Source organism: Medicago sativa, chromosome 6, assembly GCF_051527215.1.
Source record: "Medicago sativa cultivar Bolivia chromosome 6, Bolivia_mono, whole genome shotgun sequence".
NCBI classification, from domain to species: Eukaryota; Viridiplantae; Streptophyta; class Magnoliopsida; order Fabales; family Fabaceae; genus Medicago; species Medicago sativa.
In genome coordinates this window covers 77965251-78034365 of record NC_140754.1, presented here as the reverse complement: position 1 = coordinate 78034365, position 69115 = coordinate 77965251, and the positions used below count along the sequence as shown (strand labels likewise).

Sequence of the window (69115 nt, the reverse complement as noted above, 5' to 3'; positions counted from 1 at the left end):
AGGCTGGTTATTTTAATAAATAGTATTGTCTATTATTATAATTGTGGATAATGTTGTATGACGAATGTGATGCTCCGTTTCTAATGAGAAAACTTTGATATTTTTTATATTTATTTATATTGGGAAAACGGGGTGTTACAATCGGTATCAGAGTAGGTCGGTCTGCCCGGCCAAGTAATTGAGTCAAGTGGTGTCGTCTAACAGTTGGAATATCATTATTATGTTGTTCTGATTGTTGTTTGTTGTGAAGAGGACTAAGATGGCTGGAAGAAATGATGTTGCTCTTGCTGCTGCATTGCAAGTGATGGCTCAAGTTGTGGGACAACAAAATAATGCTGGTAGTAATGACGGTGTGAGGATGCTGGAGACCTTTATGAGGAATCATCCACCTACCTTCAAGGGATGGTATGACCCTGATGGAGCTCAGACATGGCTCAAGGAGGTTGAGAGGATTTTCAGAGTCATGCAGTGTATGGACGTTCAGATGGTGCGTTTTGGTACTCACATGCTGGCAGAAGAAGCTGATGACTAGTGGGTGAGTGTTCGACCCATGTTAGAGGATGGAGGTGCTGCTATTACTTGGGCGGTGTTTAGGAGAGAATTCTTGAACCGATACTTTCCGGAAGATGTTCGCGGGAAGAAAGAGATTGAGTTTTTAGAGCTGAAGCAGGGTAATATGTCTGTGACTGAGTATGCTGCCAACTTCATGGAGTTAGCTAAATTCTATCCACACTACACTGCTGAGAATGCTGAGTTCTCTAAGTGCATCAAGTTTGAGAATGGTCTGCGTCCCGAGATCAAGAAGGCTATTGGTTATCAGAGGATCCTTAATTTTTCTGTATTGGTGAGTAGTTGTAGGATCTATGAAGATGATTCAAAGGCTCGCTATAAGATTATGAATGAGAGGAGGAGTAAGCAGCAACAAAATCGTGGGAAGCCTTATAGTGCTCCAGCTGATAAGGGCAAGCAAAGGGTGAATGATGAGAGAAGGCCTAAGAAGAATGAGACTCCTGCTGAGATTGTTGTTTCAAATGTGGAGAAAAAGGTCACAAGAGTAATGCTTATGGTGCTAATGAGGTGAAGCGGTGTTTCCGTTGTCGCGTTAAGGGGCATCAATTTCAGAATGCAAGCATGACGACATTATTTGTTTTAATTGCGGTGGAAAGGGACACATTATTGCTCAGTGTACAGAACCAAAGAAGACCCAGGCTAGGGGTAAGGTGTTTGCTTTAGCTGGTACTCAGACAGCTAGTGAGGACCGTTTGATTATAAGGAGTTGAACATGAGGCAAAGGAGATGGCTTGAGTTACTAAAAGACTATGATTTTGGGTTGAATTACCATCAGGGAAGGCTAATGTTGTTGCAGATGCTTTGAGTAGAAAGACTTTACACTTGTCGGCAATGATGGTTAAAGAGATGGAATTGCTTGAACAGATTAGAGACTTGAGTTTGGTTTGTGAAGTGACGCCATAGAGCGTGAGATTGGGGATGTTGAAGATCAACAGTGAATTTCTGAATAGTATCAAAGAGGCTCAGAAAGTAGATGTGAAGTTGGTAGATTTAATGGTTGCAAGTGATCCTGCTGTGGACAGTGACTTTAAGGTTGATGATCAAGGAGTGTTGAGGTTTCGAGGAAGAATCTGTATTCCTGATAATGATGAGATGAAGAAGATGATCCTTGAAGAAGGCCATAGAAGTAGTTTGAGTATTCATCCAGGAGCTACGAAAATGTATCATGATTTGAAGAAGATGTTTTGGTGGTCAGGTTTGAAACGCGACGTGGCACAATTTGTGTATGCATGTTTGACTTGTCAGAAGTCGAAAGTTGAGCATCAGAAACCGGCTGGGTTGTTGACACCGCTAGATATTCCAGAATGGAAATGGGATAGTATATCCATGGATTTTGTGACAAGTTTGCCGAATACTCCAAGAGGATATGATGCGATTTGGGTGATTGTTGATAGATTGACGAAGTCGGCTCATTTCATTCCGATTAATATTACTTTTCCTGTGTCTCAGTTGGCAGAGATTTATATTCGAAATGTTGTGAAGCTGCACGGTGTCCCATCGAGCATTGTGTCAGACAGAGATCCGAGGTTTACGTCTAGATTCTGGAAGAGTTAACATGAGGCTTTGGGTACTAATTTGAAGTTGAGTTCGGCATACCATCCGCAGACTGACGGACAGTCGAAAAGAACGATTCAGTCGCTGGAGGATCTATTGAGAGTTTGTGTACTTGGGCAAGATGGAACTTGGGATAGTTATCTACCGCTGATAGAGTTCACATACAACAACACTTACCATTCCAGTATTGGAATGGCACCTTTCGAAGCCTTGTATGGTCGGAGATGCAGAACTTCGTTGTGTTGGTTTGATTCCGGTGAGAGTGTGGTGTTGGGACCAGAAATTGTCCAACAGACTACCGAAAAGGTGAATCTAATTAGAGAGAAGATGAAGGAGTCGCAAGATAGACAGAAGAGTTATCATGATAAGCGCAGGTGTAACGCCCTCCTTTTATTTAATTATTTTTTATTAAGTTAGAATCTATTGATGTGATTTATTTATATACATGAGGTGTTAGTATTTTATTATGTGGCATTATTATATTATTTATTAGAAAATGAGAATTATTAGTGTAAGTAGAATTGGAGGTTGGAATAGAAAGAAGAATAAGTTATTGGGCCTAAATAGATTTATAAAGAATAGAAGGGATATAAATAAGAGAAGTTAGGTTTAGAAAGGTTTTACAACGTACGTTCAGTTTTGGAAGAAAAGGGAGAGAAAGTCAAGAGAAGAGGAGAGACCTTAGAGGTTGTCGATTTCTGTATATTAAGGTAAGGGTGAGACTATCTTTCACTAACACTAAGCCTGTGAATCATTAGATTGCATCTAACAAGAGTTAGGATGAATTTGTGAGATTTTAAGAAATTAGGGTTTGAGCGGTTTCGATGATTAGATGATGGAAATTGGATGAATTGATGTAGAAACTGTGAACAGACGTTAGATAATCCATAGGATGATTATTAAAAGTTGTTTTGTGATTAGAACCAAGAGATTAGGTGAAATTTTGGAGAAAATCGAATTCTGGCCGTACTGACCTTCACCGCTTGCAACGGCGAGTAGCTTAGCTCGCCTCGCGAGTGATGAACTTCATCGCTCGCCTCGCGAGCAGAACCACTCGCAACGGCGAGTAAACCCAGAACGAGCTCGCCACTGCGAGCAACTTAGTGAGAAATTTAGATTTTGTAATTTTGACGTTTTAGGCCAAGTTTTATATGGTTTTGAGTGCCTTAAAAGTTATAAGAATGATTAGACAAGTTTTGGGGTCAAGATTGGACCTAGGGAAGTTAAAAATAGGACTTTTTGGTGAAAAATGTCAAGAACCCGAGAGCACGCAGAAATCTGCTCGCCTCGCGAGCAACTTAACTCGCAACGGCGAGTAGCCCTTTTTCATGAACTCGCAACGGCGAGTAGAAGAGCTCGCCTCGCGAGCAACTAATTAGCTGCCAACCTTGTTTAGGGTTTTGTGATCCTTGATGCACGATGAGATAGGAGTTGATCTTGAGATAGGAATGGAAGTTGTTGAGAGATTGTAAGTTGTCCAGAGAACTGAAATTAAGATGATTAAGATATGTATTAATGAGATAATGTTATTTATGCATTACGTGGAATATTTCGATGCTTTAAATGTTGTTGATTATCATTTGATGTTGTTATATTACGATGCTGTTATGATATGAATATATAAGACTATCATATGTTGCTGATTAAATTGTTGTTCTAGTAGTGCTGTTTTGATATGATGATACCTTGTGAATAATTTGTTATGAAATTAACATTAAAGATGAAGTTGTTGTTGCATTAGAGTTGTGTCGTTGCATAGTCAGATATGGGGGCTTAATGCCTGACAGGTCCTTTATGACCTTAGAGATGGGGGCTTAATGCCCGACAGGTCCATTTATAACCTTAGAGATGGGGGCTTAATGCCCTGGTGGTACCACATGCATATTGAAGTTGTTAAGATGTTAAGATGTCAAGTTGTCGAGTTGTTAAGATGTTAAGATGTTAAGTTGTTGAGTTTTTAAGATGTTAAGATGTTAAGATGTCAAGTTGATCAGTTATTAATGAAGTGCTATGACGAATGATTATGATGTTTATGATGATGAATGATTATGATGTTTATGTTGACGAATGATTATGATGTTTATGTTGATGAAAGATTATGAAGTTGTTTATAATGATTGATTAAGAAGTGGTTTATGATGATGATGTTTATGTTAATGCTATATGCCACATGATTATTATTATGAAAAGTTGATGATACGATGTTATGTGATTTATGATAAGATGTTATGTGAATTATGATAAGATGATATGTGGTGTTTTATGAATATATTTATGATGATACATGATGACGTTGTGTTTGTATTTAGGATGCTATAAGATGATGTTTATAATTATGTTGACATATGAAGTTGATTATGAATTTAATTATGAAGTTGTTTTCGATAATGCTATGTTTTGATAATGATACTTATGTGAATTACATGACGATGTTTATGATTGATAATGATGTTAGATGATGATGCTTATGATTAATATGTTGATGATATACGATGTTGCTATAAATATAGTTTGATGAAATGTGATGATTGTTGTAATTAATATTGATGCTAGGAGATGATTGTTTGCGACTATTACTTGATGACATGCGATGATGTTTTTATGATTAATATTTGATGTTATTTGATGACGTTTATGAATGTATTGATTGGAGATGTTTATGATTATGATGACATGTGAATATGATTATGATTGTTTATGATTGTGATGACATATATTGCTAATATGAATTGATGACTAACTATGTATTTGAATATAATATGTTGAATTATATGGAGCTTAAGTTGTTAAATGTAGTTAATGAGTTACCTACTTAATATTATTGTTTGAGAAATCTCACCCCTTCTGCTTGAAAATGTTGCTCTTCGTATGGGTAACTTGCAGGTAACCAAGACTAGGTGCGGTCGTGAGTGGACTCCTCACAAGTGTGTCTTTAGGTGCTCTGATACGTAACGGGATGGGATTATGTCCTTACTCTCCATTCCTTACGTATTGCTTATGGATTTTTTATGAATAAATGATGAATAAAGACCTTATGAGATTTTATGATGAGGCCTGCATGCCAAAGACTTTTTATGATGTTGAACTAATTCCGCTGCGAAGTTTTTGAAATACTTATGACGAATGACTTTGAAGGATAAATTATTATTTATTCAGTTTATGAATTTTAAGAAGTGTAGCATTCCGTTTAAAAGTTGTTGAACTCTGATCTTTATTTAAAAAAAATTATGTTGGGAAAACGGGGTGTTACAGCAGGAAGGATCTTGAGTTTCAGGAAGGAGACCATGTGTTTTTAAGAGTCACTCCTGTGACAGGTGTTGGACGTGCATTGAAATCAAAGAATTTGACTCCGAGGTTTATTGGTCCGTATCAGATTTCAAAAAGGATTGGAACGGTTGCTTATATGGTGGGTTTGCCACCACATCTTTCGAACTTGCATGATGTGTTTCATGTGTCGCAGCTTCGGAAGTACGTGTCGGATCCATCCCATGTGATTCCAAGAGATGACGTGCAAGTAAGGGACAACCTTACCATCGAGACCTTACCTGTGAGAATAGAAGGTCGTGAAGTGAAGAGGCTTAGAGGAAAGGAAATATCTCTTGTAAACGTCGTTTGGGAAGCAGCAGCTGGTGAAAGTTTGACGTGGGAATTGGAGAGTAAGATGCGAGAGTCTTACCCAGAATTGTTTGAACAAGGTACATTTACGAGGACGTAAATATTCTAAGTGGGGGAGAGTTGTAACGCCCTACTTTTAATATTTATTATTTAATTGATTTATTGCATTTAGTAGAGTATTTTATGATTTATTATATATATTTTGATGGAATATATATATTAATAGTTGATATTATAAGTATTAATATCATTATTATGTGGGGGAGGAGTATTATTATTAGAAATAAATAATTATTAGGGAAGAGAGTATTTTTTAGGGAGAAGAGCAATTAGAGAAAGGGTTAAGAGTCAGTTATAGAGAAATAAAATTATAACACGTACAATTGGAGAAAAGAGGAGAAAAGAGGAGGAGTCAGAGAGAACCCTAAGAACGAAGAACGCAGCCGTTGGAATTCAGAAAAATAATCTAAGGTAAGGGTGAGGCTAACTCTCATTAGTATCAAGTTTTGATTCATGAAGTTTGGTCAATTGTGGTAGTTTAGAATTTGGGAATTAGGTTAATCAGCTGTTGTAGGTTTTGGAGGAGTTGAAGTTAGGTTTAATTCAATAAAGATTATAGAAAGTGTATGAATTCTCATGAACTGTTGTGTTTAATTGATGTTTAGGTGGTAAAACAGACATAGATTGAGTTCCCTATTGTTTATGGGTGTTGGGGGATCAGAAATTGGGTTTTTGGGGTGAAAATTGTGTTAAAATCGTAACAGTAGATGAAAAACTCGCCAGAAATTCGCTATCAGCGAAACTCTCTGGAACATTTTCGCTATTAGCCAGAATTTTCGCTATCAGCGAAATTGCCCAATGACAGCATTTTCTGTTTCGCGTTCCTGCGTCTTTTTCATACATTTCTGTTTAGAACTGGCTTTTGGTGTAAACATAAAAGTTGTAGATAATTGAGTTAGCTTTCTAATGGCTTTGGAGTGACTCGAAAATGTTTTGTGAATCTTATGTTATGATAAAAATAGTCCAAGTAGGTCTCGGAAAAACCATTTCCTATTTTGCGTTCTTGTGTCTTTTTCAACCGTTTCTGTTTTGAATTAGCTTTCGGTGTAAACATGAAAGTTGTAGATAATTGAGTTAGCTTCCTAATGGCATTGGGTTGACTTGAAAGTGATTTTTAGATCTTAAGATATGATAAAAATACTCTAAGGAGGTCTTAGTGAAATTTTATGAAAACTAACCCAAAACTTATAGATTGTCTCCAAACTTCAAAGCTTGAGTACTATGAGTTAATTAAGGTGTTTATAGGTATTTAACCTATGTTGTGATGAATCCAACTTGATTTGATATGAATGAATTTGATGTATTGAATTCCTTGTGAATAATTTGTTAATGAATTTGTCATTAAAGATGAAGTTGTTGCTTTAGAGTCGTGTCGTTGCATAGCATAGTCAGAGATGGGGGCTTAATGCCCGACAGGTCCTTTTATGACCTTAGAGATGGGGGCTTAATGCCCTGATGGTACCACATGCATATTGAAGTTGTCTAAGATGTTGTTGTTTAAGATGAGGAGTTGTTGTTGCATTGTAGAGTCTTTATAACATGAAATGAATGATGATTGCTTAAGACGTTGTTGTTGTTCTTGATGATGTTGTTGTTGTTCTGACATTAATGGATGATATTAATTGATGTTATATAATGATGAATATATATGTTGTTGATGTTTAAGATGTTGTAGGATGCTTTATCCTTATTAAATGATGTTAAGTGAGTATATTAATTTAAATATATGTTGTTGATTATTCTTTATGAATTGTTTCTTGCTATTAATGAATGCGAAATCTCACCCCTTCTGCTTGAAAATGTTGCTCTTCGTATGAGTAACTTGCAGGTAACGAAGAATAGTGCAGTTGTGAGTGATCTCTGTCGTGTTGTCTAGGATGCTCTGATACGTTAGGGGATGAGGATTTGTTTGATGCATTGTTTTCCTTGTTACGTATTTCTTTTTATTATTGTTGGATTAATTTCATGATGACTATTTTAAGATGTTAAGTTGTGGCCTTTTTAGTGCCAAGGATTTTATAAGATGATGTAAAACTATTTCGCTGCATATGATTATTGGACTTTTTTTTTACAAAGGCTGGTTATTTTAATAAATAGTATTGTCTATTATTATAATTGTGGATAATGTTGTATGATGAATGTGAAACCCGATGAACTTATGATGAATGTGGATAAGGTCCGGTCCCAAACTGAATTCTGAATTAGATTTCAGTTATTGGGAATTTATGATGACAACACATCTTAAAGCTCACAACATCTGGAGGTATGTGGAGTCTGGTTTACAACAAGGAGCTGATGAACTTGCTCGTAGAAGGGACCAGCTGGCATTATCACAAATTCTTCAAGGAATATATTACTCAATTTTCGGCAAAATAGCAAATGCGAAGACTTCGAAAGAAGCGTGGGACATATTGAAGCTGTCACATAAAGGAGTGGAGAAAGCTCAGAAATCGAAGTTGCAGTCTCTGCGTAGAGAATATGAAAGGTACGAAATGTCCAGTTCTGAAACAGTGGAACAATATTTTACTCGTGTTATAAATCTTGTCAACAAGATGAGGGTGTATGGAGAAGATATTCCAGATAGCAAGGTGGTAGAGAAAATTCTACGCACCATGCCAATGAAGTTTGATCATGTGGTGACTACGATATTAGAGTCCCACGATACCGATACCTTGTCGGTAGCAGAATTGCAGGGAAGTATTGAAAGCCACGTCAACCGAATATTAAAGAAGACTGAAAAAGTGAAGGAAGAAGCCTTGAAAAGCCAGGTGAACCTCAACAACGTTGCTGAATCCAGCCAGATGGGAGAAGCCAGAGCTCGTGACAATTTCAACAATGGAGGAAGAGGAAATTTCAAAGGTAGAGGTCGAGGAACCTTTAGAGGAAGAGGACGTGGCAACTTCAATCAATGGAGAGACAACAACAATTTCAATCCATCCCATCAAGGAAGAGGTGGAAACAATTTTGGCTCCAACAACCGTGGCAGAGGAAGAGGTTATTACAACCAAGAGAGGAAAAATAATGGTTGCTTTAATTGTGGAAAGTACGAGCACAAAGCAGCTGATTGCAGATACAAACATCAGGCAAACATGGCGGAGAATTCATATCAAGACGCTGGTGAGCCTTCTCAAAATCAACAAAGTTTATTTTTAGCAAGCAATACACTTTCGGAAGAAGAAAAATTTGGTATTTGGACACCGGGTGTAGTAATCATATGTGTGGGAAAAAGGAATTATTCACTTCTCTAAACGAAACGGTAAAATCTACAGTGAAGTTTGGAAATAATTCAAATATTCCAATTGAGGGGAAATGCCAAATTGCTATTAGATTGAAAGATGGATCGCAAAATTTTATTGGTGATGTTTTCTATGCTCCTAGTCTTCCTCACAATCTCTTGAGCATGGGACAACTGTCAGAGAAAGGTTACAACATGCGGATTCACAAAGGCTATTGCACGTTGATTGATAGAAATGGAAGATTCATCACAAAGTTAAAAATGTCACCTAACCGCCTATTCCCTCTAAGAATTCAACATGATCAATTTCCTTGCTTGAGTTCAATAATTCCAAATGATGATTAGTTATGGCATATGAGATTTGGTCACATTCATTTTTCTGGGTTGAATTATCTGTCACGAAAAGAATATGTTTCGGGTTTGCCTGTTGTGAATATTCCAAGTGGTGTATGTGAGACATGCCAAATTGGAAAGAAGCATAGAGAATCGTTTCCATCCAGAAAGTCTTGGAGAGCGAAGAAACTCCTGGAGATCGTTCATTTCGATTTGTGCTCGGTTGAAATACCAACACCTGGTGGTTGCAGGTATTTTATTACTTTTATTGATGATTTTAGCAGAAAGGCTTGGGTGTATTTTATGAACCAGAAATCAGAAGCTATTGATGTCTTCAAGACATTCAAAGCGTTCGTGGAAAAACAAAGTGGTTGTCTAATCAAAGCACTTAGAACAGACAGAGGCCAAGAATACCTCGTCGGCACAAATTTCTTTGAGCAACATGGAATCCAACATCAATTGACAACAAGATATACTCCTCAACAAAATGGAGTAGCTGAAAGAAAGAACAAAACAATCATGGATATGGTGAGATACATGCTGAAAGCCAAACAAATGCCAAAGGAATTTTGGGAAGAAGCAGTTGCTACTGCAGTTTATATTTTGAACAGATGTCCAACAAAAAGTGTTAAAGAGAAGACTCCTGAAGAAGCATGGAGTGGAAGGAGGCCCTCAATCAGGCATTTTAGAGTTTTTGGATGTATTGCCTATGCTCATGTACCAGATCAAATCAGCCAGAAGTTAGATGATAAAGGCGAGAGATGTATCTTTATTGGGTACAGTTTAAAATCAAAGGCCTACAAGCTTAACAATCCAGAGACCAAGAAGGTGATTATCAGTAGAGATGTGACTTTTGATGAAGGAGGAATGTGGAATTGGTCATCAAAGTCAAAAAAGGAGCCGATAGTAACTCCAAATGATTATGAAGATGAGGCTGAGAATGTAGATACAACACCTGATGAACCAGACGAGCCTGATGAGCCAGAAACATCGAACAGAGCACAAAGAAATCGAAGATTACCAGCTCGGCTGCAAGATTGTGTTTTGGGTACAGATAATGACCCATCTGATGAAGAAATTATCAGCTTTGCTTTATTTGCAGATTATGAGCCAGTTACTTTTGAAGAAGCCTCTGATGATGAAAATTGGATAAAAGCTATGGATGAAGAAATCAATGCCATTGAGAAGAATAAAACATGGGAGCTGACTGAATTACCAGCAGACAAGAAGCCGATAGGGGTGAAGTGGGTGTACAAGACAAAGTACAAACCCAGTGGTGAGATTGATCGCTATAAAGCGAGGTTGATGACTAAAGGCTACAAACAAAAACCAGGTATTAATATCGGGTTTCACAAGATACGAGAACTGATAGCTGAGAAAGAAGTGGTGATCGAGTTCTGTCCCACTGAAAAGCAAATTGCAGATATTTTTACAAAGCCGTTGAAGATTGTGTCATTTTACAAATTGAAGAAAATGCTTGGAATGATGCAAGCTTGATTTAAGGGAGGCAATGTTAGAAAATTAAATCAAGCATAATCTAGAAGATTTTAGAAGTATGATGTGGCTTATGAGATAAGATTGCCACTTAAGTTGCAAAGTTTGAATTGAACACTAATACTTAGCTATTAGTAACTTACTTGTCCATTAAGTTTACTTAACAATTAAGAGTTGTATAAAGAGCAACACATGGATACTAGGTGTCTTATGTTTGTATAATTACTTGGAGGCTAAGTATGCTTAGTCATTAAGAATAGTCTTAGTATTTTGCCTATAAAAGGCCATGCTTGTACCATTGTGACATTTCAAGTTTTCATGAATAAAATTAGTGTGTTCAAACATATTCTCTCCATTGTTCTCTTAGTTATTACTTTGTGAGTTTGTGTGTTATATGTCCCACTGATAACAAACATGATGATGCAATAGAGAACATATGAAAAAACCTAATATTTGTAAACAGAATTTTCAGTTGCGGTTTCATCTTTCCACTCAACTTTGTCCAAAAATCTTCAAACCAAAATTGTCATCACCTACCTCTGACACAAAACAAGTAATTAACTATTTGTGCACAAGTGGGATAGTATCAAAACTTATTCTAGCACGTATATGAATTCCAAACCATGCATAAGCAAATACTCATCAAATTTGGCATATCAAATTATGCAAACCCAGATTCTAAATTCAATACAAAATGTGAACACTAAACATAGTCATTAAGATCACTCACATTATACTTATAAATTTAGCTTTTTCTTAAACTAAAACATCATAAACATCTCATATGTTGTGGTCTCTAATTTCTAATGTTAGGACACCCAACATGTAGCATCACATCTGCATGTCTAGATTCTAAATGTTAATAGTTCTTTCTTTTTTTTTCCGAAGAAGTCAAACAATTATGCCGAAATTAACATCAGAGAGATTATAACTTGAAACTTTAAGAAGAGCACACTCTAAGTAAGATTCAACAATATTATTACAACAATAATCAATCATTTAGAACCGGAGACTTTGTTGACAAACTCCTTGACTTGCATAATCAACTGAGCAGATTCAAGCAAGTCAGGAAATATATAAAAAGCATGAATCATGGTTGGATATTCAATCAACTCAACCTTTTTCCCACATTTCTTCAACCAATCATAATACCTCTTTTGCCAATCATTTAAAGGATCAAACCCACCAATAAAAACAAGCGTATTCGGATAATCCAAACCCGACAAATCCTCCGCATTCGGCCCGCTTACATTAACAGCACCATGATCCCGGTTCAATCCCTCCGGTAAAAACACCTTCCACCACCAATCCGTCCTCACCATCGACACCAACGGCGATCCAACAAGTTTAATCTCCGCCTCAGTCCGTTCCTCCCCACCAAAAAAAGGCTGAATCGATACCAACCCGATAATCCGGATTTCCCGGAGCGCTGCTTTACAAACCCTAACTGCAAGGTGATGTGCCAAATTTGCACCGGCACTGTCTCCAGCAATGAAACATTTTGACACATCAGCATTTTCCGGTAAAACCGTTTTATTCTCATCCAAATATTTCAAAACAGCCTCTCCGTCATCATATTGCGACGGATAGTGATGCTCCGGTGTGAGGCGGTAGTTGACAGAGACAACAACAGCGGAGATTTGCTGGCAGAGTCTACGGCAAAAAGCATCATAGTAGATTGAGGAGGGGCAAAGATAGTTGAAGCCACCACCGTGGAAGAAAATGACGACGGGAAGGGAGGTTATTTTGGTTGCACCACCATATCCGAGGACTTCTCCGCCAACAGAGGGTGTAAAGAGACGGAACCAAACATTATTTTCGGGGTTAACGGTAATGTCTTTGGTGGAAACGCCGTTAACGGGAGTGGCATTAGGTGAGGATTTGCGGATGAAGAAGTTAAAGAGACGACGGTTGAATGTGCCGTTAGAGCGACAACAAGCGTCGGTTAAAAATGAAAGAAGTGAAATGGTAGCGCGGGGCTTCCAAGGAATAAGGGGTTTGGGTTTGTTTGTTGAGTTTGAGTGTGACATATTGTCCTCCTCATCTATCATGATTTTGCTGAAGACATAATAATCGAGTAAATAAATAAACCATAGAAGATAAGATGATAGGTTTTGTCAAAGATAGAAAAAGATAGATGATGGTATTTATATAAATAATATTAAATTTGTGAATTTTTTATGTTTTTTTTTGGTCAATATATTTATGATATTTCTATAAGGTTTTTTATTTTTTTTTGACTGTGATATTTCTATAAGATGATATTTCTATAAGGTTTTTTTTATTTTTTTTGATTGTGTGATATTTCTATAAGGTTTTTTGTTTTTTTGACTGTGATATTTCTATAGGGAATTTTGATGGGGAGGCATTCTTGCATGGACACAAATATAAATGCATAGTATTTGGTCACACACACATCAAAAACCTTTTTCTCAAAAGACTAAATCATTTTATTATCAAGTTCTTTTTTATTATTAGAAAAAATATTTTTATGTGTGTGTGCCTAAACACTGTACATTTATATTTGTGACCATGATAGACTTTCTCTTTTGATGGGTATTTATATAAACAGTATTAAAAATTTTAACAAAAAAAAATATATAAACAGTTTAAAATTGTACGTACATTACTATTTAGGTGATATTTGCAATTTTTTATGTTTTTTTGTCAAGATAATGACAGTTTGATGACCGAGGCAAGGTCCAATCAACGACTAGTTTTCATGTTTTATGGTGCAATAATGACACCGTTCACACATAGCTCTGATACTTCTATCGCATCATCTCATCTGTCAATGGTCAACTGACAATACAATGTATGACAACGTTTTACAACTCGAGAGTTTACCTCAACTCGTTTTGTCTAGGTAAATTCGACTCGAGAACTTGTACAAGTTTACCTAAAATTAAAATTAAATACACCCCCCGGTCACTATAATAAGTAACAAACAATATTTTAGGTTCATTTATTAAATGATGCATGTGGTCTATAATAAAGACTACATACATCATTTAATGAATGAATCTCAAATGTTGATTTTTGCTTATAAAAGTGACCGGAGGGTGTAAAATTATTATTTACATGACATATGTAAACTAATATAATATTGTAAATAGTCCAATAGTGCAAAATATGACTAAATTATAAAGGTTTCCAACCACCATAATAAAGCATTATGTTCAACTAAACAACAAAATACAAAATAAACTTGCAAAATCATAAGTCTTTTAAGTCTAAACCATCCAAAAAGGTAAGTTTCACAAGTTTGTAAAGTGCTTAATAAAACTATCAAAAAAAAAAAATTAGACCTACATTCCGAGTTTACCCGATTTTACCCGAGTTTACCAAGTTTGACCGAGTTAACTCGAGTCAAACTCGTCAAACATTCCGATTTTACCAGAAATCGAGTTTACCTCCGAGTTGACACGATTTTGGTACCTAAAAACGTAAACTCGGTAAACTCGGCGAGTTAACACTCGATTTGTGGAACATTGATCCATGGGGTGTTTGTTTACACCTTGAAATAATTATTGTGTTAGCCAACCTTGGCAAATAGCATATTAGACAAAGCCTAGCCAATGGAAGTTAGGCAATATTGAAGCAGCCGAGTGAAGAAAGACGATTCATTCTCGAGCCTACAGAGTGTGACTGGATAATGGCCTCACACTTACTCAAAACAAAGTGTGACTGGATAATGACACATAAGACCCATGTTCCATGTTTATAGCATCACTAACCACAAATAGGATGACTACAAAGCATGATCATAGTGGAGTTGCACACCGAGGACTATTTCTATGGATCATGTTGTGAAGGAGGAGACTAACTGCTGAACATGGGCACCCCAATCCCCTTTGTGACGGAAACTCACTCACTACCCATGACCTTAGTCGAGCATAGGTTTAGCATTAATTGTAGGCAAAGTTGTTTGGGTAATAGGAAATAATTTTACTATAAATATTCAGTTCATGTATTGTAATTGACACGTCTAATCAATCAAACCTATTCTCAATTTCTTTTTCTTCCTTTTTATTTATTTTATGCATTTCTTAGTGTTAACTAGGAAACCCAAAAACATTTGTACCTAACACTCTACTAGAGAAGTAATGGAACCCACAACTGAGTGACAAAGTTCCTTTCTTTGCGTCAATCCCTTTACGTAAATGGAATTATAAATGAGGATATTGAGCCAAACGTTGGCTAAATTCGTGAACAATCAGCATGAAAGAAGTAGAGATTCGTAGTGTAGGAGAGATATTTTTAATATTAGGATGGGTGATGAATGGAGTAGATGGAGATGATATGGTAATAATATGTCGAAGAAAATAAGGAATGGATGAAAACATTCGTTTTGGTATAAGCATTGGTGTTTACATGGGTTTTTGGTAAACAACAAGACTAGTTTTGATTATTACAAGCAGGATCAAACCAGAAATCCTAGGACATGTTGTTCAATCTTTTTCCAGAAAATACATGAATGTTCATCATATTCATAGGTTGCTATATGAACAAGATGAATTTACGTATGAAAACAACTGTTTTTCGACAGAGAAAAGATGCAGGAAATGCAAGTAAAAGACTTAAAAGTTTAAAACACAGAAACTTAATGAAAAGGTAAATTGCATTGCATTAATGTAAAAGTGGTTCGACAAATCAGATTACATACATTTTGTATGACTCTTTTCTCTAGACGTTGGTACTTCGAGTTCTAGAATTCTATAAGTGATTTGCGACCTCTTTTTCTTATGAAAAACTACTATATATACATATAGAAAATAACTACAGAACCTAAATTGCTAGAAACTGCATGTCTTCGTCGAAACTGCCTATCCCCCACGTCTTGATAAGAAACTGCTGCTTTTGAATTTGAATTCTTTCCCTTTCAACAGTAACTGCTTATCAGTTTCCACCTTTCTATTAAAACATCCAATGCTTGTCGAACGAAGGCTTCTGTTGAATTACTTCTCAGCATCTGTCAAACTCGATAACTTCAATCATGGACTTAGAGGATTTTGTAGCTTCAAACCTCCTTTTACTTGTCGAATAACATCAGATAAAAATACAGGCTAACAAATTTCCCCCAAAAATGTCATTTTCGACTGGACATTATAAAGGAGAAGTTTGGCATTTTTGAAAAATTCTACGTATTCTTTGGAGAATGACGCCATGTTAATCACTACTTTCAAAAATGATTCTTTCCGATTTCCATTTCACTACACCATTTCGAGACTTAGTATACCACTATTTTGCAGTTGAAAAAGTAGTGGGACATTTCAAACCCTAAGAAACCAAATGTCAGCTATAGGTCGTGTCAACAATAAAAATTTCGACCACGTGGCAAAATATCAATGGATCAGAACTCAAAAGTTTCTCTCTCTCTCTCTCTCTCTCTCTCTCTCTCTCTCTCTCTCTCTCTCGCTCTCTTAACTTTATAAAACCTCACCTTCATACTCGGAATCACTTTCTTGAAATTTTCTCTTTCTTCTCCTTGATCTCTGAAAATGTAACTCAACAAACACCATTGTTACTCTTTCAAAAATTTCAGAAAAACTTCAAAATCTTTCAAGATCTTTCATTAAACCACCGTAGATCTTCGCCTTTTTCTTTACTCTCATTAATCTTGATTCAAATGGCTTATGCTAGTGGCCATGAAACTAGATCTAATAAGGATAAAGAAATCCCTCTTGCTGCTAATGTTGAAGCTTTTCCAGTGAAGAACAACCAAGTTCATGCTCCAGAACTTGACCTAGATGTAGAAAAAGCTAAAATCTGGCAATCTCAGGTACTTATTTCGTACTCTGTTTCTGGTACTGTTTACGCCTTTTTAGGGCCTTACCCAGATTTTAAGTTAAATCCCAAAGAAATCGAGAAATCATTTCCAGGTTATGAGGATAAAATATACCTAGGATCTTTTATAAGTCAAAGGGTTTTTAGGCCAGAACCTTCATTTCTCCACACTTCGACCTATTTGAAATGGATAAAAAAGGTCGAAGCTAAGAAAGCTCAATTCTGGCAAAATTTAGGAACTTTTAACCTTATCCAGCTTTCTAAGACTAGGTTAGACTACGACGAAAACTTGCTACTAGTTGCGATGCATTTTTTGGAAGGTTCCACAAACACCATGCAGCTCAAATGTGGCATGCTAACCCCCACCTTATTCGACATTGTTGCCATTATGTTTTTTGTACCAGCTCCCTCCAAATAGCCAAAAAATTTGCCATCATGGCCATTCAAATTAATGAAGGTCACACATTTAGCCTGGGAAACCTACTTCTGGGAAATATGTATGATACCATAGGGACTAGGTGTCAAACCATGAAAACTCTGGCCGAAGGAAAATCTATAAATCTTGCTGGCCCTTGGTGGCTTTTTCAACTGTGGTTAGTTGCCACTTTTGAAAAGAAATTGCAATTTCATTTTCCACCAATCATAATGAAGAAATCGATAAATGAAGAATATAAGGAGTTCGATTAGCTTATCTCACAAGGAGATTAAATAATCGTTCTGTAACGCCTTATTTTATTATTTATTTATTTGATTGAGTTTAGAGTCCTTTTTATAATATAATTGATTTATTTGATGAGTGATATTTTTGTTGTGTGTTAATATATATATTAGTAGCCCCTATTTTATTTTTTAGTGGAAGAATATAATTAATTAGAATTATGAGACTTTGGGGGCAGAATTGGAAATAAGGAAAAATAAGTAGGGTAAAGATTTATATAAAGGAGAGAGTCAGAGTTAGAAAGATTAGAATACGTGAAAACTGTTTTTGGGAGAAAAGGGAGAAACCAAGAGAAGAGAAGAGTCAGAGAAGAGAAGGTATGTAGAGCGTTGCAATCAATCAATCTAAGATAAGGGTGGGACTAACCTTCTTTAATCATAAGTATATGGTTCTGAAAAAGGGTTTAAGTTTGTAATTTTTAATAGTTTTGATGTTATAGAAATTAGGATTAAATTGCAAAATTGATTGTTGAAAGAGTAGGTAATCCATTGAATTAACGTAAGGGTGTGATTAACTTTCTCAAATTTTAGGTTGTATAATTTTGAAATTGAGTTTAGCATGTTGTTGTTTGTGAGTTTGTGAATTTGGGAATTAGGTTTTTGAAGTCGTAATTGGTTGTTAATAGAGTAGAAAATCCATTGAATTGGTGTGTAATTGATGTTCAGGTTGTAGAATAATCATATGTAGAGTTTTCTATCAATTTTGGGATTTGGGTTGATAAAAATTGGGATTTAAGAGTGATTCTTAAGTGAAAAACGCATTGTTAAGCTGATTTTTGAACTGCTATAAAGCCCGAAATTGGCCATCGAGTTGCCAAAATCAGCCACCGATTTCTGAGCTTATTTTCCAGTTTTGATTCTGCAAAAATCGGCCACCGATTTTCTGTCAGGCAAATCTGGAAACATTCACATTTTTCACCCTTTTCCGTTTTGAATTTGCTTTTCGAGTAAACATGAAAGTTTTAGATAATTTTGTTAGCTTTCCAATGACTTTGTTTGACTTGAAAATGATTTTTGGTTTTTGAGTTATGATGAAAATACTCCAAGGAGGTCTTAGTGACAGCATACCCTGTTTCCTATTTTTGCGTCTTTTTCACATGTTTCTGTTTTAAATTGGTCTTTGGTATAAACATGAAAGTTGTTGATAATTGTGATATCTTTCCAGTAACCTTGGTTTGACATGAAAATATGTTGTGGACAATTTATTATGTTTTTTCAAAGATGCATGATGAATTGTTGATGTTTAAATACAATGTTATATGATGTTGTTTATGATTGATGAATTATGATATTATGATGCGAAGTCCTTGTTGTTGTCGTTGCCGCTGTTGTCATCAATGTCGTTAAGGTTGTAAGTTGTTGTCGATGTCGTTGAAGTTGTTGGTTGTTGTTGTATTGTTGTTGAGTCCATGCATCATCATTAAAGTTGGGGGATTGATGCCCTGTTGAATGCATAGTCATTCATATATAAAGTTGGGGGCTTGATGCCCTATTGAATGCATAGTCATTCATATATAAAGTTGGGGGCTTGATGCCCTGTTGAATATATAAAGTTGGGGGCTTGATGCTCCGATGAATGCTTAATCATTCATACCACGTTAAGAGCCTATGCTCTATAAGTTGGGGGCTTGATGCACTGATTGGTACCACATGCATAATACGTTGTCAAGTTAATGTAGTTTTCGTTGCATTGTCGTTGACGTTGGGTTGTCGATGTTGTTGAAGTGTTGTCAAGTTGTCAATATAATTAATGAGTTGTAAATGAGTAATTATGTGAAGCATTAACGTTGTATAATTGTTGTTTATGTTGTTAAATTTGTTATTATTTATGTTGTTAAATTCTGTTGATGAATTATATGCTTATTATTATTGAATGTGAATATCACCCCTTCTGTTTGAATGTTGCCTCTACGTGGGTAACGTGCAGATAACCAGGATTAGCTGTTGATGTGAGTTGACTCCCTCACGCGTCGTCTTAGGTATGCTCTGATATGTAACGGGATGGGGATCTTTGCATTGCTTCCTTTTGTTACGTGTCTTTATGATTTATGTTGATGAACCATTGAAATGGAATGTTTAATTAAGTTGTTTATGATGTTGAGGCCTTTAATGCCAAGTATTTGTTTTTAAACTTTTATGAATTTTTCCGCTGCGATGGATTCGAAATTATTGACAGCAGTCGTTTTAAATAAAGAGTAGATTCTAACTCTATTTATATTTTGAAGAACGAAATGTGACATCCTGTTTGTGATGAACTCTGATTTATTTTATAATATTTATATGTTGGGAAAACATGGTGTTACACGTTCAATCTTCGAAATCTTTTCGGAATATTTCGACGTCTTTTCCAGCTGTGATACTTTCGAACCAACCATGACTCCATTTGTTGATCGAAAGTTGCGCCCTAAATGGTTCCAAAGGGAATTTCCAACAAAAGACTCTAAATTTCTGAAAGATAACATTGACGTGTGGAAGAAATGTTTGACACCAACTCTTCTTCCTGTAAAGATCACTACTGCCAAGACCGATTATAAACTAGTAGGCTATTATCCGCATTTGGTAGCAAGACAATTTGAATTAAGCCAGCTTCGACCAGCCCCTATAGCCACATTTTCCAAGACAATTTATACTGGTTTCGACAAAATGTCAGAGGCTCAATATCATCAGTGTCTTCGCTCTTTTGTTGGTCTAGTAACAAGCTTTGTGTCAGTCTCCTTCCAGGCTTCAAATGAATGCACTGAAAGCTTCTCTTTATGGTGCTATACATACTATCTTTCCAACCTTGTCAACGAAACAACATTTCGCACCAACCTGATCAATGCTTTTCCTTCTTTGCAGAGCAAATCGAAGAAAAATAAAGGTATGCATGTCAAAGAGATTCTAGGTTTCCATAATTTTTTGAAGTTGTGTATAATCCATTAAACGTCGAAAAAACTGTGAAAGAAGTTGCACTGGTTCTAAAACAAAAAGTACTTAAAATTTTTTCCAAAATTAACATTTCCTCCTTATTTAAATAATGCCGAAAACAAATACAAAATAGCTTTAGCATTTCACTATTTAAAATTTCCAGCATTACCTAGTGCAGACTTCATTTTATCTTTCGAACCAGGTTCTCCCTCTTGGTTTCATTCTGGTTATAAAGCAATTCAAAATGCTTTGCAAACAGAAAAACAAAGGGTGACTTGGACTAAATTTGGTTTACAAAATTATCCAAAATTTTTACACTATGGACTTCACTAAGTTTGTGTCGAACGTCTGGATATTGATCTTCCAGCAGGTGATATTTATAAGAGTATTGTATTTTAGCTTCCTCTTAATCATATATTTTAGCTTTCTCTTAATCATATATAACTTGTCGTGCAATGATGATGGGATGATAATATTCATGTGGAGTTAATATTCTAGGAATGTTGAATATGTACATGTGCATTTATTTGAAATCCTTCAATGCCTTATTGATTATGTTTATTTGGTGGAATATTATCTAACCCCAGTGGTCGTTTGGATGACCGCCTGCCTATTTGTATGAATGAGTAGACGGCTTGCAGGATTGAATTTCTTTGTTTTGTGTTGCTAGTGAGTTGCTTGAGGATAGCGTGGAACTACCTCATTTCTCTTTTGCTCACGTCTAGTTAGGCTCTGATTAGGGTGTCAGACATTTATGTTTATTGACTTTTTCTGTTATTGAAGTTTATTTGTGGAGATTATGATTATGTATTTGTAACCCGAAATATGGTGTTGAGATTTTATTACTCATGTATTGAGGATTATTCCATGTTGTGGTGATGTTATGTTAATTGTCTTCCGTTGCGAGTTTTGTAACTTGAAATTATGCATGTTTTGAGAAAACGAAGTTGTAGCATGAACTCTCTTTTGATTTATTTGAATTTATTGCATGATTATTTCACATGGGGTTTAGGGTGTTACAAATGTTCTTTCATTGATCCTAGCTTTGAGAGCAAGACTTTTCTTCTTCTTTTCACCTTCTTCGCTTTCAACGAGTCAATTCAAATCAAGTGCATATTCCTGTAATTTTTCAAATAAAGTTGCCAAAGACATAAAAAATAAATCTTTTGATTAACAAATTGTAGTCATTTTCGGTAGCCAACTTCGACTTAAGTATCTAAAAACTCTATTAGTTAAATCCTCATTATCAAAAGATTTTCGTAGAACTCTGACATTATTTATTATCTATACTATATATAAAGAAAACTATCTCTTTCAGCACATTTTTGGGTTGAACTTTTCTTTCCAAAAATACCGTTAATTTTTTATTTTAATTTTAAATACAAATAACACATGTAACAAATAGATAAAAATAAATTTAATTTAACGACGAAACTTACGCACAATTCCTTATGAATTGTTCTTACTGTTAGCCAATTATAAAATAACACGTGGATTACTAATCCATGTCACTAATCGTCCCCGTTAACCCTCTTTTACCTCTGTTAACCACATATCAAACTAACAAAAAACTAGCACAAAACAAAAACTCATGTTACTTTTTTATCAACTGATTTTATGTTGTACATCTGTGTTGTTCCCCTCAATACAACCGACAAAGATTGTCAAGTATTTTCATATCCATTCCACAAAATACAGTATTTCCATATTATTTTATTACTTCCACAAAAAACAGTATTTTCATATTATTTTATTAATATATAAGTTACTCTTCCTTAGCCTTTGATCAATTGTAACAAACGTGAGCAAAAAATAATTGTAAAAATTGGACTTTAAATTCTCTTAAAAAAGATTAGTAACAAACGTGAGCAAAAAATAGTGTTAAAGATTGAACTTTAAATTCTCTAAAAAAAATATTAGTAACAAACGTGAGCAAAAAATAATAATGTTAAAGATTGGACTTAAATACTCTAAAAAAAAAAAGATTAGCAACAAACCTGAGCAAAAAATAATGTTAAAGATTGGGGTAGCATTTCACAACCTTTCCCACCATGGGAAAGGTGATGTTTTACCTCCAAACAAAAAGGTTACAAGAGATTTTTTTGGTTTATTGGTTCATACAAACAAAATTGAATGGAATATTAAATTGAACTTTGATATTACACCTCCCGTGTAAAAAAAACTATTTTACTGTTCATTTATTTTGGTTTGGTGATGTTTTACCTCCAAACAAAAAGGTTACAAGAGATTTTTTTGGTTTATTGGTTCATACAAACAAAATTGAATGGAATATTAAATTGAACTTTGATATTACACCTCCCATGTAAAAAAAACTATTTTACTGTTCATTTATTTTGGTTTGTTTATGAGATATTAAATTCATTTAATTTTATAATATGTACGTAATACGTGGATGATATATACGAACTTTTTTACTGTGTAAGTGGCGTACAATTATCTTTTTGTTTCATAATACCTTTTTTTTTTTTGGGTCAAGATAATACGATTTTTTTTTACTTGTAGCATTTATAATATTACATCAAAAATTTATAATTTAAATTTTGTTTTCAAAGAAATTTTATGCTTTAATTTTTTGTAAAGTATAAAAACTGAAATGGAATAAATTTAAAATATAACTATAACAAAAAAATAATAAGTTAATAATATATATATTTTTTTGAAGAAGTTAATAATATATATATATATATATATATATATATATATATATTAAGAATATAATTTAATAATTTTATTAAAATTAAGAATGTGTGGGGTCATTCAATAAAAAAACAACCCAAAAAATAAACTATATTCAATTTGTGTGGGGTCTAAATTTTTGTGGGTGTTGCAAAAACAAAAAGTTTACAAAGGGTAGTAAGTCTAAAATCTCAACCATTCAATTTTTTTATTATTAAATCTATGGTCAAAAAGTCACTTTCCCATGGTGGAAAAGGATTAACCTTTCCCATGTTAAATGCCACCAAAGATTGGACTTTAAATCTTCTGATAAAAAGATTAGTAACAAACGTGAACAAAAAATAATGTTAAAGATTGGACTTTAAATCCTCTAAAAAAAATATTAGTAACAAACGGGAGCAAAGAATATTGTTAAAGATTGGACTTTAAATCCTCTAAAAAAGATTAGTAACAAATGTGAGCAAAAAACATTGTTAAAGATTGGACTTTAAATCCTCTAAAAAAAAGATTAGTAACAAACGTGACCAAAAAATAGTGTTAAAGATTGAAATTTAAATTCTCTAAAAAAAAGATTAGTAACAAACGTGAGCAAAAAATAATAATGTTAAAGATTGGACTTAAATACTCTAAAAAAAAAGATTAGTAACAAACGTGAGCAAAAAATAATGTTAAAGATTGGACTTTAAATCTTCTGATAAAAAGATTAGTAACAAACATGAGCAAAATATAATGTTAAAGATGTAACAAACGTGAGCAAAAAATAATATTAAAGATTGAACTTTAAATTCTCCAAAAAAAAATATTAGGACTCAAAATATTTTAGAAAAAGATTTGTTAGCATTATATTGAATATTAATAAGTAGGGTTCTCAAAGTTAACAGTTCGTTCCCCGATTGTTTAGTTTTTCTCAACCTCTCTCAACCCTCTATCTGCATCAGAATTCAGAATTAACCTGTTTAATTTTTTTTCTTTTTCTTTCATGTTACAACTAATCAAAGTGGATTAATTTTTTGGATTATATGTTTGACTTTGCTGGTTTATAAGCGATTATGATTCAAATTGTTTACGATTAATTTTAAGAATTATTTGACTTTGCTGGTTTATAATTGCTTATACAAACTATGATAGCGTGACTTTTTTTTATATAAAAAGAGCCGTGGTTTTTTTAATTATTAAATAAAGGGAAAATAAGCAATAACATCCCCTGCCGTTAAGCTTTCCACTTCCGTTTAGGGTCCGTTTGGTGCACGTGATATGATAGAGATAGGATATGATATGAAATTGGATAAGGATAGGAAATGATATAAACATGATAAATCATTATCCTATGATATCTTTGTTGCACACATGATAACAAACATAATATCATTTTTATCCCAATTAAATGACCAAATTACCCTTATAATTAATTATATATTTTAACCTTTTTAATTAAATATAATTAAGCCATTATTAATTATACAAATTTGTTAACCGTCTTCTTCCTTTTTTCCAGGGGCACCGTCTTCTTTATGCTTCAATTACAAGCTTAATTATATACGAAATTGGAATAAAAGCATTGCTTTTTTCTTTGTGATTCCAAACGTTCTGCATGTATACAATTGATAAACTGCTCCCATGACCCCCCATCCAATATCCAACAAAATACAGTGAAATCAAAGTGTTAAAACCATTTAAACAATTCAAAATTGTTAAACGATAATCACACTCAGGTTACCAACAACTAAAAACAAAAACACTAGAAAGCTTCAAACCACCATCTTTCGTTTTTGGTTACATTCAAACCACCATCTGAGAGGCCATAAAAAGAGAGGACCACTAAGAAGTATGGATACGAACACCGACACCAGATACAACACGGATACTAACACGCCAATAACGTTGATAATTTGAGAAAATCACATAATTTAGGGTAATTATATTTGTGGATGTGGATGCAACACGTGTTCAGACACATCTAATATGAGGAGTGTATGTGATTCATAGGCGAGGAGTAATATCATAATTCATATATGGTCGAAAGAGTCATGATTACACCTACAAATGATGATGTTCAAAAATTGAATGACATAATTATCAATTAGTTTTCAGAAGAATAACGTAATTTGTTGTCATTTAACGAGGTTGAAGGGGATACCCATAACTTATATCAACAAGAATTCCTAAATTCAACTGTTCAAGGAAGTATCCCACCACATATTATAAAGGTGAAAAAAGGTGCACTTTTGATGTTGTTGCGAAACATAGACCCTAGATATGACCTGTGTAATGGAACACGATTGTTATGTCGTGGTTTATTTAAGAATATGTTGGACGTGGAAATCCTAACAGGAAGCAATGCTGGAAAAAGAGCATTCTTGCCTAGAATTAAATTAAATGCGAGTTCATGACTTCTCTTTATGCTTAGTGGAAAACAGTTTCCCGTTAGACTAAGTTTTGCTCTTACCATAAATAAGTCACAAGGGCAGACCATTCCCGATGTCGGAATCTATCTTCCACGACAACTTTTCAGCCATGGTCAATTATATGTAGCTTTATCAAGAGGAGTTTCTCAAAATTCAACAAAAGTTCTCACTAAAGAAGGAAAAATAGAAGGTGAAGATGGAGACTTTACGAAAAATGTAGTTTTTAAAGATATTCTTTTATCGCAATCATAACAATGTTTCTTTTACATAACATGTCATTTATACATTTATTTATGATGTTTCTTTTACACAACACACACATCTATGTTATGATGTTACTAATTACTATTAGAATTGGAATAAACAATAAATTATCATTATTTTATCTTAATTTTAGGCTTAATTGCATGTTTGATCCTTTATGTTTATTTTAGTTTTCAAGTTGGTCCCTTATGTTTTAAAAGTTTCAAGTTGGTCCCTTACGTTTTAAAAATTTCAAGTTGGTCCAAAACGTTACTCACATTGGAATAAGTTAGTCCTTTCGCGACATGATATTGAGTTTAATAAAACAAAAAAAATTAAAAAAATGTTTTAAAACTGGTTTTCTAAATAAGTTAAGTTTCATCACCCATATTGTCAACCCGAATCTTTAAACGTTAAGTGATTGAAGGGACTAACTTATTCCAACGTGAGTAACATTTTAGACCAACTTGAAACTTTTAAAACGTAAGGGACAAACTTGAAACTTTTAAAACATAAGGGACCAATTTGAAAACTAAAACAAACATAAGGGATCAAACATGCAATTAAGCCTTAATTTTATATGCATGCAAACTAAAATATGTTGAGTTCAAAAATAATTTTGTTATATGCCTTGACAATATTTTGTTTATAAATCAATATATCAATAATTTCCATAAAATTTTAAAATTTTAATCAAAATTATACAAACAAACATAATAAAATAATCACATGCGTTATCGTAGTAGAAAGAGCGGACAGAAGGGCATGATAGTGCCCGTCTTTCCGCTAGTATGGATAAATCTTTTTTGCATATCTTGGATGCTTTATCCCGATTTCATCCTAAATAATTCATACTCATGAGTCAATGTGTTCATTCAAGACCTTTTAAACTCGATTGTACCTTCATGGGCCAATTTAAGGGTGTCCCAAATTTCTTTGGTGGTTGCACATTTGATACACGATAGATCTCATCAATGCTTAATGAAGCTGTGATAATGTTCTTATCTTTCAAATTGTATTGAACTTTTTCCTTTTTCATCTTTGGTTCAAAGAGATCTTGGTTTATTAACCATTGCATTGTTGACTAATTGAGTGGGAATGAATGGATCATTTACTACAACATCCCAGATGTCAAAATCAACTCCCTCGAAGAAAATTCCCATTCTCTCTTTCCAATACCAATACCCTTCACCATTGAAAGATAGGAGTAAGTTTATTGAACCATTGTTTGAAGTCATCTTGGCTCTTGAGACGACTAGTCTTTAAACAAGATTTCAAGTTTTGATGCCAGTTGTTGAACAAGCAACTTCAAACACACAAGATAAGGGGTGAATTGTGTTCTTTAAAAAAACAATTTAAGTAAGCACTTAAAAATGTTTAACCAAATAAAATAAAGTGCTTATAAAAATGTTAAATAAATATAGAAAATGTAGATGTTGAGGTAAAGTAAATAACAAATAAAGTAAAAGAGATAAAAGGATGTGGGAAAAGACACCAAAAGGTTTATCCTAATTCTGCCCAAAACACCGTGGATACGTCTAGTCCCAAAAAAAGAAAAAAGTCCCTTGAGATCTTCACTAACCAAGCTTTTAAACAAGATAAACTAGTAACTTTTACAAGATAGCGTGCACTCTCCAAACAAAATTACCCTTTATAGAAGAGCCTCTAAACCTAAGAGATATCATCTCTCTTGAAACCTTGAGATCGCACCCAATACAAAAAAGAATAAGAAATTAAAAGATTGCACCAAATATATATAGATATAACAAATTAAAGCACAAGTACTACAAAATAAACTGGTTCCGATCACAATCAGGATTTCAACGTAAAATCAATTAGGTGATCCAATTTTTTTCCTCTTGTTTTGTGAGTCATTTAAACATCAATTGCTTACGTGACCCATTTGTGTACCACTTTTATCTTTTGCGTGATTCATCGTTTTGTTCACTTACAAATTCACTTGGCTGTTTCCTGATTCCACAATCATGACCGATTGAAAAGTGCATCGGGGCAAATTCAATTTTTGTTTTGTTATCCTGCTGTTGTTGCCTTTTGATTTTCGATTGCTGTCCTGCTGCAAAACCCTAAACCTGGTTCTTCTAATTGAGTTTGCGCAGTCGCGTTAATAAAGGCTGAGTCACGCAATATTAACACATAGAATCGGGTTTGGTCTGGTGTTGGCAGGCCCTTGATGGCATACACGTGCCCTTGGCCGTGTGTGTCGGACACCGTAACTTCAGCAATGGTAGAAGCTCCGACTGTTCCACCGAAATCTTTTGCAGCTGCTTTAGCTGGGCACAATGTGAATAATGACATCCCATTGCCAACGCCGTGTATCAAAGGAGATGCACTCGGTATTAAAATCGGACAAGATGAGTATCATCGGGGTGTCGAGGAATGCAAGAATGCGTTACGGGCTCGATTGACTTTGAACAAGGGTGATAAACCTTACTCGGCACTTGACTTGAATACCAAATTAGGGGGGTTGTGGAAGACAACGGCAGTTTGGAAAATGGTGCCCCTAGGCAAAGGATATTATGATTTTCATTTCGAATCGGCGGAAGATTTACACAAAATATGGGCAATGGGCACCGTTAATCTTAAGCCAGGTCTGTTACGTCTTTCTCATTGGACCAAATATTTCCAATATCTTCATCAGAAGCAGACACATGTATCACTCTGGATTAGATTGGTGGAGTTACCGCAGGAGTATTGGCGAGAGAGAACGTTGAAGGAGATAGCAAATGTGGTTGGTACTCCTATCGACATTGATGGTCCGACAAGAAACCGTATGTTCGGTCACTATGCTAGGATTTTAGTGGACATTAATCTTTCAAAGAAAGCATATGATGAAATTCTTGTTGAGAGAGAGGGGTTCGCTTTTAAGGTGGAAGTTCAGTATGAGAGAAGACCTTTGTTTTGTCATCATTGTTACTCTATTGGTCACAATATTTCAACTTGTCGTTGGATACACCCGCAAGCAGGTAATGACAAGAATGCTCGTGGGAAACAACCAATTGTGGCTGAAGAAGCACCTCCTAAACAAACACGACAACAACATGGTGGGGGGGCTTCAACATCGGCCAATGGAGGTACTGGGACTTGGGTCCTGGTTCCTATTACTTCTACAGTCATTACTACTCAAAGGGTTTCAGTCCCTTCATCATTGGCAACAAGCTCTCAGTCGATTCTGGTTCCGACTCCATCTCCTGCTTTGACATCTACTACACAGATGGTTCCCGTCTCTGTTGTTTCTTCAGCTTTGGATACCTCTCAGACGGCTGTTTCTGTTTCCCAAACACAGATGGTTCCTATTCCTTCAGTGTCGGTTCCTATTCCTTCAGTGCCGGTTTCAGACGTTTCTTCGAACTCTTTCAGCTTTCCACTCCATAATGTTTTTGACCGCATTTCTCCTGATGAGTTGCCTTTGCTTAGACCTGTGTTGGAAGTTGTTTATGTTGGAACAAAATGTGTTTAACAATGAACCTTAAAGAGTTTTGATGATAACAAGGTATTAAAAATTGTAAATTGGACTAGCTAATATTTGTTCAAGCGTACAGGACCATAGTTAATTTTTTACATCATTTATTGGTACTGAAGAACAAATAAAGAGCAAAAGGAATCAACAAAAATGAAGCTTAGACGCTCCTGAAGGCAATATGCTCCTGAAGATAAAAAGCGCTCCTGAAGTCAAACTGCTCGTGAAGAGAGTAAAGCGCTCCTGAAGAATAGTGCTCTTGAAGACTAGTGCTCCTGAAGACTGGAAGTCCTGAAGCGCCACGTCATCATCAGAAGCTACAACATCAGAAGCTGCCTCATCAGAAGCCATTTTCACCAGAAGCTGAAGATCAACTGGATTTGCAAAATTCAAGGATTCAAGAGTTGTTTCATGGATCGAAATTCATCAAAGGACAACAGAAGATTAGCGGAACATTGCAATGGTCATTTCAACGGTGTTTGAAGGCATGTGCTTGCAATTTGGACGAAAGCGTTGACATTGTACTATTGTACAAACTGTACAACCACCTTTTCCAATACTCTGTTTTGTGTCCACACTACAAGACAAGAAAACAGCTCCAGAATACGGCTTCGCCTGCAAAGATGTTCCTTTGGATAAGGAATGGATTTCAAATTTGTTCTTCATAACCAAATCAGGCAAAAGATCATTGGTGAAAGATCAAGCTTCAACAACGGCTCTTTGATGTGCTGGCAATTTCACAACGTCTCTTTCACACCTCTATATAAAGGAGTGAAAACTTAGAGATTTGGCAATGCTGAACGAAAGACTCTCAATATTTTTACAAGTGCCAAACCTCTGCTGAAATTGTTCTGCATTCACTTAGAATTTCTGTTTCTCAAGTTCTTATCTTAGAAATTCTTAAGTCCTAGAGTCTGTATTTGTTTTGTATTGTGAGCACCTCTGATTGTATATCAAGTGTTCAACCTTAAACAATTTTCTGTGTAATTTTGTTTAGAAGTCTCTTGCAGTTGTGCTTGAGCATAAAAGTCTCTTGATTGTGTTCTTGAGCATAGGAAGACTCTTGCAAAGTGTGCTTGAGCAAAGGAAGTCTCTTGCTGTGTGCTTGAGCAATTGTAATCTGATCTTACATTTAGTGAAATATCCTTGGAAGTGCAAGGGGGACTGGACTACTTCCGGATTTTGGAAGGAACCAGTATAATTGCTTTGTGTCTTTCTTCTTCTTCTCTCTCTCTCTGTTTTATTCTGTTGCGTTTATATTCTGATTATCACTGCAGAAGCGGTATCACTTAGCTTCTGATCAGTGTGTTCAGTTTTTAGGAGAAACGAAGAATTTTTCAAAACACAATTCAACCCCCCTTCTTGTGTATTTCTCACCTTCAATTGGAATCTAGAGCCTTGGTTCTCTTGATAACACCTAACAGTGTAACAGTCCAAGATCTGAGAAAAACATGTCTGGTGGATCTCCTACTCCTACTGGTCAAACTAGCTATAATAATGTTTCACATGATTATAGTGACAGTAAGAAATCCAGTGTTGGGAAGATTCCAAAGTTCAACGGAGATGTTGAAGAATTTTCTTGGTGGAAAACAAACTTCTATAGTTATATCATGAGCTTAGATGAAGAATTATGGGATATTCTAGAAGAAGGTGTTGGTGACTTAGTTCTTGATGAAGAAGGAGCTGCTGTTGATAGAAGGAAACATACTCCTGAGTTGAAGAAACTCTACAAGAAGCATCATATTATCAGTGGAGCACTTGTCATTGCTATTCCTAAAGCAGAATATATGAAGATGAGTGACAAGTCCACTGCTAAAGCTATGTTTGCTTCTCTCTGTTCAAACTATGAAGGAAGCAAGAAGGTCAAAGAAGCAAAAGCTCTCATGCTTGTACATCAGTATGAGTTATTCAAGATGAAGGATGATGAAACTATTGAGGAGATGTACTCTAGGTTTCAAACCTTAGTCTCTGGGCTACAGATTCTAAAGAAGAGTTATGTTGCTTCTGACCATGTGAGCAAGATACTCAGAAGTTTGCCTGGTAGATGGAGACCAAAGGTGACTGCCATTGAGGAAGCTAAAGATTTAAACACTTTAAGTGTCGAAGATCTTGTTAGTTCTCTCAAAGTTCATGAGTTAAGTCTTAATGAACACGAGTCTACTAAGAAGAGTAAATCAATAGCACTTCCATCCAAAGGCAAGTCATCGAAAGCTCTCAAAGTGGCTGAATCTGAAGAAGAAGACGAACCATCAAGTTCAGATTCTGAACCAGATGCTGCTGAGATGGCTATGCTCTCCAACAGACTTCAGTATATGGCTAAGAAAAATAGGAAGTTTCTGGCCAAAAGGAGTAACTCCAGAAGCTCAAGAAAAGAAGATCAGAATGGATGCTTCAACTGTAAGAAGCCTGGACATTTCATTGCTGAATGTCCTGATCTTCAGAAGGAGAAGTCAAAGGACAAGTCAAAGAAATCAACTTTCAAACCAAGCAAATTCAAGAAGCAGATTAAGCAGAGTTTAATGGCAACCTGGGATGATTTAGGAAGTGAATCTGGATCTGATAAAGAGGAAGCTGATGAAGACGCAAAGGTAGCTGTTGGGTTAGTAGCTACAACAACTTCAGAAGCAGGATCAGATTCAGACTCAGAAGATGAAAATGAGGTATATTCTAAAATTCCCAGAGATGAACTTGTTGAGTCACATAAAGAACTTCTTACACATTTTGAAGTAAGAACCAATGAGTTGAAGGATTTAAAAGAAAAATATGCTGATTTGGTAAAACAGCAAAAATCAACTCTATTGGATCTGAAAGCTTCTGAACAAGGACTTAGGGGCTTTGACTTCATGTGTAAAACTTATGAAGATCAGCTCAGGTTCTTATGTCAAAAGCTACAAGAAAAGTTTAATGAAAAACCTTTAAGCAATCATGAAATTGCTCTTGAAGATTTTATCATATCTGGCATTGACAGAAGCAGAGTGGCTTCTATGATTTATAGCATTTACAGAAACCATGGAAAAGGGATTGGTTTTTCAGGAGGGAAACCTAATGAAATCAGTCTCAAAGCATGTTGTGAATGCATCAAGGAAGGATTGAAAACCTTCTTTGTACCTGAAGGTGCTGAGTTGGAAACTGTTGTTCCATCAGAACCTGAAGCTTCTAGCTCTAAGGCTAAGATCACCTCAAAGCCAAAGAACTTTAAGCCAAAGGCTATGATCAAATCTGATTCCAAGACTTCAAAGATCAGGATCCTGAAGAGATCAAAACTTGTTCCTCAGAGTCTGGTGAAACCAAAATCTGAGGTTCTGAAGTCTAAGTTGAAGGTGAGAAAAACACAAGAAGGGGGGTTGAATTGTGTTTTAGAAAAATTCTTCGTTTCTCCTAAAAACTGAACACACTGATCAGAAGCTAAGCGAGACAGCTTCTGAAGTGATAATCAGAATCTAAATGCAGCGGAATAAAACAGAGAGAGAGAAGAAGAACGACACAAAGCAATTATACTGGTTCCTTCCACAATCCGGAAGTAGTCCAGTCCCCCTTGCACTTCCAAGGAGATTTCACTATGAGTAATATCTGATTACAAATGCTCAAGCACACAAGCAAGAGACTTCCAATGCTCAAGCACACAAGCAAGAGACTTCCTTTGCTCAAGAACACAATCAAGAGACTTCCTGCTCAAGCACAACTGCTAGAGACTTCCTAACTAAACAAAATTACACAGAAAATTGTTTAAGGTTGAACACTTGATATACAATCAGAGGTGCTCACAATACAAATCAGATACAGACTCAATGGACTTAAGAATTTCTAAGATATGACTTTGAGACACAGAAATTCTAAGTGAATGCAGAACAATTTCAGCAGAGGTTTGGTACTTGTGAAAATCTTGTGAGTCTTTCGTTTAGCGTTCTTGCATTACCAATTCTCTAGGTCTTCACTCCTTTATATAGAGGTGTGAAAGAGACGTTATGAAATTGCCAGCACACCAAAGAGTCGTTAGTGAAGCTTGATCTTTCACCAATGATCTTTTGCCTGATTTGGTTGTTGTCCTATGAAGAACCAATTTGAAATCCATTCCTTATCCAAAGGAACATATATGCAGGCGAGACCGTATTCTGGAGCTGTTTTCTTGTCTTGAAGCGTGGACACAAAACAGAGTAGTGGAGAACGTGGTTGTACAATTCGTACAAAGTACAATGTCAACGCTTTCGTCCAAAATGCAAGCACAAGCCTTCAAACACCTTTGAAATGACCGTTGCAAAATTCCACTAATCCTTTGTTTGTGTTTTCGAATCCAATGGACAGCTTTTGCATTGATAATTCTTCAATTCTTGAATCTTTTGCAAATCCAGTTGAGATTCAGCTTCTGGTGAAATAGCTTCTGATGAGGCAGCTTCTGATGATGCAGCTTCTGATGATATGACTTCTGCAACTTCTGGTGACGCAGCTTCTGATGATGTGGCTTCTGGACCTCTTGTCTTCAGAAGCACTATTCTTCAGGAGCAGCTTACTTCAGGAGCGCTATTTCTTCAGGAGCAGCTTGACTTCAGGAGCGCTTTGCCTTCAGAATCATCTAAGCTTCATTTCCTTTGCTCTTTATTTGCTCATTCAGAACCAATGATGATGTAACTTTATAATTATGGTCTTGTACACTTGAACAAATATTAGCTAGTCCAATTTACAATTTTTAATACCTTGTTATCATCAAAACTCTTTAAGGTTCATTGTTAAACACATTTTGTTCCAACAATCTCCCCCTTTTTGATGATGACAAACAAAAGTATTTAAAATTGATCAATTGTTGTTAATCTAATTAACAAGTTGACTTTGGGGTTCTGAGGTTTGTAAGCTCAGAATCTGAGGTTTGTAAGCTCAAACTCCCCCTGAGTCTGATAGTATTTAAGGTGAGGTTTGTAAGCTCCCCCTAAGTTCTATCCAGGTTAATTAAATTCATTTTTCGCACAATAAAGAATATCAGAGCTTAAAAACAAAATTGAATCATTGAAAGAATTAACTTATAGATAAGAAGAATGGTTCAATTAATTTTACTTGAATTTTGATACTCCTTCGTTCGTTCATAGCTTATACCAATAAGGTAAAAAAAATGATAGAAGTTTTTCAAAAATTTCAAATGCCATTAATGGGGCTCAGAGCCTTTAAATACTTGTCACATATACTCCCCCTTTTGTCATTATCAAAAAAAAGGTAAAAAATAAGCATAAAAGACAAAAAGATTTGAGAAAAACTCAAACAAAAGAGAGTATACAAGAAATTAATCAGATCAAAAATATAAGAACATGAATATCTAAAAAATCAGAAGCAGCTAAACAGTCAGAAGCAGTAAGCATTCAGAAGCATAGAAAAGTAAAACAAGATGGTTTCAGAAACAAGGACTAAGAATTTAAAACAAACAACAAACAAAAGATAACACTAAGGTGTGCAACTAAGGGTTGGTTTGTTGTTGTTTCTTCATCTCCTCCATTTCTTCAATTTTCTTCTGCAACATTTCTTCAAGCTGTTGTTGCCTCTGGAGAAGAGCTTGCTCCCTTTCTCTGGCTTCTTGCTGCTGCTGTGCCATCTGTTTCTTCAGAAGCTTACACAACCTGGCTTCTCTGGTCAAGTAGTCCGTTTCTGAGAAGAAAGGCTGGTTTGCCAGGAGCAGTGTAGAACTTCTTACTCTGAGACTCTGATTCAGATGCTCCATTAACTTCCTGACAGAAGCTTCCTTGCTTCTGATGCACTTAGCCCTTAAGCTTTCAATTAGCTCAGTTGCCCGGTTCTGAAGTGATGCCCAGGAGTCTTCATATGCACTTGTGAGATCAATTGTCCTTCGTTGATCCACAAGATTAAGCAATTGACTAAGGATTGTCAGAAGCTCAGAAGTAATATATCCAGATTCCAGGATGTTTGAGGGTGGTTGTTCAAGGATTTCAAGATCAGAATCACTGATTTCCAAATTTTGAACAGGGTTAGGAACTGGAATGGTAAAGTGTGTTTGTGTGTTTGAAGATGAAGGCTGGTCAGAGGCAATGTGAGTGGTAGTGGTTGAGGCTTGAACATTGACTAGAGAGATGTCAACATCCATGGGAGTTGGTTCTGGGGAGTGTTCAGGTAAAGGTTGAAATTCAGTTTCAGTTGGTGGTTGTTGTGGTGAAGTTGATGTATGAGTGTTGAGTTGGGGGTCAATGGTAGCTGTTGGTGATTGTGGGGGTGTTGTGGGTTTATGTGGTTCCGGTGTTTGTTGATGGGGGTTTTCTGAAACAACATTTTCAGAAGCAGCTGCTTCTGGAGTTGCTTCAGAGGCCTTTTCTGAAGTAGACTCAACATTTTCTGGAGGAATCATGTTGAGAGGTTGAATGTTAAGAGGTTGAGGGTTAAGGCGAAAGATAGTCTCAATGACTTTTTCTCTCTGCACAGCCATTTCAGCCAACTTCTCATTAATTATGTGACCAACTGGTTCATAAGTAGTTGACTGAGAGGACTTTTTGTTGGTTTTGGTTGGTGTTGACTTGCTTTTTACTGGTTTTTGAAAGAGTTGGGCTAAGGGTATATCATCATCAGAATCATCAGAATCTGATAATGGTGTGGATGCGGAATCTGATGATATATTAATTACCTTCTCTGGGTCAGGATCAGAATCCTCTTTAACAGACTCACTGGTCATCAGCAACAGTTGCTTGGCTTCTGAAACTACAGACTCTTGTAGCTCAGCAGCAATCTCCATAGCTTTTCCAATAGCTTCTGACACACTAGTAGCAGCTTCAGTCTTCTTAGACACATGAGGGAAGTTCTTGGTTCTCCTTACTGCTTGCTTCCTTTTCTTCTTTGGTATTGCAGGTTGATCAAGAGTAATGCCAACATCCATGATCATCCTGGAATCCATGTTTTCAATAGCTTCTTCGATTGAAGGTACTGATGAACCACCAATCTTGAGCTTGTCAACAGCAACTTTCGCCTTTTTAGCAGATTGTTCAACCTCTAGATATTGCTCTGCAGTCATCTTTCTTTTTGACTTTCTGCCTCTGGCTCGTGGCAGAGCACCACCATACATTTCCTCTGGAATATCTTCCAATCTGATTCTCTCATTGGTTGCCTCAAAATGTTCCTTTATATAGTACATCTGCACTTCAATGGGATCCTTCTTGCAGATGGGTGGAAAGTCCTTCATAAGATCAGACTTAACAAGTGATTCACTCAAATCTGTATGATGCTTGGTGACAGCAGGGATCAACTTCATATTCTTGAGGGTTTGTGCATTAATGAACTTTCCAGTTTTAGTATCAAGCAACTCGTCTGTGAAGGCTTCAGCACTGCTTAGCTTGTCCAAGACTCCTCCTTGATAGAATATTTCTGACAAGAGTCTTCCATAAGGTACCCAGGTTCTATTCTGCAGCTGACTCTGTTTCAGACACTCTATCAAGTATTTGAACATATATTTTGGCACGTTCACTTTCTCCTTCTTAATGAAGTGTTGAAGAAAGACCTTTTGTGCCAAATTGGGTTTCTCACTTCCACCACATGGAAGTAAGTCCTCATTCTGAATCTTCAGAAGCAGCTTCTTATCCATGCTTAGATCAGCATACTTTCCTGCTTGTGTTGAGTTGTACAGGGCCAAGTTTACTTTCTTTTTCCAGAGGTGTTCTTCAGCTGTATTTGAGAGATCAATTCCAGAGTATTTTCCAGAGGCCTCTCTACAGAGTACAGCTTCTATCTGCCATTCCGCAATTCTTACTGGAATACCACAAATACTTGACCTGATTTCAATACCTGTAAATGGCTCAAGTCCCATTTCTTCTCTGGTCTTCCCTTCCAGTTCGGGATAAATCAACACCATTTGACTTTCTTCAGTTATAGACGCAGCTTTGTCATAAACCTTAGCCCTCACCCAGAAGTGTCTTACCAATGCTTCGTATGTTGGTCCATTCAACATCTTGAAGTAATGCATAAGTTCCTGCTTTTCATAGTAGCTTCTGATCCAACACTCATGGAAGGCGAGTGATTCAAAATCCACCGGATTTTCTATTTGAACCTGTAGTTCCCATTCTTCCAATTTCATGCTTCTTCCTTTGTAGTCATATTCAGGGATCATTCGTGAAGTAGATACTGAAACTTCTCGTTGCGAGCTTGATGATGCCATTTGATGATTGACGAAGATTTGAAGAAGATGAAGATTTTAGGGTTCTAAGTTTTGAGAGAATGCGCTTACTTCGCAAGAGGTTTGAGAGCAAATGTGTTTGTTGTGAGTGAGTAGTGTGTGAATTGTCAAAGTGTTAAAAGTAAAACGATTGCAATTCAAAAGAGACAAACAAACATAACATTAATGACAAAATTGGGGGCGCGTGAAAAGTACTTTCAAAGCTATTAAATCATCATTGCCCTTTTAGTTATACACCAACACATACAGGCCACGTAAGAAGTTCACAGAGTAACTACCAAGTTAGTGGGCCAGAAGTTACTTTTTAAAAGGTAACTTCCAACGTTTCCACTAATTCAACTATTCAGAAGCAACAAATCCAGCTTCTGGACTTCAGATGCTGACGTCATCATCAGAAGCGAGTTTTCCTCAGAACCTCAATAAAGAGCTTCTGATGGACTACCGCTTCTGAACTAACTTCAGAACCTAAAATCCTATTCAGGAGCAAGCAAGCATTTAATCAGATACAAAGTGCATGTTCAAATTTTTCTTTATAAAATCAAATCTTTCAACAGTTAAAGGCTTAGTAAATATATCAGCCCATTGATTTTCAGTATCAATGAATTGTATATCTAAAATTCCTTTTTGAACATAATCTCTGATAAAATGGTGTTTGATTTCAATGTGCTTCGCTCTTGAATGCAAAATTGGATTTTTAGACAAACAAATAGCAGCAGTATTATCACAATAAATGGGAATACTGTTAGCAGTTATCTGATAATCTTCCAACTGATGTTTCATCCAAAGTAGTTGTGTACAACAACTTGCAGCTGAAATGTATTCTGCTTCTGCTGTAGACATAACAATAGTTGTTTGTCTTTTGCTAGCCCAGGATATAAGATTATCACCCAGAAATTGACAATTGCCACTGGTTGACTTTCTTTCAATCCTATCACCAGCATAATCAGCATCACAGAATCCAATTAGCTTATAATCTAAGGATTTCCTATAAAGGAGTCCAAGATTAGTTGTTCCTTTCAAATACCTGAAGATTCTCTTGACAGCAGTCATATGAGATTCTCTAGGATCTGATTGGAATCTTGCACACAAGCATACACTGAATAAAATATCTGGCCTAGATGCAGTAAGGTATAACAAAGAACCAATCATACCTCTATACAGCTTCTGATCTACTTTAGCTCCTTCATCTTCTTTGCTTAAGGTGCACGTAGGGTGCATTGGAGTGTTCATCACTTTACAATCTTCAAGTTTGAACTTCTTCAGAAGCTCCTTTGTGTACTTTGATTGATGAACATAGACTCCATCTTTGCATTGATTGATTTGAATGCCAAGGAAGAACTTCAGCTCTCCCATCATGCTCATTTCAAATTCATCTTGCATCAACTCAGAAAATTCCTTGCAAAGAGATGCATTAGTAGAACCAAATATTATATCATCAACATATATTTGCACAACAATAATATCTTTCCCAAGGGTCCTTCTGAAGAGTGTAGTATCAACCTGTCCTCTTTTAAAGTCATTTTTGATTAAGAAATTACTTAGTCTATCATACCAAGCTCTGGGAGCTTGTTTCAAGCCATATAGTGATTTCTTCAGTTTAAAAACATGGTCAGGATATTTAATATCCTCAAATCCAGGAGGTTGCTTGACATACACTTCTTCTTCTATGACACCATTTAGAAAAGCACTCTTGACATCCATTTGATATAATATTATGCCATGATTAACTGCATAGGAAAGAAGTAACCTGATTGCTTCCAATCTTGCAACTGGAGCAAACGTTTCAGTGTAATCAATGCCTTCTTGTTGACTATACCCTTGTGCAACAAGCCTGGCTTTGTTTCTTGTTACTTCACCTTGCTCATTCAGCTTGTTTCTGAATACCCATTTTGTTCCAATAATGTTCTTGTGCTGAGGTTTGGGTACCAGATCCCACACATCATTTCTTTGAAATTGATTCAACTCTTCTTGCATAGCTAGGATCCATCCATCATCTGAAAGTGCTTCATCAACTGTTGTAGGTTCAATCATTGAGATTAGTCCAATCATTGACTCCTCTTGTCTGAAATGTGATCTTGTTCTTCTTGGACTATCTTTGTTTCCAATGATTAGCTCCTCAGGATGTGAAGACTTGTGTTTGAATGTGTTTCTGGGAGGATCTGCTTGATGTGAGCCATCTTGTGCTTCATCAGAAGCAGCTTCATCTTGCGCTTCTGATGTGGGTTCAGCTTCTGGACTATCTTCAGATTCAGCTATCTGATCAGGTTCTGGAGTAGCTTCAGGAACCTGTATCTCTGCAAAACTTTCACCTTGCTTTGAAGTTTTATCTTCAAGCTCCTTGTCATCAAATTTAACGTGCATAGATTCTTCAACACAAAGTGTTTCTGAATTATACACTCTGTATGCCTTTGACCTTTCAGAGTAACCTAAAAAGATTCCTCTTTGGGCCTTGGCATCAAATTTCTTTAGGTAGAGCTTGTTGTTCAGAATGTAACATGTACATCCAAATTGATGAAAGTAAGAGATATTGGGTTTTCTTCCTTTAAAGAGTTCATATGCTGTTTTCTCCAAAATAGGTCTAATATAGATCCTGTTTTGAACATAGCATGCTGTATTCACTGCTTCTGCCCAAAAATGTTTTGGTAAATTGTTTTCATGAATCATGGTTCTGGCCATTTCTTGTAAAGTTCTATTCTTTCTCTCTACAACCCCATTTTGTTGTGGTGTTCTAGGAGAAGAGAATTCATGAAAAATTCCATGTTTTTCACAAAAAGCTTCAAATGGCTCATTTTCAAATTCTCCACCATGATCACTTCTGACTTTCAAAATTTTTGATTCTTTTTCAGATTGAATTTGAGTGCAGAAGCTACTGAATACATCACACGCAACATCTTTACTCTTTATGAATTTCACCCAAGTCCATCTGCTGTAATCATCAACAATGACTAATCCATATCTACTTCCATATAAGGATGCAGTACTCACTGGTCCAAATAAATCAATATGGAGTAATTCTAAAGGTCTTGAGGTTGAAACAATGTCTTTGGTTTTAAAAGATGATTTCACAATTTTCCCTCTCTGACATGCACCACAGAGTGCATCTGAATGATAGTCAATGTCTGGTAGCCCTTTCACAAGTTGTAACTTACTAAGCTTATAGATTAACCTCCAGTTAGCATGTCCCAACCTTCTGTGCCACATCCATTTCTTATCATTCACTGATAGTAGGCAAACCACCTTCTGATCAGCCAGTTCAGAAAAATTGATTTTATAGACATTGTCAACTCTCTTTCCCTTGAACACAATGGATTTGTCTTCCTTGTTGATTACTGTACAGTTGGGTTTTTCAAAAAGCACATCATAACCATTATCACAAAATTGACTAATGCTCAAAAGGTTATGTTCAAGACCATCTACCAACCATACATTATTAATTGAGGTAGAGGAATTACCAATAGTTCCTGTACCTATGATCTTGCCTGACTGGTTGCCTTCAAATTTCACATTTCCTCCCTCTTTCATTGTTAGGCTGAGGAACATGGACTTGTCTCCTGTCATGTGTCTTGAGCAACCGCTGTCTAGGTACCATGATCTTTGCTTTGGCACTGCTCTTAGACATACCTGCATCATTGACATTTTTAGATTTAGGTACCCATTGTTCTATGGGTCCTGGAAGGTTAGTACTTAAGGCTTTACTCTTCACTTCTTGTACCTTGTGCTGTGAGTTGGGTTGCTTCTGATTAACCATCACCTTAGGTTTTGGTACTTCAGAAGCAGCAACTGTCTTCTTCTGAAACTTAGACTTCAGAACCCCAGATTTTGGTTTCACCAGACTCTGAGGAGTAGGTTCTGATCTTTTCAGGATCCTGACCTTTGAAGTCTTGGAATCAGATTTGATCATAGCCTTTGACTTAGAGTTCTTTGGCTTTGAAGTAACCTTAGCCTTAGAACTAGAAGCTTCAGGTTCTGATTGAACAACAGTTTCCAACTCAGCCCCTTCTGGTACAAAGAATGTTTTCAGACCTTCCTTGATGCATTCACAACAAGATTTTAGATTGGTTTTCTCAAGTTTCACTTCTGGAAAACCAATTCCTCTGCCATTGTTCTTGTAAATGCTATAAATCATAGAAGCCACTCTGCTTCTGTCAATGCCAGATATAATAAAATCTTCAAGAGCAATTTCATGGTTACTTAAAGGTTTTTCATTACACTTTTCTTGTAGCTTCTGACATAAGATCCTGAGCTGATCTTCATATGTTTTACACATGAAGTCAAAGCCCCTAAGTCCTTGTTCAGAAGCTTTCAGATCCAATAGAGTTGATTTTTGCTGTTGTACCAAATCAGCATATTTTTCTTTTAAATCCTTCAACTCATTGGTTCTTACTTCAAAATGTGTAAGAAGTTCTTTAAGTGACTCAACAAGTTCATTTCTGGGAATTTTGGAATATACCTCGTTTTCATCTTCTGAGTCTGAATCTGATCCAGCTTCTGAAGTTGCTGTTGCTACCAACCCAACAGCTACCTTTGCATCTTCATCAGCTTCCTCTTTATCAGATCCAGATTCACTACCCAAATCATCCCAGGTTGCCATTAAACTCTGCTTGATCTGCTTCTTGAGTTTGCTTGGTTTGAATGTAGACCTCTTTGACTTGTCCTTTGACTTTTCTCTTTGAAGATCAGGGCATTCAGCAATGAAGTGTCCAGGCTTCTTACAGTTGAAGCATCCCTTCTGATCTTCTTTCTTTGAGCTTCTGGAGTTACCCCTTCTGGAGAGAAACTTTCTGTTCTTCTTGGCCAGATATTGAAGTCTGTTTGAGAGCATGGCCATTTCAGCAGCATCTGGTTCAGAATCTGAACTTGACTGTTCTTCCTCTTCAGATTCAACTACTTTGAGAGCTTTTGATGACTTGCCTTTGGATGGAAGAGCTATTGATTTACTCTTCTTAGTAGACTCATGTTCATTAAGACTTAACTCATGAACTTTGAGAGAACTAACAAGATCTTCGACACTTAAAGTGTTTAAATCTTTAGCTTCCTCAATGGCAGTCACCTTTGGTCTCCATCTGGCAGGTAAGCTTCTGAGTATCTTGCTTACATGATCAGAAGCAACATAGCTCTTCTTTAGAATCTGTAGCCCAGAAACTAAGGTTTGAAACCTTGAGTACATCTCCTCAATGGTTTCATCATCCTTCATCTTGAATAGCTCATACTGATGTACAAGCAGGAGAGCCTTTGCTTCTTTGACCTTCTTGCTCCCTTCATAATTTGAACAGAGAGAAGCAAACATAGCTTTAGCAGTGGATTTGTCACTCATCTTCATGTATTCTGCTTTGGGTATGGCAGTGACAAGAGCTCCTCTGATAATATGATGCTTCTTGTAGAGTTTCCTCAGTTCTGGAGTATGTTTCTTTCTATCCACAGCAGCTCCTTCTTCATCAAGGACTAAATCACCAACACCATCTTCCAGAATATCCCATAATTCTTCATCCAGGCTCATGATGTAACTGTAAAAGTTGGTCTTCCACCAAGAGAACTCTTCAGCATCTCCATTGAACTTTGGAACTTTTCCAACACTGGTTTTCTTACTATCACTATAATCATGTGAGACATGTTTATAGCTAGTATCACTAGAACCAGTAGGAGGAGGAGTAGACATGTTTTTCTCAGATCTTTGACTGTTGCACGGTTAAGTGTTATACAACAGACCAAGGCTCTAGATACCAATTGAAGGTGAGAAAAACACAAGAAGGGGGGTTGAATTGTGTTTTAGAAAAATTCTTCGTTTCTCCTAAAAACTGAACACACTGATCAGAAGCTAAGCGAGACAGCTTCTGAAGTGATAATCAGAATCTAAATGCAGCGGAATAAAACAGAGAGAGAGAAGAAGAACGACACAAAGCAATTATACTGGTTCCTTCCACAATCCGGAAGTAGTCCAGTCCCCCTTGCACTTCCAAGGAGATTTCACTATGAGTAATATCTGATTACAAATGCTCAAGCACACAAGCAAGAGACTTCCAATGCTCAAGCACACAAGCAAGAGACTTCCTTTGCTCAAGAACACAATCAAGAGACTTCCTGCTCAAGCACAACTGCTAGAGACTTCCTAACTAAACAAAATTACACAGAAAATTGTTTAAGGTTGAACACTTGATATACAATCAGAGGTGCTCACAATACAAATCAGATACAGACTCAATGGACTTAAGAATTTCTAAGATATGACTTTGAGACACAGAAATTCTAAGTGAATGCAGAACAATTTCAGCAGAGGTTTGGTACTTGTGAAAATCTTGTGAGTCTTTCGTTTAGCGTTCTTGCATTACCAATTCTCTAGGTCTTCACTCCTTTATATAGAGGTGTGAAAGAGACGTTATGAAATTGCCAGCACACCAAAGAGTCGTTAGTGAAGCTTGATCTTTCACCAATGATCTTTTGCCTGATTTGGTTGTTGTCCTATGAAGAACCAATTTGAAATCCATTCCTTATCCAAAGGAACATATATGCAGGCGAGACCGTATTCTGGAGCTGTTTTCTTGTCTTGAAGCGTGGACACAAAACAGAGTAGTGGAGAACGTGGTTGTACAATTCGTACAAAGTACAATGTCAACGCTTTCGTCCAAAATGCAAGCACAAGCCTTCAAACACCTTTGAAATGACCGTTGTAAAATTCCACTAATCCTTTGTTTGTGTTTTCGAATCCAATGGACAGCTTTTGCATTGATAATTCTTCAATTCTTGAATCTTATGCAAATCCAGTTGAGATTCAGCTTCTGGTGAAATAGCTTCTGATGAGGCAGCTTCTGATGATGCAGCTTCTGATGATATGACTTCTGCAGCTTCTGGTGACGCAGCTTCTGATGATGTGGCTTCTGGACCTCTTGTCTTCAGAAGCACTATTCTTCAGGAGCAGCTTACTTCAGGAGCGCTATTTCTTCAGGAGCAGCTTGACTTCAGGAGCGCTTTGCCTTCAGAATCATCTAAGCTTCATTTCCTTTGCTCTTTATTTGCTCATTCAGAACCAATGATGATGTAACTTTATAATTATGGTCCTGTACACTTGAACAAATATTAGCTAGTCCAATTTACAATTTTTAATACCTTGTTATCATCAAAACTCTTTAAGGTTCATTGTTAAACACATTTTGTTCCAACATAAGTTTCAGAAGAAGACAGTTACTGCTTATGAAGTACCAAAACCTAAGGTGATGGTTAATCAGAAGCAACCCAACTCACAGCACAAGGTACAGGAAGTGAAGAGTAAAGCCTCAAGTACTAACCTTTCAGGACCCATAGGACAATGGGTGCCTAAATCTGAAAATGTCAATGATGCAAGTATGTCTAAGAGCAGCGCCAAAGCAAAGATCGTGGTACCTAGACAGCGGTTGCTCAAGACACATGACACGAGAGAAGTCCATGTTCCTCAGCCTAACAATGAAAGAGGGAGGAAATGTGAAATTTGGAGGCAACCAGTCTGGCAAGATCATAGGTACAGGAACTACTGGTAATTCCTCTACCTCAATTAATAATGTATGGTTGGTAGATGGTCTTGAACATAACCTTTTGAGCATTAATCAATTTTGTGATAATGGTTATGATGTGCTTTTTGAGAAAACCAACTGTACTGTAATCAACAAGGAAGACAAATCCATTGTGTTCAAGGGAAAGAGAGTTGATAATGTCTACAAAATCAATTTTTCTGAACTGGCTGATCAGAAGGTGATTTGCCTTCTATTAGTGAATGATAAGAAATGGATGTGGCACAGAAGGTTAGGACATGCTAACTGGAGATTAATCTCTAAGCCTAGTAAGTTACAACTTGTCAAAGGGCTACTAGACATTGACTATCATTCAGATGCACTTTGTGGTGCATGTCAGAGAGGGAAAATTGTGAAATCATCTTTTAAAACCAAAGACATTCTTTCAACCTCCATACCCTTAGAACTACTTCATATTGATTTATTTGGACCAGTCAGTACTGCCTCCTTATATGGAAGTAAATATGGATTAGTCATTGTTGATGATTATAGCAGATGGACTTGGGTAAAATTCCTAAAGAGTAAAGATGTTGCTTGTGATGTATTCAGTAGTTTCTGCAGTCAAATTCAATCTGAAAAAGAATCAAAGATTTTGAAAGTCAGAAGTGATCATGGTGGAGAGTTTGAAAATGAGCCATTTGAAGCTTTTTGTGAAAAACATGGAACTGTCCATGAATTTTCTTCTCCTAGAACTCCACAACAAAATGGGGTTGTAGAGAGAAAGAATAGAACTTTACAAGAAATGGCCAGAACTATGATCCATGAAAACAATTTACCAAAATATTTTTGGGCAGAAGCAGTGAATACAGCATGTTATGTTCAGAACATGATCTATATCAGACCTATTTTGGAGAAAACAGCATATGAACTCTTTAAAGGAAGGAAACCCAATATCTCTTACTTTCATCAATTTTGATGTACATGTTACATTCTGAATAACAGGCTCTACCTAAAGAAATTTGATGCCAAGGCCCAAAAAGGAATCTTTTTAGGTTACTCTGAAAGGACAAAGGCATATGAAGTGTATAATTCAGAAACACTCTGTGTTGAAGAATCTATGCACGTTAAATTTGATGACAAAGAGCTTGAAGATAAAACTTCAAAGCAAGGTGAAAGTTTTGTAGAGATACAGGTTCCTGAAGTTACTCCAGAACCTGATCAGATAGTTGAATCTGAAGAAAGTCCAGAAGCTGAACCCACATCAGAAGCGCAAGATGAAGTTGCTTCTGATGAAGCACAAGATGGCTCACATCAAGTAGATCCTCCCAGAAACACATTCAAGCACAAGTCTTCACATCATGAGGAGCTAATCATTGGAAACAATGATAGTCCAAGAAGAACAAGATCATACTTCAGACAAGAAGAGTCAGTGATTGGACTGATCTCAATGATTGAACCTACAACAGTTGATGAAGCACTTTCAGATGATGGATGGATCTTAGCTATGCAAGAAGAGTTGAATCAATTTCAAAGAAATGATGTGTGGGATCTGGTACCCAAACCTTAGCACAAGAACATTATTGGAACAAAATGGGTATTCAGATACAAGTTGAATGAGCAAGGAGAAGTAACAAGAAACAAAGCAAGGCTTGTTGCACAAGGTTATAGTCAACAAGAAGGCATTGATTATACTGAAACATTTGCTCCAGTTGCAAGATTGGAAGCAATCAGGTTACTTCTTTCCTATGCAGTTAATCATGGCATAATATTATATCAAATGGATGTCAAGAGTGCATTTCTTAATGGTGTCATAGAAGAAGAAGTGTATGTCAAGCAACCTCCTGGATTTGAGGATATTAAATATCCTGACCATGTTTTTAAACTGAAGAAATCATTATATGGCTTGAAACAAGCTCCCAGAGCTTGGTATGATAGACTAAGTAATTTCTTAATCAAAAATGATTTTAAAAGAGGGCAGGTTGATACAACACTCTTCAGAAGGACTCTTCAGAAAGATATTCTTGTTGTGCAAATATATGTTGATGATATAATATTTGGTTCTACTAATGCATCTCTTTGCAAGGAATTCTCTAAGTTGATGCAGGATGAATTTGAAATGAGCATGATGGGAGAGCTGAAGTTCTTCCTTGGCATTCAAATCAATCAATGCAAAGATGGTGTTTATGTTCATCAATCAAAGTATACAAAGGAGCTTCTGAAGAAGTTCAAGCTTGAAGATTGTAAAGTGATGAACACTGCAATGCATCCTACGTGCACCTTAAGCAAAGAAGATGAAGGAGCTAAAGTAGATCAGAAGTTGTACAGAGGTATGATTGGTTCTTTGTTATACCTCACTGCATCTAGACCAGATATTTTATTCAGTGTATGCTTGTGTGCAAGATTCCAATCAGATCCTAGAGAATCTCATATGACTGCTGTCAAGAGAATCTTCAGGTATTTGAAGGGAACAACTAATCTTGAACTCCTTTATTGGAAATCCTTAGATTATAAGCTAATTGGATTCTGTGATGCTGATTATGCTGGTGATAGGATTGAAAGAAAGTCAACCAGTGGCAATTGTCAATTTCTGGGTGATAATCTTATATCCTGGGCCAGCAAAAGACAAACAACTATTGTTATATCTACAGCAGAAGCAGAATACATTTCAGCTGGAAGTTGTTGTACACAACTAATTTGGATGAAGCATCAGTTGGAAGACTATCAGATAATTGCTAACAGTATTCCTATCTTTTGTGATAATACTGTTGCTATTTGTTTGTCTGAAAATCCAATTTTGCATTCAAGAGCTAAGCATATTGAAATCAAACACCATTTTATCAGAGATTATGTTCAAAAAGGAATTTTAGATATACAATTCATTGATACTGAGAATCAATGGACTGATATATTTACTAAGTCTTTAACTGTTGAAAGATTTGATTTTATAAAGAAAATTTGAACATGCACTATGTGTCTTATTAAAGCTTGCTTGCTCCTGAATAGAATTTTAGGTTCTGAAGTCAATTCAGAAGCAGTGGTCCATCAGAAGCTCTTTATTGAGGTTCTGAGGAAAACTCGCTTCTGATGATGACGTCAACATCTGAAGTTCAGAAGCTGGATTTTATGCTCCTGAATAGTTGAGTTAGTGGAAACGTTGGGAGTTACTTTATTTGGTAACTCCTGGCCCACTAATTTGGTAGTTACTCTGAGAATTTCTGACGTGGTTTATCTGTATTGGTGTATAACTTAAAAGGGCAATGATGATTTAATAGCTTTGAAAAGTAATTTCATGCGCCCCCAATTTGTCATTAATGCTATGTTTGTTTGTCTCTTTTGAATTGCAATCGTTTTACTTTTAACACTTTGTCAATTCACACACTCCTCACTCACAACAAACACTTTGCTTTCAAACCTCTTGCGAAGTAAGCGCAAAAACCCTAGAACCTTCAATTTTCTTCAATCTTCATCAATGGCATCGTCAAGCTCGCATCAGAACCCTCCAGAATCAACTTCAAGTATGCAACAAAGAGCGCCTGGATCTGGTCCAGTAAGCAAACCCAGAACTATGTCCATTCCTTCAAAATCGCTGATCGTTCAGATAGAATCACCAGTAGATTTTGCTTCTCTTAAAAAGTATAAGGTGGACATGAAAGCGCTGGTAGAAGCTCAGAAGCTGTCTGAGTACTTCAAGATGTTGAATGGGCCGACATATGAGAACCTGGTTAAAGACTTCTGGGTAAGGGCTGAAGTATTCAATGGAAAGCCTGCAAAGGCCAAAGGTAAACAAGCTATGTCAAAGAATGAAAAGATGGAGATGGAAAAGAATCCTACCTCATTCAGTAGCCTTGAGATAAGGTCTGAAGTGATGGGTATTCCAGTAACCATCACTGAGGAGGTTATAGCCAAAGCATGCAGAGTGGATGCTGAAGGAAGATTCCAAGAGATAGTGAAAAAGGAGGATATCCTACTAAAGAGCTACTATAACATGCTTCTGGGTGGGAACTCAAAAGCCAAGACCTCAGAGATGGAAATTCACAACAGAATGTTGGTGAAGTTCTACACTGATTGCTTCTTTCAGAGAGGAGGAGGTCTGATCAACCCAATAATCAACAGAACCTGGCAATCTACTTCATGGCTACATTTGAGAAGATCAATTTCCCAAGATACGTCATGGATCATCTTTGCTGGGCAATTAACGAGGGCATCAACAAAGGGAGAAAGCAAGTACCCTATGGAAGATTATTGTCTGAAATCTTCCACCAAGGTAGAGTGCTGGAAACTCTGAAGAAATCAAGGAATGCTTCTGATGAATGCTTCAAGGCCTCTATTGCTGAGAAAACTATCAGTAGCAAGACCTTGCATTCCATGCATCTTTTCAAGAAAGCCCCTCAAGATGAGAAGTGGATGAAGTTGACTACAGCAGATTCTGAGATTATCAGGGACTTTCCTTCCATCATTAAGGCAAGTAATCCTGAAATCTTTGCTGAAATAGTGGCTGCTTATGTCATAGAGACAGATGCAAACCCTCAGGAAGAAGCTGCTCCTGCTAATGTCAAAGGAAAGAAGGCCAAGGCAGTTACTGTATCAGGAGCTGTTGATGCTAAGCCTAAAAAGAAGAAAGTTGATGCTGCCTCTATTCCTACGAAAAAAGGAGTAGAGAAGAATCTATCAGCAAGAAAGAGTTGGAACAAGCTCCTGGCAGAGAAGAAGAAGAAGAAAAGGAAGAGCCAAAGAGGAAGAAGAAGAAGGTTGTTGCACCTATCTTCACTCATATGGTTGAAGTTACTTCTGATGAAGCTAAAGCATTATCTGACTATGCTAACCAGATGCTAGCAAAACAGAAGGAAGAGTGAGCCAAAATTGTTCAAGATAGGGATGAAAAGCTCAAAGAAGCTGGGCTAGATAAAAGTGATGGCTTCTTTATGGAAAAGATGGTCAAAGTCAAGGAAATAGCTGATGTTACTGCACAGTTGACCAAGAAAAGAGCTGGCACCTCAGAAGCTGATGCTCCAAAGTCTACTTCAGTAGCTGCTGATAACTCAGCAAAGTTTTCTCAGGTATCAAATGTCTTCCACACATCTTGCTCTACCACATCATCTATCACTCCTGAGGACACTTCACTGCTAGAACACCTAGAGAGCCACTACTTAGGTGAATTACCCAAATCTAGCTTCACCTCAAACTTACAAACAGCCTCTGAAATGGCTCCTGAAGCATCTGCTTCTGAAAAGGACATTTCAGAAAGCCCCCAACAACAACAACCTGAACCTCAAACTTCATCATCACCACACCAACAATCTTTTGTTCCTGAACCAACCGTTCTTGAACCTTCTGTTCCTGAACAAACATGTCCAAAACTGACCATTCCTGAACACATTGTTCCTGAACAACCAGTTACTGAACCTGTTCCTGAACCTGAACTTGAAACTGAAACTGCTGCTCCTGAACATCCTGTTCTTGAGCCAACCCAATCTTTCATAGTTTCCTTTCCTGACCAAACCATCCAAATAACCCGCTATGATGGTATATCTTTAACATCTGATATGGATTTAGATTCTGAGGATGATCAAGATGATCATGCCTCTAACATGGTTAAAGACCCTATTAATGACCAACCAACAACAAGCCAAGCCATTGTACCCATAGCCCCTCCTAAACCTTCCAAACAACCTTCACCACCCACCATATTCCTGGACTCTCAAATATTACAAGGTGTGTGGGAAGATATTACTTCTGAGGTTCACATGCTGATTGAAGGAAGAAGTGACTTGGGTCACAAAATCAGCTATCAAAAGCAATGGAGGAGGATTAAGGAGAGAGTCATCAGTCTAATTTCAACTCTGCATGATTCATGTCTACAAGCTCAGGAGGAGGCCAAGCAGAAGTTAGAAAACTGGATCAATGGGATTAATGAAAAAGGCTCTGATGACATAGAAGTCCTTGGTACTTGGGTGAAGAATCCACTAAGCATCAGAGGATGAGAACCCGAAGATTTTCTTCCCAACTACCTTCACCCAAAGGATCTGGACTTGTCATTCCTCTCAAAGATCAATCTGAAGAATGTTGCACCTGACCTGGCTCTAGTTCAGGAGAACAAAGTGCTGAAGGAAAGGAATAAGGAATTGGAGCAGAAGCTACAAGAGCAGGATCTGAAGCTATTGAGAATCGAAGCTGAAATGGAACAAGCTAGAATCAGGGAAGAGAAGAACAAGTCAGAAATGAATTAGAAATATGCTGAAACTCAAGAGATTCTGAAGAAGATTTTAGAGAGCCAAAATAAGCCAAACCTTTAGTTGCACACCTTAAGCTTGTTTTCGTTTCTTTATGCTTCTGATGTATTTTGTTCATTTCTGTTTCTGACTTAGTTTTCACTTCTGACTATATATGCTTCTGAACTCTTTTTGCTTCTGAATATCATTAACTGTTTATATCTTGTGTGTATTAATTTTTTGCTCTGATTATATTGTTTGGTATGCTCTGTTTAGTTTATTTTCTTTTGAGAAGATAGTTAATATGCCTATATAATGCTCTAATCCTTTATTCTATGTTTTTCTCATCTCTTCTTTTTGTTTATTTCTTTTTGTTAATGACAAAAGGGGGAGTATATGTGATAGTATTTAAAGTCTCTGAGCCCCATTAATAATATTAGAAATTTTTTGAAAAACTTCTATCTTTTTGTTTTACCTAAAAAGGGGGTGTATTAAAAAGGGGAGTATCAAATTTCAAATAAAATTAATTGAACCATTCTTCTTATCTTTAAGATAATTCTTTCAATTTTAAGCTCTGATATTATTATTGTGCGTAAAATGAATTTAATTAACCTGGATAGAACTTAGGGGGAGCTTACAAACCTTATCTTAAAGACTATCAGACTCAGGGGGAGTTAGAGCTTATAAACCTCAGACTCTGAGCTTACAAACCTCAGAACCCCAAAAGTCAACTCGTTAATTAGATTAACAACAATTTTTCAATTTTAAATACTATTGTTTGTCATCATCAAAAAGGGGGAGATTGTTGGAACAAAATGTGTTTAACAATGAACCTTAAAGAGTTTTGATGATAACAAGGTATTAAAAATTGTAAATTGGACTAGCTAATATTTGTTCAAGTGTACAGGACCATAGTTAATTTTTTACATCATTTATTGGTACTGAAGAACAAATAAAGAGCAAAAGGAATCAACAAAATTGAAGCTTAGATGCTCCTGAAGGCAATATGCTTCTGAAGATAAAAAGCGCTCCTGAAGTCAAACTGCTCCTAAAGAGAGTAAAGCGCTCCTGAAGAATAGTGCTCCTGAAGACTAGTGCTCCTGAAAACTGGAAGTCCTGAAGCGCCACGTCATCATCAGAAGCTACAACATCAGAAGTTGCCTCATCAGAAGCTATTTTCACCAGAAGCTGAAGATCAACTGGATTTGCAAAATTCAAGAATTCAAGAGTTGTTTCATGGATCGAAATTCATCAAAGGACAGCAGAAGATTAACGGAACATTGCAACGGTCATTTCAACGGTGTTTGAAGGCATGTGCTTGCAATTTGGACGAAAGCGTTGACATTGTACTATTGTACGAACTGTACAACCACCTTCTCCACTACTCTGTTTTGTGTCCACACTACAAGACAAGAAAACAACTCCAGAATACGGCTTCACCTGCAAAGATGTTCCTTTGGATAAGGAATGAATTTCAAATTTGTTCTTCATAGGACAACAACCAAATCAGACAAAAGATCATTGGTGAAAGATCAAGCTTCAACAACGACTCTTTGATGTGCTGGCAATTTCACAACGTCTCTTTCACACCTCTATATAAAGGAGTGAAAACTTAGAGATTTGGCAATGCTGAACGAAAGACTCTCAATATTTTTACAAGTGCCAAACCTCTGCTGAAATTGTTCTGCATTCACTTAGAATTTCTGTTTCTCAAGTTCTTATCTTAGAAATTCTCAAGTCTTAGAGTCTGTATCTGTTTTGTATTGTGAGCACCTCTGATTGTATATCAAGTGTTCAACCTTAAACAATTTTCTGTGTAATTTTGTTTAGAAGTCTCTTGCAGTTGTGCTTGAGCATAGAAGTCTCTTGATTGTGTTCTTGAGCATAGGAAGACTCTTGCAAAGTGTGCTTGAGCAAAGGAAGTCTCTTGTTGTGTGCTTGAGCAATTGTAATCTGATATTACATTTAGTGAAGTCTCCTTGGAAGTGCAAGGGGGACTGGACTACTTCCGGATTGTGGAAGGAACCAATATAATTGCTTTGTGTTTCTTCTTCTCTCTCTCTGTTTTATTCAGCTGCGTTCAGATTCTGATTATCACTTCAGAAGCGGTATCACTTAGCTTCTGATCAGTGTGTTCAGTTTTTAGGAGAAACGAAGAATTTTTCAAAACACAATTCAACCCCCCTTCTTGTGTTTTTCTCACCTTCAGTTTCCCCTGCAGCGCACGCTGACGTGCACCCCGTAGTGATGAGGTCGCATCAGACATCGCGGGAGGAGTTGGAGATCCCCACGGTTAATGATGCTATTGATTCGCTTCTGGATGGTGTGGAACATAATCATGTGAGCCCGCGGGAGCTGGTGGAGAGTCCCAAGGGTGCTCATGAGAGTGTCCCACATTGCTCCCCTGTTGAGCATGATGACGTGAATGAGGTGTCTGCTGAATTTTTTCAGGATCACGTGGATGATTTTGTTGAGCAAGAGGTTGAATATTCTGGTTCTCGCAACACATCACCTGTTGGCCGCCCCACTGATCCTCATGTAGCTTCCCATGAGGCTTCAGATGTGTCTCTTGATGGTGATGTTGAACATGAGATTAGCATTCAGGATGGTTCAGCGCTATCGGTTGTTATAGAGATTCACAGTAGCGCTAGAATTTAGCATGACCTGTTATTATGGCGCAGAGTTAAGGAGTATGATCAAACAGCCGCGGAAGTCCCTTTTATTCATGTGTTAACAAGGAAGCAGAAGCATCACCTTAAAAAGACCACTATTGGTAAGCCCTACAAAACCCGCTCTACAGGTTATAATTCTACATCTGACCAATGATAGTTATGTATTGGAATGTCCTTGGGTTTGGCAACCCGGACACCAAAATTGCCTTGAAGAATCTTCATGTATCTCATAAACCTGTTTTTTTTTCTTGGCTGAATCTATGATTAGTTTCTCGCATGTTCCTTCTTGGTATTGGCATGGTATTGGAGTTACTAAGAGTTGTCTGATTGATAGTGGTCATTTGTTACCAAACTTATGGGCTCTTTGGGGAGATCAGGTGAATGCTATTGTTAGTCTCTGATCAATGCATCTCTATTGAAGTTTCAAATTTTCTGCAGGATTTTTTTGCGAACCGGTGTGGTTTACCTCTGTTTAGATTGCCGTAGGTGGCTGTTTTATTTGGTTCTTCTTCTCTTTTGTAGGTTTTTGTTGGTTTTCTGTTTTTTTACGAGGGTTTTGGCCTAGTCCCCCCTCTTGTATTTCCCCCATTTTTTTAATAAAATTTGAGATTGACGGTATAGGATGGGAGTTCATTGGGGTGTCAACCTAGTTGGGATGTCGTTGCTTCTCCTTGATGCCTGTCCTCTCTCCCGGTTTACCTAAAAAAAAAACTACACAGTATAAAAGGCTCTAAAAAAATATATTAAAAAGTGTATAAATAACAAAAGTAATGGAATGATATTTTTGACAAAGTTTTAGTGCAAATGAGTTGTTAAAAAAATGCTAACACAAGGAACTTATTTATAGTTCAAAAGATGAGTGGGTAAATTAAATCAGCCAATGAGCGCAATGAAAAGCAAATTACTATACTCTTCAAAGTTTATAAAAATACCAATTGATTGCAACATATATATTCTAATTCATAAGAATACCAATTTTTTTTTTAGCAATAAAAATACCAATTTATCAAATTACGTTACTCTTCAAAGCCCATAAAAATACCAATTGATTTTGTGGTAGCACCAAATTTTGGCACCCAAAGGGAAATCCCTACAAAAGAAAAAGGTACACACTTATCTTCTAATCACAAAACCTCTCTCATCTTCAATAAAGAACTAATTTGATCGTCAAAATACTTGCAGGTACGCCACTTCCATTTAGTGTCGGTGTCCCCTACCGCTTCACTTGAGCTCACTACCAAATTGTTTTGATTACAGTGCAAAACGATCAAACATGATGATGCAATAAAGAAGATACGAAAAAACCTAATATAATTCGTACTATCATCCAACTATTATTGTAAACAGAATTTTCAGTTGCGGTCTCATCTTTCCACAATTCCACCAGACCTTGTCCAAAAATCTTTAAACCAAAATTGTCACCACCTACCTCTGACAAAAAACCAAGCAATTAACTATTTGTGCACAAGTGGGATAGTATCAAAGCTTATTCCAGCACGTATATGAATTCCAAACCTTGCATAAGCAACTACTCATCAAATTTGGCATATCAAATTATGCAAACCCACATTATAAATTCAATACAAATTGTGAACACTAAACATATGTCATAGCCATTAAGATCACTCACTCACATTATACTTATTAATTTAGCATTCTTCTTAAACTAAAACATCATAAACATCTCATATGTTATGGTCCCTAGTTTCTAATGTAAGGGCACCCAACATGTAGCATTGCATCTGCATTCTAAATGTTAATAGTTCTTTTTTCTCTTCGAAGAGTCAATCCATTCTGTCGAAATTGACATCAGAGAGAGTATAATTTGAGACTTTGAGAAGATCACATTCTAAGATCTCAATGCAACACCAGCATCCCACCTTTCTAATAGGTTATCAAACCTCAATTACCAAACAACTATGAATTTATTATCATAACAATAGTATTACAACAATAATCAATCATTTAGAATTGGACACTTTGTTGACAAACTCCTTGACTTGCATAATCATCTGAGTAGATTCAGGCAGATCAGGAAAAACATAAAAAACATGAACCATGTTTGGATATTCAATCAACTCAGCTTTTTTCCCACATTTCTTTAACCAATCATAATACCTCTTTTGCCAATCATTCAAAGGATCAAATCCACCAATAAAAACAAGCGTATCCGGAAAATCCAAACCCGACAAATCCTCCGCATTCGGCCCGCTTACATTCACCGCGTCATGATCTCGGTTTGATCCCTCCGGTAAGAACACCTTCCACCACCAATCCGTCCTTACCATCGACACCAACGGCGATCCATCAAGTTTAATCTCCGCCTCGGTCCGTTCCTCACCGCCAAAAAACGGCTGAATGGATACCAACCCGATAATCCGGATTTCCCGGAGCCCAGCTTTACAAACCCGAACTGCAAGGTGATGTGCCAAATTTGCACCGGAACTGTCACCGGCAAGGAAACATTTTGACACATCAGCATTTTCCGGTAAAACCTTTCTATTCTCTTCCAAAAATTTCAGCACAGCCTCTCCATCATCATATTGCGACGGATATCGATGCTCCGGTGTAAGGCGGTAGTTGACAGAGACGACAACAGCAAAAACTTCCCTGCAGAGTCTACGGCATAAAGCATCGTGGTAGATTGAGGAAGGGGAAAGAAAACTGAACCCGCCGCCGTGGAAGTAAATGATGACAGGAAGGGAGGCTGTTTTGGTGGCACCACCATCTCCGATGACTTCTCCGGCAACAGTGGGAGTAAAGAGACGAAACCAAACGTTATTTTCGGCGTTAACGGTAATGTCTTTGGTGGAAACGCCGTTAACGGGAGTAGCATTAGGTGAGGCATTGAGACTGAAGAAGTTAATGAGACGGCGGTTGACGGTGCCGTTAGAGCGAGAAGAAGCGCCGAATAAAAGTGAAAGAAGTGAAATGGTAGCTCTGGCTTTCCAAGGAAGAAGAGGTGTTGAGTCTGACATTGTTGTTTTGGGTTTCTTGATTTAGCTTAATAAATGAATAAATAAATAAACCATTGAAGATAAGATGATGGCATTTATTATTTATTATTATAACATTAAAAGCGTGTATTATAAGGAGATATTTGTGATTTTTTTTGTTTTTTTTTTGGATACAGTGATTTTTTTTGTTTTTTTGTCAAGATATTTGTGATCTTTTTATAAGTTTTTGTTTGGAGCGGGTGATATTTCCGTAAGAGCAATGATATTCTAACAATCAAAAATCAACAACTTTTGTGACAACCACCAATTTTCAAAGGAAAAGTAGATAGTGACACGGAAACCAAAGCAATAGAGAGAGAAAGTAAAAAGATAATGTGAGTATGAGAGATAAAGTTATCACATAGGGTGTCACAAAATGGTTGTTAGAATATCATTTCTCTTTCCGTAAGGTTGTTATAAATATATTATGAGTAATGATATTTTGACATCCATTTGATGACAACTTTGTTGACAACCTTGTTTTTCTCACTTCTTATTGGTCAAAAACAATGGAGAGAGAAAAAGGAAGAGAGAGAATAACAACATCATGTGAGTATGAGAGAGAAAGTTGTCCAAAAATTATCAAAAAGTGGTTGTCAAAATATCATTTCTCATATATTATAGTGGATGTCCCACGTCAATTACTATCTTCTTCTGTTTTTCCTTATAAAGAGGGTGGTTTGCAAGAGAAAGGAATATAGAAGAAAATACTACTTCTCTCACTTTTTTCTCTTTCTCTTCATTAGTCTATATTTTTTATAACACGTTATCAGCACGATTGTTTCTACCGGAAGTCTACACTACTGCTAGGCATGTTACCTATACTCATCACTTTAATATCATTACTTAATATTGCTATGTATATCATTTATCTTTATAACCTTAATATTATTATTATCTGCCTCGGTTATAGAAAACTGGCAATCCGTCAAGTGATTTATAACTAGAGTGACTATTATTGTTATTATTATTTTACCTCTTATTATAGAAAACTGACAACTCGTTAAGTGATCTCTAATAAGTATAGATATTATTATTTAAAGTGGTGATCTAAAATCTCATATATACTATATTATCACGAAAGATAATTTCGAGTAGTGATACTAACTTTTATATTTAATGGAGGTCTAAAACCCCATATATACTATATTATCACGAAAGATAATTTCGAGTAGTGATACTAACCAAAGCTATGCAAACTTTTCACACCAAAGTCATCTAACCAAAGTGTGAACCTTGTATGTGAATGTCATGCTTTCAAAATTAGCAACCTATGCTTCTGCACCGAGCTATACCATAGGCTTACTATTTGAAAGAAAAATACAACCTGCAATATATGCATGAGACTTTGTGTGACAATTTACTTTAGCAAATTGCTTTGACTGGTTATCCCACGTGCATGTGGGTAGGAGTAGTATCGTAGACAAACAAAAACCATGTGCTAACCACTTGTCCGCGTGTAGTTCTTTGTAGCATTTGACTGGACTAAAAATGGTATTTCAGACCATTTGAAAAACAAAATCATGTCCTAACTTACATGATATTTAACACTTAAAATATTTTTCTCATTATTCAACGATCATGAACAGTGATTTCAACGGTCATGAACAATGATTTCAACGGTCATGAACAGTGATTTCAACGGTCATGAACAGTGTTTTCAACGGCTATGAACAGTGAAATTAATGGTCATTTTTACAAAATTCACTCTATAAATACCTCACCTTCATTCATAATTTTCACATCTCAAAATATTTACCCATACTTTCAAAATGGCTAAAATCTTTCTCCTATGCATCACTCTACTTGTTGTTATTTTGTTCTTCATCATTTTCACTCATATTGAAGAATTAGGAAAAGATTTTGTAGGATTAGCTATAATTAGCGTTTTACCATTATTAGGCTTAGCATGTGTGGTTACTTTTTGTTTTGGTAGAGACTTAGATTAAAATATTATGTTTTGTAATCGTTGCTATTAAATAAAATGGTATTTTTATTTTCGTCATAGTATATATATATATATATATATATATATTAAATGTTGATTATGTTTTTCTGTATTCTAGATAGAATCACGTTCGACAACAAAAAGCCATGATAAAAATTAAGAGTTTTTAGTCAAAACTCATGTAAGAAAATTGTGTGACTCACATGAGGGTGAGTGCATGTGATCAGGTGGGAGATTTAACGGAGAATGTGAGGGCGTTAACAGAAAACTATCTCATTTAAATAGAAGGGAGGTGTTTGTGACTTATGCAATATTTTAAGGGAGGTTAGTGTTTAATTAAAAATTAGAAGGGGTGTTAGTACTATTTAATAATACTTTAGGGGAGGTAATAGTAATTTACCCTATTATTTTCTTGGGTTAATTATGTTTTTGTCCCTACAAAATTGCGACCTTGTAAGTTTAGTCCTTACTTAATTTTAATAGCATTTTTAATCCCTACAAAAAATTTCTGTACTCAATATTAGTCCTTACTCAATCCAAATTTGTTTAATTTATGCTTAAACTCTTAAGTTTTTCAACAATTTTTTACAGGCGTGTTAAGAACGTTATTAAAAGGTCATCCGAAAAAAATCTCGCAAAAATTTGATTTCTACGTCCATATTTTTGTTACTTATATCTTAAACTTTTGTCGTTTTAAAAAATTCATATTTAATTTATTTCATGTTAAAAAATTATAGATCTTAGTAAATGAACCTTTTATAGTGTTCTAAACTTGTATAAAAAGAATCGTTAAAAAAGCTATTATAATTAAGTAAGGACTAAACTTAAAAGGACGCCATTTTATAGGGACCAAAAACATATTTAACCCTATTTTCTTTCATACTAAACTACTAAATAATAATCATCATATTTTCTAATTATTTTCTCTTATTTTTTCTATATTTTATTTCTTATATCTTCTCTTAATCAACCAAAGTTTAAAGAAAATTTTGACCAATTGACACAATATGTTTTTCTTAAAACCTAAAAAAAAAAATAGTCACCGTGAGCATAGCTCAGTTGGCATAGTCAATGCTTTGTTATATACAGCGGTCTGGGTTTGAACCTCGGATATCCCACTTGTTCACCTTAAAAAGGTGAATTTTAGCCACTAAACTATTTGACAAAAAAAACTTAAAAATTGCTCAAAAAAATTCCAGAGATTAAATTGAGTTTTGCAATTTGTTTCAGATAGGAAAATTGGCCTCAATTGTAGGAGTTTCGAGAAACCTCCACCAAAAAACCCCTACAAACTTGCGCATTTTTTGTAGTGCCTTCACTTCACTCTTAAAAATAAATTATAAATAATAAAAAAAAAATAAGGAGTAAATTACACTCCCCTCCCCTCAAAGATGCTTGAATTACATTCTCATCCACTCTCATGTTAAAATATACACTCCCCTCCCTTGAAAAATAAAATTTACACTCCCCTCCCCTATAAGATGCTTGAATTAAAATCTCCTCCCTTAATAATTAAATATGGACTGCACTTTAATATATTTTAACATAAATAAATATTTGTATAATATATATTTATTTTGAATCATCATTTAAAAAATATAAATTCGTTTCTTTATAATTTAAATGTCAATAACAATTAAATTTAAATATTTTGTTATTAGTTTTTTAATTTAGAGTATAAAATTCACTTTTAAATAACCATATTTAATCGACTTTAGTAATTTTTCACATATTTTAATTTTATTTTGGGTTGTTTCATATTTTATAATAGGGTTTAAATCTATATGTTAACTAAATTGTGAATAAAAAATAGAGAAAGATATGTATTCAAAATTTGATTACATTAAAATGACCTGCAATGAAAACGTTTCCTGTATAGCAGTAAATAACTTCCCTTTAAGCAGGTGTATCGAGCGATGAGTGTCTTGCGAGATGAGAGAGGCGGTGGCAACCGTTACAACCGGAAACCACCGCGTCGGTTTCATTCACCGGCGGAGAGTCTTCAGGGAGGGGCGGGGCCATATGCCAGGGAGGCACAAATTGGGGGGATCAGGGGGAATGGACTTGGGTGAGTTACAGAGGCAGGAAAGCATTGGGACCGGAAAAGAGCGGACGGAACGCACAGCGGCAGGGCAACAGGCATGGAGGGTCAGTCACGTCAAGGGAAGGAGAGTTTGTGAGGTATGGCAACCGCAGGTGGGATAGCAGGTCACGCAGCAGGGAGTTTTTGAGTTCAGAATTGCCTAGGGTTAGGGTTACGCATGACTATGGACGTGGAAGGTCATTGACACACCGTCGTGATCGTCCGTTTTCTTGTACAAGAGAGGCAAGTTCGAAACAGAAGGAGGGATACTATCGTTCAGCAGTGGCATCACATCACAACACAGCAGGTTCACGTTCTGAAGCTGGAACTCGCGCAAATGATGAAGGTGCAAAGGGCATTGCTCCTGCTGTCTCAACTCAGGTATCTGCAGTGTTTTATATCACTAATTTTCCCAATAGGCTGTTGTATGTTGATTTAAGGAAAGGATTAGAGGTGTGTGGTATTATGTCGGACATGTTTGTTTCTCAGTATCGTAATATTCATGGACAACGGTTTGGTTTTGTTAAGTTTTTGAAAGTTCGGGACGTGGCCAAATTAAACAAAGCTCTTAACAATGTTTATTTTGGGGATTTGCGTCTGTTTGCAAATGTTGCTAAGTTTGATCGGTTTGTGAAGGAGGAAGAGAGGAGGGAGGAAGTCGTGGATAGAGACCAAAGGTGGAGTAATGAGGGAGAAAAAAATAATGGTGGAATTAAGGTAGGAAAAAAACAGAGGGAGTTGGAGGTTGAGAGGAAGGGTAAACGTAAGCTAGAGTTAGAAAAGGTGAAGGAGGCAGCCATTAGTATTGAAGAGGAGAGGGAGAGGGAGCTGGTGGTAAAGGTGGGGGAAATTGAATGTTCCGGGAGGAAGGAGACAAGGGGTCCGAAGGTAGGAGGAGGAGTTATTACTGGTGTTGTGAAGGCTGAAGAGATGGTGGAGAAGGAGGTTGATAGCGGTATGGATAGTGAAAAGAAAGTGAGGTGTAAATTCATGCCGTTCTTAGATGACATTACTTGGGCATCCAAAAGTATTTTAGCAAGAATTAAAAATGGCTTTTGTTTGTCTGTTGTTCAACAATCTTTTGATGATCCGGGGTTTGTGAATTTCAAGCTTATTTCTTTAGGTGGAGATAATGTGGTATTGCATCCGAGTGTCGAAGGTGATGTTATGGTTCTTTTTAAAGAGGCGGCTGATTTTTTGGGAAATTTTCTGGATGATTGTAGACCTTGGACGTTGGATTCAATTGTAAGTTATGAGAGGGGTGCATGGGTAAGATGTTATGGGGTGCCTCTTCATGCATGGAATGATATTTTCTTTTTGGAGTTGGCTTCCACACAAGGCCGACTGCTCAAAATTGATGATTGTACTATACACAAGGATAGGCTGGACTATGCCCGTTTCTTAATATCTACTCCTTCTTTAAAAGAAATTAATGTAACGGAAGAAGTGTGGATTGATGGGCGGATGTTTTCAATTTGTATTATTGAAGATGTCGAGTTTGGTTTTGCTGAAGATGCTTGTTTGGTTGATGGTGATGACGACATTAATACACAGTGTTCAGTTCCGGAAGGGTTCCAAGAAGAGGAACCCATGGTGGAAGCTCTTGTTCGACAACTGCAAGATGATTGGGCTGTGAAAACGAATGAAGGTTCTAAGGCTCAAAGTGATTCTGTGAATCAACATTCTTCGACAGGTCAGCTGGAAACGGTTAATTTTGAGGTGCAAAAAAATGTTAGGGGGGCCTATTTTAGAAACTGTGGCCGATTGCAAAAAGGAGGCAGCAAAGTCAAAACCATGTAATGTCTCTGATCGTAGCCAACATTCTAAAAAAAGGAGGAAGGTTGTTCCATCGCTGACTAGTTTAAAAAGAATAGCAAGATTATCGGCAACAGATAGAAATGCTTTGATTCGTTCTCTGAAAAGTTCTAGAAAAAGGAAGGCGACCTCGAATACATCTAAATCTTCTTCAGGTAAACAGAAAGGTGTCTCTTTGTCTGCAGGGTCAGGACCAGCTACTAATTCTAATGACTGGAAAAATTGGATGTCAGTTCATGGTGATGATAAGGGGGTGGCGAAAGATATTGCAGATGTGGGTGAGATTCTTGGCATTAAGTGTAAAAATAGCTTTCAGGTGTTATCCTGTGGGTGTGCTGAAGGAGGGACGGTGAAGTTAGAAGGGAGGAAGGGAGGAAAAAAATAGAGTGTGAGGGAGTAGGGCGTGGGAAGGAAGGGGTGGGCGTTTGTGATGAAGATTGTTTCTTTTAATATTCGTGGCTTGGGGATGGTGGAGAAGAGGAGGGAGATTAGGAGGTTGATTTTAGAGAAGAGTCCGGATGTTTTTTGTATTCAAGAAACAAAATTAGAGGTGGTGGATGTTGTTTTGTGTCGGTCTTTGTGGGGGTCTGAAGAAGTAGCTTTTTCTTTTAAACCGTCAGTTGGTGCATCAGGGGGTATTCTTACGATGTGGAATCCTAGTGTGGTGGATATTTGTTTGACGATGAATTTATCTCATTCTTTGATTGTTATAGGGAAGTTTCTTATTAATAATGTAGACTTCGGCTTGGCCAATATTTATGCACCTTGTGATAATAGAGGTCGTCAGGAATTGTGGCAAGTGATTGGCGGTATTCTTCAGAGGCATAATTCTATTGATTGGTGTGTCCTTGGTGATTTTAATGCAATTCGGTCTACCGAAGAGCGAAGAAGTCGTTCAATGTCCAATATTAATGATGATTTTGCTCCTTTCAATCATTTCATTGATGATAATTCTCTTGTCGATTTGCCTCTATGTGGTCGTAATTTTACTTGGTATCGTGGAGATGGTTTGTCAATGAGCCGTTTAGACCACTTTTTATTATCAGAAACCTGGTTTTCTTTGTTTCCAAATTGTATTCAATTGGCTCTTCCAAGGGGGTTGTCGGATCATTGTCCAATCATTCTAACAATTGATGACAAAAATTGGGGACCAAGACCTTTAAGAATGTTGAAATGTTGGTCAGATATTCCAGGGTATTCAGAGTTTGTCAAAGAGAAATGGCTGTCTTTTCAAGTGTTTGGTTGGAGCGGTTTTGTTCTTAAAGAAAAATTGAAAAGATTGAATGCAGAGTTGAGGGGTTGGCATTTGAATCATACTTCTAATATTGATAGTAAAATTCGGGCAGCAAAAAATCGATTGGCAGAGTTGGATGTGGTTGGAGAGAGCCGTGGGTTGATGAGTGAAGAGGAGGTAGAGTTACATTGTTTACCTGCAGACATCTTGACCCTCTCAAAATTGCAAGCTAGTATGATGTGGCAGAAGTCGCGAGTTACCTGGCTGAAAGAAGGTGATGCTAACACAAAAAATTTTCATGGTATAATGTCTTCTCGTAGCCGTTCCAATGCGATAGTTTCCTTAGCAGTTGATGGGGTTTCAATTGAAGGGGTGTCTGAGGTGCGTCATACTATTTATCAACATTTTAATCAGTATTTTAAGAAGTCCGCTAATCTTCGACCAGACATTAGTGGCTTGTTGTTCACAGAGCTATCTGCGGCGGAAGGGGCTGATCTCATTAAACCCTTTTTGTTAGAAGAAATTAAGGCAGCAATTTGGGACTGTGACAGCTTCAAATGTCCTGGACCTGATGGGATTAATATGGGTTTTTTTTAAGGATTTTTGGGAGGTGTTAAAGATCGACTTGCTGAATTTTTTTTGCGGAATTTTACAGACATGGTAAGCTCACTAAAGGTCTTAACTCGACTTTTATCGCATTGATCCCAAAGGTTGATTGTCCGCAACGGGTGGCCGATTTTCGCCCAATATCTTTGGTGAGTAGTGTTTATAAAATTCTTTCTAAAGTGTTGGCTAACAGGTTGAGGAAGGTGGTTGGTAATGTTGTCTCCACGACTCAGTCCGCTTTCATTAGGGGCAGGCAAATTTTGGATGGCATATTGATAGCAAATGAAATTGTTGATGACGCTAAAAAATCTAATAAAGATCTTCTTCTCTTCAAAGTTGATTTCGAGAAGGCGTATGACTCTGTTGATTGGGGGTACCTTGATGAAGTGATGTATAAAATGAATTTTCCGGTGTTATGGCGCTCATGGATTATGGAGTGTGTAACGACTGCAACTGCGTCAGTGTTGGTTAATGGGTGTCCGATAGATGAGTTTACTTTTGAAAGAGGTCTGCGTCAAGGAGATCCTCTCTCCCCTTTTCTGTTTTTGTTGGCATCGGAGGGTCTCAATGTTATGATGAAGGCTATGGTCACCAATCACCTTTTTACTCCTTATAGTATTGGGACGCAGAATGTAGTGCCGGTCTCGCACCTTCAGTTTGCGGATGATACCTTGTTAGTTGGGATCAAGAGTTGGTCTAATGTCCGAGCTTTGAAGGCGGTGTTAGTTTTATTTGAATCCATATCGGGGCTGAAAGTCAATTTTAACAAAAGTATGCTTTTTAGGGTGAATGTGAATGATTCTTGGCTTCATGAGGCAGCCTCGGTTTTGAGTTGTAAGCACGGTTGCCTACCTTTTATTTATTTAGGGCTACCCATTGGTGGTGATCCGCGGAAGCTTCAGTTTTGGTATCCGTTGGTTGATAGTATCCGTAAGCGGTTGTCTGGTTGGAAGTGTAAAAATTTGTCTTTGGGAGGTCGGTTGGTTCTGCTTAAGTCCGTTCTGTCTGCTGTTCCGGTTTATTTCCTTTCCTTCTTCAAAGCTCCCTCATGGTATCATTTCTTCCCTAGACTCTATTTTTTCTAATTTTTTTTTTTTGGGGGGGGGGGGGTGAGGATGTGAGGAAAATTTCTTGGATTAAATGGGATAATATTTGTTTACAAACGGAGAATGGAGGACTGGGGTTGAAGAGGTTGAAGGAATTTAATATTTCTCTTTTAGACAAATGGGTGTGGAGGTTATTAGAGGAGAGGGAGAGCTTGTGGAATGTTGTTCTTCGAGCAAAGTATGGTGAGGAGGGGGGTAGGGTGCGGTTTGGAGAGGGAGTAGGTTCGGTTTGGTGGCGTAACCTAAACCAAATCAGGAGAGGAGTTGGTCTTGTCGATACTGGTTGGTTGTCAGATAACATTATTAGGAGGGTGGGGGATGGTCGAGATACTTTGTTTTGGGTGGACCCGTGGCTGGATGAGTGTCCTCTAGCAAGATCCTTTGATAGACTATATTACCTTGCAGATAATAAACTAGCTACGGTGTCAGAGATGTTTGAGTTAGGGTGGGGGGTTGGTGGTGAGGCGTGGAAATGGCGGAGGAGGTTACATGCGTGGGAGGAGGGACTGGTTTTGGAGTGTGTGGGGCGGGTGTCTACTTGTGTTTTGCAGGTTGGCACGATCGACAGATGGGTGTGGAAGCTCCATACATCTCAGTGTTACACTGTTAGTTCAGCATATTCTTTTTTGACGGCAACTGATACCAATCTCAATGACGGTTTTGATAGTTTCTTATGGCTTAAAGCGGTTCCTCTCAAGGTGAATCTTTTTGTTTGGCGCCTATTCAAGAACAGACTTCCGACTAAGGATAATTTGTATCGGCGTGATGCTATTGATGAGTCCCAGCTTATGTGTGCAGCCTTGTGTGGTGACATCGAAGACATAGATCACTTGTTTTTTCGCTGCGATGTTTACGGTCGCATTTGGCTCTTGGTTTCAAATTGGTTAGGAATTGATTCGGTTTTTAATGGTAATATTTCCACTCATTCTGCTCAGTTTCGCGGTATTGGAGGTTTTTCAAATAATTCAAGGACTGCGTTTACTATTATCTGGATTGCGGTACTTTTTGTTGTTTGGAAAGATCGTAATAATAGAATTTTCAACAACAAGTCCGATCAGCTTGCGGCTCTTGCAGAAAAAGTGAAGCTCCAAACGTATTGGTGGTTGAAATCGCACTATGTTTTGTTCGATTTTGATTATCCCTATTGGAGGTTAAATCCATTAAGTTGTATTCAAGCAATTGTGTAATTTCTTTTTCGCTGATTCGGCTTGTCGTGGCCTAACTTTGTTGTAATTATTGTGGTCGGTTTCTTTAGCACACCTTGTGCTTGAGAAGCTGTCTGTTTCTTTAATAAAATTTTGCTTAGCTTCTTCAAAAAAAAAAAATGACCTGCAATGCTATTTTTCTTTTAAGTGTGTTAGATTATTTTTTTGTTAGATTATTAGAAATAAAAAAAATATGTTGAGGGACTAAAGCGTAGATTTTAACATAAAAGGGGATGGAATGTAATTCAAACTTCTCTCAAGGGAGCGGAGTGAAATATTTTCTAATATGTTTTGAATAAGAGGGAAGAGAAGTATATATTTTAACATAAGAGGGGAGGGGACTGTAATTCAAGCATCTTTGAGGGGAGGAGAGTGTAATTTACTCAAAAATAAAAGATATGAAGTGGAAAAAATTGTGAAAAGAAAAATCAAATCAATCATCTTGGGAAAAAATCAAACCAATCAATGCTCCTATAATAAGAAAACAATGACTTTCAAGTCAATGTATATGTACAACCACAACTTTTTAGCTTATGTAATGTCGAAAGGTTCATAAAAGTCATTATAATGTAATGGATGGGTTAGAAAATGAATGATACTTTAAGTGGCGGAGCCCCTCTATGGCTCGAGTGGGCCACGACCTATTCCACAAAAAAATGTTATTTTTTTTTTTTTGTAGGAAAAAGGATTAAAATATCTTTGAATTTTAAATAAAATTACATTATGGTTCATCCTCTTCTTTATATCATAGTATGAATTACTATCACATTTTCAAGTCACTCGAAATGCGAAGATAATTATTTTGAATTTCTTAGGTATATAATTTAACCCTTTGATGATCAACTTTGTGTTTAATTCTTATTAAAACATAAATTTCGAGTATATATTTTATTTTATTTTTCTGGCCCACCTGAACATTTTTTTTAGCTTTGCAACTAATACTTATTAGAATGATAAACAAAGAGACACTGACTACTTGTCCAGAACAAGAAGATGTAATGACTACCACTAACAAAAATACAATGACTTATTTGGTTAATATTTTTTTTTGAATGAACTTATTTGGTTAATTAGAAGGAGACTAATAGACTCTTTTTTTTAGTTTAATAAAATTAAAAAATTAATAAATACATGGACCTACTAATAATATCTGTTAACTTTCTTAAAAAAAATTGGACAAATACCTCCCCGGGTCCTTTAAATTTCATGTTTGTTTCAGATAGATCCTTTAAGTTTCTAAGGTTTCAAATAGGTCCTTTAAGTTTCGAGTTTGTTTCAGATAGGTCATTTAAGTTTCGAGTTAGTTTCAGATATGTCATTTCTATCAACCTCCGTTAAGCCAAAGTTGATCTGTCTGTTAAGCCAAACTCGAAACTTAAAGGACCTATCTGAAACCTTAGAAACTTAAATGACCTATCTGAAACAAACTCTAAACTTAAAGGATCTATCTGAAACCTTAGAAACTTAAAGGACCTATCTGAAAAAAAAAGAGTAAAACTTAAAGTTCCAAGAAGGTATTTGGCCAAAAAAATAATTGTTAACTTGTACTAATAATACTTGTTAAAAAAATCACGCCAATGACCGTTAATTTTGATCTGTTTTCCAAATCAGTTTATAATTTTTTTTTTCAAATAGATTTTTTAAGGGTCATAAAATAATGATCATGACTTGTGGAATTTTTTTCCTTTTGATTAGTCTCCAGCGTTCTTAATGCGTTGGACGACTTGCGAAAATTTTAGGATGAGTCAACACGTATAATTTATGTGGATAGACATTCTCCAACCTTTAGATTCCAATAAAAATATCAAACAATTATTGAATGAAAATGACTATTTGTCACCAAGCAAATACCATCAAAACTGTATATTGTAATTTCAATTTATGTTGCGTTCCTTACACTTCCCAATTTTTGTTCTTTTGTTCCTCTTCCAATTTCATATGCCATCATAATGAGAGCTCTTTTTCTTCAGTTAGTCATACTTCACTATATATGGTTGTGGTGGAGGATTAGTCTCTTCGGGAAGAGTTTTGTCACTCATTGCAGTCATATCCAACTGAGTTTTGCATCTTTCCAAAACTGAATTTTGTTTTTGAAAATTTACATTTCATTCTTTATAACAGGAACAACAATAACCAACATTATCCCACTAAATAGGGACGGCTACATGAGTCAAACAACAAAATAGTTTTCTATCAAAGACTATGTCTTTCTCAAACTCATTTATTTCTAGATCATTCCTTATAGTTTTTCTAGGTTTACTCATACCTCTAGTGATCAGACTCCTCTCCACCTGATCTACTCTCCTAACAACATAATCCACAATTCTTCTCTCTACATGTCCAAACCACCTAAGCATGTTTTTGGTTGTGCGGTAGAGATAATTGATTTTGTAGAATTAATTTTGGTTAAAAATGAGTATCACTATGATTTGTGTTTGAACACATTCATGTAAAAGTGAGTTGAACTATAAATTTGAGTGTGAAAATCAATTCCTAGCTTCAAGTAGAATCAATGT

General features: G+C 36.4%; 3 protein-coding genes and 2 pseudogenes across 4 annotated transcripts; 3 read left to right on the top strand and 2 right to left on the bottom strand.

The window, feature by feature from the left end:
• Window positions 1-8027: 8027 nt before the first annotated feature.
• On the top strand, window positions 8028-9379 carry LOC146917035 (uncharacterized). The gene is made up of 2 exons (XM_085721806.1): window positions 8028-8916; window positions 9069-9379. Exons 1-2 carry the CDS (start codon window positions 8028-8030, stop codon window positions 9377-9379), a joined length of 1200 nt encoding a protein of 399 aa, XP_085577932.1.
• Window positions 9380-11830: 2451 nt separating this feature from the next.
• Window positions 11831-12912, bottom strand: LOC146917034 (putative carboxylesterase 18 pseudogene; annotated as a pseudogene).
• A 42168-nt stretch (window positions 12913-55080) lies between these two features.
• On the bottom strand, window positions 55081-56648 carry LOC146917033 (putative carboxylesterase 18 pseudogene; annotated as a pseudogene). The gene has a single exon (XR_015015421.1). The product of XR_015015421.1 is annotated as a putative carboxylesterase 18 pseudogene (transcript).
• A 3818-nt stretch (window positions 56649-60466) lies between these two features.
• LOC146917032 (uncharacterized) lies at window positions 60467-61766 on the top strand. Its single transcript, XM_085721804.1, has 3 exons — window positions 60467-60618; window positions 60747-61660; window positions 61744-61766. The coding sequence occupies exons 1-3, from the start codon at window positions 60467-60469 to the stop codon at window positions 61764-61766; spliced, it is 1089 nt and encodes a 362-aa protein (XP_085577930.1).
• A 34-nt stretch (window positions 61767-61800) lies between these two features.
• LOC146917031 (uncharacterized) lies at window positions 61801-66581 on the top strand. The gene is made up of 5 exons (XM_085721803.1): window positions 61801-62326; window positions 62370-62726; window positions 63162-64268; window positions 64469-65304; window positions 65457-66581. The coding sequence occupies exons 1-5, from the start codon at window positions 61801-61803 to the stop codon at window positions 66579-66581; spliced, it is 3951 nt and encodes a 1316-aa protein (XP_085577929.1).
• The last annotated feature ends 2534 nt before the right edge of the window (window positions 66582-69115 follow it).

Bases quoted from the DNA above. Each gene is read 5' to 3' on its own strand.
- LOC146917035 (XM_085721806.1), top strand. From the start codon at position 8,028: ATGACAACACATCTTAAAGCTCACAACATCTGGAGGTATGTGGAGTCT. The intron at 8,917-9,068 runs GTGAGCCTTCTC...TAAAATCTACAG, and splicing joins GAATTCATATCAAGACGCTG to TGAAGTTTGGAAATAATTCA.
- LOC146917032 (XM_085721804.1), top strand. From the start codon at position 60,467: ATGAGTGTCTTGCGAGATGAGAGAGGCGGTGGCAACCGTTACAACCGG. The intron at 60,619-60,746 runs GTGAGTTACAGA...TGGCAACCGCAG, and splicing joins ATCAGGGGGAATGGACTTGG to GTGGGATAGCAGGTCACGCA. The intron at 61,661-61,743 runs GTATTTTAGCAA...GTGAATTTCAAG, and splicing joins CATTACTTGGGCATCCAAAA to CTTATTTCTTTAGGTGGAGA.
- LOC146917031 (XM_085721803.1), top strand. From the start codon at position 61,801: ATGGTTCTTTTTAAAGAGGCGGCTGATTTTTTGGGAAATTTTCTGGAT. The intron at 64,269-64,468 runs GTTTTTTTTAAG...TTCTTTCTAAAG, and splicing joins ACCTGATGGGATTAATATGG to TGTTGGCTAACAGGTTGAGG. The intron at 65,305-65,456 runs GTTTATTTCCTT...TTACAAACGGAG, and splicing joins CCGTTCTGTCTGCTGTTCCG to AATGGAGGACTGGGGTTGAA.